Source organism: Malania oleifera, chromosome 12 (genome assembly GCF_029873635.1).
Source record: "Malania oleifera isolate guangnan ecotype guangnan chromosome 12, ASM2987363v1, whole genome shotgun sequence".
NCBI classification, from domain to species: domain Eukaryota; kingdom Viridiplantae; phylum Streptophyta; class Magnoliopsida; order Santalales; family Ximeniaceae; genus Malania; species Malania oleifera.
The window spans coordinates 42,758,834-42,830,922 of NC_080428.1; the positions used below are offsets into that span (position 1 = coordinate 42,758,834).

The 72,089-nt window shown below is 35.1% G+C and overlaps 2 protein-coding genes across 12 annotated transcripts; one reads left to right on the top strand and one right to left on the bottom strand.

Moving 5' to 3' along the window:
• Nucleotides 1-20,778: 20,778 nt before the first annotated feature.
• On the top strand, nt 20,779-43,423 carry LOC131144644 (protein FLX-like 1). Of its 11 annotated transcripts, XR_009133857.1 has the most exons (9): nt 20,823-21,622; nt 22,530-22,693; nt 33,348-33,430; nt 33,529-33,695; nt 41,032-41,110; nt 41,192-41,256; nt 42,113-42,173; nt 42,258-42,308; nt 42,832-43,089. XR_009133857.1 is itself a non-coding variant. In XM_058093412.1 (4 exons), the coding sequence occupies exons 1-4, from the start codon at nt 21,003-21,005 to the stop codon at nt 33,640-33,642; spliced, it is 975 nt and encodes a 324-aa protein (XP_057949395.1). In that variant the 5' UTR covers nt 20,779-21,002; the 3' UTR covers nt 33,643-33,898. The 11 variants fall into 11 exon arrangements, 4 of the variants coding, with proteins under 4 accessions (XP_057949395.1, XP_057949391.1, XP_057949394.1 ...); XR_009133856.1 differs by having other exon boundaries at nt 41,032-41,256; XR_009133858.1 differs by lacking the exons at nt 41,032-41,110; nt 41,192-41,256.
• A 1,776-nt stretch (nt 43,424-45,199) lies between these two features.
• On the bottom strand, nt 45,200-48,099 carry LOC131144645 (bidirectional sugar transporter SWEET2a-like). Its single transcript, XM_058093414.1, has 6 exons — nt 47,801-48,099; nt 46,864-46,900; nt 46,236-46,452; nt 45,960-46,118; nt 45,731-45,850; nt 45,200-45,479 (listed from the first exon to the last, which is right to left on the bottom strand). The coding sequence occupies exons 1-6, from the start codon at nt 47,859-47,861 to the stop codon at nt 45,366-45,368; spliced, it is 708 nt and encodes a 235-aa protein (XP_057949397.1). The 5' UTR covers nt 47,862-48,099; the 3' UTR covers nt 45,200-45,365.
• Nucleotides 48,100-72,089: the final 23,990 nt, after the last annotated feature.

A 72,089-nucleotide genomic window follows, 5' to 3' on the forward strand; every position in this document is an offset into this window, starting at 1 on the left:
TTTTGCACTGTGTTTGTTCGGGCACCCGAACCTTGGATCGGACATCCGAAACTCTCAGGTTGTTTTATTTTTTAACCGAGGTAAAATAGTTTAAACAGGGTTAATTTTTCTAAACAATTTTAAAACAATTTTAAGAATTACCCTAGTGTCCCCAACGGTCATAATTTTTCCATTTTCTATGTATAGGGGTTCATTTGCTCAGATTAAGGAGAGATTAACAATTTGATTAGTGGAAAAATTCTCTGAATTTTGAGAGATCTTTTTGTTCTTTCAAGCCAAAAATACTCTTCCATTTAGCATTCCTTTAAAAGATAATATTGTGTGAGAGTGTCCTACTTCATCCTACATTGATTCTACTCACCTAAACTCTCATTTGTTTAATTGATTGAATGCTTTTTATTTGAGAGTTTTAGCACAAGTTATCCCCCGATTGAAATCAATAAATCTTTTGTGTGGGAAACTTGAAAGCTTGTGGGTCTTAACATATTGATTGCAAGACACCTTAGTTTATAATTTTTGTGTGCACTAAAATCTTTTTACAAGCTAAGTTTTGAATATCTTTGGTGCTTGAATATTGAGTAAATATTTGTTGAGATATTTTGATTTATCTTGGTGAAAATCTTTGAACCCTAAGCTGTGATTGAGATACACTTATATATATATATATATATATATATATATATATATATATATATATATTCAAAGATTAACTTATTCATACACTCTTATGCTTGATTGAGTATAGACATTATCTTGAGTGTTGATTGCGCACAGTTAACATTGAGCTTATAGATTCTATATTATTGATGTGCATTGCTTAGTGCTTAGGCTGAATCGGTACATAGTCTGCTTAGTTAAGAAGCATTTATTTGTACGCCAAATTATATACATTTGTTGTATTCCAGACGTGGCCTTGAAGAGGGAGACTAACCCTGTTGAATAGTTTCGAATTGATTTAGACCCGGTTAGGAAAGTTAGGTGCACCATTTTGATAAGGTGCAGTTGTAGGTTGAGGTCAGCCCCGTGAATTGACCTGGTTGTAACCGGTGCCACTCCACCCATTAAGTGAGTAATAGTGGTAATTCTCAGGCTTGCGAGTCGAGGCGGGAATGTAAGCACTTTGGCCAAACCTCGATAACATTTCTTGTTCGTGCTTTTAATTTCCGCATTTTAAATTCTAGCACATGAATGTTTGTATTTTACTATTGTGAATAATTGGGTTTATAATTGCATAGACAGACCCTATGTTGAGTAATACTATTGCTTGATTAGTTGAACTTAGGAGAAAAATTTAAAATACTTAATTCACCCCCTTCTTGGGAATATACCAAAGCTAACAACTATGCTTTGACCATCACCTCTATACTTCCCCATCAAAAACTTAGGAATGAGCCACAAAATTCTTAAAGCATTTCCATTTTGGACATTTCACACGATCAAAAATTCAAAAACTTTTATGCATAAATTATAATATTTATTTTCAAATAATTAGTTAGTCTGACAAAAAAAAAGTATGTAAAATGAAAGAAAAATTAAAAAAAAAATACAATGAAAAATGTTAAATATTTGGATATTGTAAATGACAATGTCCCATCAAATAAGCTTGATGCACACACACAAAAGCATTAGAGTATTAGGGGCAACCAACATTTTGACTCCATCTTCTTTATTTTTTTTTAGCATGAAGAAAAATTTGATCTTAGTTTGAAATCTCAAACCATATTCCCATAATTTTTTTATGAGCTTTAATTAAGTACATTCCAACGTATAAAAAATTGTAAAACATAATCTTTGATTTGGTCGATAGTCATATGAATAAATTAAATCTAACAAAGTTCATACATTTTCCCATCGACATTATAAAAAAAAATTATCTATGCTTAATGGAAATAATTGCATTAGCCGTGTAGACACCCCATTTTTACCCAGGCCCGATATGATTATTATTATTATTATTATTATTATTATTATTATTATTATTATTATTTACATTGTTATTATTACTTCATTTTTATTTTTATTTTTATTTTTTGCTATTATTATTATTATTATTATTTTATTATTGTCATTTTTACTATTACTATTAGTATTATTATTATTACTAGTCTTATTATTATTATTTTATTGATAGTATCTTTATTATTTTTACTTTTACTACAATTATTTATTATTATTATTATTATTATTACCTTATTGATTTTATTATTATTATTATAATAATTATTATTACTATTACTATTTTCATTATTACCATAATAGTAAAGGCAAAAAAAAGAAAAGAAAAAGAAAAATAAAATCAAAAAGGAAGTTTTTTTTAGGGTTTACAGAATTTTTTTTTATAAAAGGGGGGCATAGCCAAGCCAAAGGGGAGGAGGCACAGACCAAAGAAAGAAAAACCTTACCTTGCAGTCTCGTGCGGTGGCAATAGAGTCGTTGGCATTTGCGCAGTCAACTAGATGAAACCAATCGAGCAACGATTTCTTATCCGATTAATGCAAAACTTTATGAGCTCTTTCCTAACCCTTTCATCTTACTTTTCACCGTTCAGATTCTTCTTTTGCGTTTTCTCCCTTTGTGTTAATGTCTTGCACAGCCGTATCACCGCCGCAGCAGTGGAGTCATTAGCGTCTGCGCATCCAACTGGACGAAGCCAATCGAGCGGCGATTTCTTATCCGATCAATGCAAAATTTTACACGGTCGTTTCTAACCCTTTCTTATTAATTTTCACCGTTCAGATTCTTTTTTTGAGTTTTCTCCCTTCGTGTTAATTTCTTGCACATCCGTATCACCGCCGCAGCAGTGGAGTCATCGGCATCTACGCATTCAACTAGACGAAGCCAATCGAGCGGTGATTTCTTATCTGATCAATGTGAAACTTTACGAGGTCTTTTCTAACCCTTTTTTCTTAATTTTCACCGTTCAGATTCGTCTTTTGAGTTTTCTCCCTTTGTGTTAATTTCTTGCAAAGTCGTATCACCGCCGCAGCAGTGGAGTTATCGGCGTCTGCGCATTCAACTAGACGAAGGCAATCGAGTGGCGATTTCTTATCCGATCAATGCAAAATTTTATCAAGTTGTTTTTGACCCTTTTATATTAATTCTCACCTTTCAGATTATTATTTTGAGTTTTACAATTTCATTTTAATTTATTACACAGCTGTCTCACCGCCGCAGCAGTGGAATCGTCGGTGTATGCGCATTCAACTAGATGAAGCCAATCGAGCGGCGATTTCTTATCTGATCAATCTGAAACCTTACTCGGTTGTTTCTAACTCTCCCTTGTTAATATTTACTGATTTATTAATTTCTTTGAGTTTCATCTCTTGGACAACTTGTCCACACACACACAAACACACACATGCACGAGTGATGTTTTTGTAATTTGTTTATATATATTTTTTTCTTCTTAATGTTATTTTGTATATATATTGTATTATTATTGTTTTATTTGTTCTAATATCTAATGTTTGGGGTTCTTTTTTTTTTTTTTTTTTTGTTTTGTAATCATTGTAATATACTTATTTTTATTGTTACATATTATTTAGGATGTTTTATCGTGTAGACATTATTTAGGCTTTTTGATGTATTTAGGATATTTGTCATATTTATTGTTCATACGGTATTTAGGGATTTTGTTTATTATTTATGATTGTAATATTTATGCACATCTAGGATTCTTGATTATTTACATTATTTTCATAATACGACCATTTAGGGTTTTGGGTTATTGTTTTATTTTAGGGTTTTGGCTATTTCACGTTATTAGGGTTTTGAGTAGTGTTTTATTTAATTTACTTTATATTGTTATTGCGTATATATTGATGTTCATTATTGTTTATTATTTATTTATTTCTTGTATACGATTGTATTATCATTTTGTCGTGTTCATAACATTGTTGTGGAATTTTTAATGCTATAATATTTATTTGAATAAATGATATTTATATTTAGCAACTTAGAATTGTAAGTAGCATTATACATTTAATTTAGTATTTTAGGTGACCGTGTACATTTAGTAATATAGCATTTTAGGTAATATTATATATTATTATTATATTTTTAGTATGTTAATATACAAGGTATTAATTATTATGGTAAGTTTAATATTTTAGGTAATATTTTTGGTGTTTTGGTATCATGCTATTATATGGTATGTTTAGTATATATAGTATTATAGTAATCTATTACGTATTATATTATTTGTGGATATTTATTATTATTATCATAATTATGTGTATTATGGTATGTTTAAGTATTTTTGTTTATAACGCACATGTAGTATTTTAATATTTGCTCATTATCTTAGTCTATATTATTGTTTATATTCTACTATTATTGGTATGTTAGATATTTTAGCTTCTATTATATATGTTGATTAGTACGTATTTTGGTATCCTAATATTCTAGTTTATTACTATTTTATTTATTTATTTATTATGTTTAAATTATTATATCTATTATTAAAACCTCCCATACTAATATTTTCCTATAAAACTTTTACTTACAATTTTAAAATGTGGGAGCGTATTTTCTTAAATAATTTTGATTTTATAATCCCTATGATTTTATTGCGGGGGTATGAGCCTTCGGGCTTCACGTATCCTAAGCTCTGAGGGATTATATATATATATATATTATCTTTATTTATTTATTTATTTTTCACATTTATTTATAAATTCATAAAATAAGAGTAATTTGAAGAATTATTAGATTAACTTAGGGATAATTTCAAATTAATTAGGTACCGTTCGTAAGAACGGGCGCGTAGGGGGTGCTAGTACCTTCCCCTCGCGTAACCGAACTTCCGACCCCAACTCTGGTAATGTAGACTGATTTTACCCCTAACGGGGTAGTAATCATGTGTTCTAACCGCACTAAAGGTTAGTGGCGACTCCGACATCCATGTTTTTCCACACCATATTAAAATTGATTTTTAATTTCGCCGCTCGGGGCACACGCGCTCCAGGGACGTCGCGACAAGCCGAATGAACAACAATCAATGGTTTAAAATACAAAAAAACTCCCGATAGAACAACAATCAATGGTTTAAAAAATAGTAGCAACCAATGAAAAAACTCAATTAAGAAAATAACGTTTGCTTCTCAAGATTCAAATACGTCAATCAAATTTAAATCATTAGAAATGTGACCGACAACACCTCAAGACCAAAAGTGATAAACCTTGATAAAAGAATATATCCTTTTTTTTTTTAGTTTAACTTCTTGTTCAAAATCCTGTGCTTAAATGCAAGTTATAAAATGCAAAGAACAATCTAAAATTGAAACTAAAAATTTCAAAGGCACAAATAAGGAAAATTGAAATTGAAAATTTGAAAGCACAAACTAAAATCTAAAAGAATTGTACTTGTTCGACTAGAAGCTCGAATGACGTTAGGTTTGCATGAATGAAAAAGGGGAATGAGTAAATTTATTTTAGGATTTGTGAGATTAATTTTGAGGTAGAAGATTTGGACGTGTAATTTGCAAAATCTACAAGCAAATTTCAGGTGTGAGAGGGAGGAGGAAGCAATTGGAGAGAGATAGAGATAGAGAGAGAGAGAGAGAGAGAGAGAGAGAGAGAGAGAGAGAGAGAGAGATATGAATGCAAGAGATTTGTTGGAGAGAAAAAGCGATAAAGTAAATGACAAATACTATTTTAATTACTAACCATACTTTGGATCCTTCCTAGGCTCTAGCCGTTTTTTTTTATACAATTAATTTATGCATTAGTCTGATAGTTAATAAAAATGTTCTTTAGAAAGTATCGATTGAATATATATATATATATATATATATATATATATATATATATATCTTAACTTATGCGGGCTATTATAGTAAATATATTATTATTTATTTGATTGTGTTAAAAACTTTTTATTAGTTCATATAATTTTGTTTTATGATTTACAAGCAAATTTTAAATCAAAATTAAAACTTCATACATTTTAGATTACAACATTTAAGCCACTTGATTATGTATAGGCTAAGTAATTATAGTGACATTTCTTTTATATTTTCAACACTTGATATAGTTTCTAATTTGTAAAAATTCAAATGCAATGTTATATCGTTTAAGATAAACCCCTATACATAAACTATATTGTTCAATTCAAATTTATTAAAAACAACCATTAAACAAAACAAAATATCACATATATATTTTTTTTTAAATCATACAAACAAAAATGTTAGTAACTACCATTTAACTTTTAAAGTGAACTTACATAACTTATAAAAAAACTTGTTTTACAATTGAACATTTTCAACTAATTTTTATTAAATTTCAAACTTAATCAAACAGTTTACCATCACACCCTTTGTCACACTAGAGCGAAAAATAATGTGTGTGTGTGTGTGAGAGAGAGAGAGAGAGAGAGAGAGATTGGGAACATTGGAGCACTTGAATTACAACAATTTTAAAGTTTTTCCTATTTATTTAAGGTTTTGAATATATTTTTTCTTGTATAAAAAAATTCAAAATTTGTGTCTGGTTAAACAAAACATTTTTACAAAAATATATTCAATCTTATGTTTTTAGATACAATCTTTTTTATACAATGGAAAAAATAGGCATTGAAACAAACTTATTTTTCAATAATAATAGATGTATTTGTGATAATAATAATAATAATAATAATAATAATAATAATAATTGTAGAGACCTAGAAAATTTATTTATGGAAAATAATGAAGGAATGAAGAAAGGAAAAATTTTAAAAGGAAATAGTAGGACGAATCCCCTATTTTCGTCGACGAAAGTCTTTTAGTGGTTCATTGACGAAGTTCAGGCGTCGTCGACGAAGAGATCCCAAATAACAGAAATTTCAGGTTTAGGGTTCTTCAACGAAGTCCTTCTTTCATCGACGAACATCCTTTAGTAACTTGTCGACAAAGACGTCATTTTGTCGACGAGGTTGGCCGAGTCAACAACTTATAAATGGAATTTTTCATTGCTTGCTCATTAAGAAATCTTATTTCCCCCTTTTTCTCTCTCTAAAATGACACTTCTCTCTCTCTCTCTCTCTCTCTCTCTCTCTCTCTCTCTCTCTCTCTCTCCAATTTTCTCGCCATTCGTCGCCTGATTCGATGATTGGAAACCGCTTCGAGGATCCAGGGAAAATTCTCTATAGATCTAGTGAAGTGGATTCTCGAACAGGGTCTTTCCAGGAATTACCCCAAAGTTGAGGTAAGGGTAGAAATGAACTATTTGACTAGTATATAATTATTTAAAAGGGGTGTATGAGCTTGGGGATGTTTAATAGTTGTTGATCTGGGATTTGAGTTGATAAACTAGGGTTTTTGAATCACGATTCGGGTGAGCGTCGCAGGCATCATTTTGGGGTCCCTACTGGCATAGTTCAGGAAACCAGGTAAGAAGAATAGATTAAACCAGTAGATTTGTAAATTTCACCAATTTAAATGGAAATTATTTGCATATTTATATGATTATCCTGCTAGTATTGAAAGCCAACCATTTAAACTGAGATTTTTGAGTTTAGGGCTATTGTTATTATTTGTGAAAATGGAATGATTAAAGTAATGAGTTTTCTGAAATTGTGGAGATAACTTGATGTATATTTTGGCTTATATTTAAGTTTTTCTTAGATGTAAATATTTGAATACTGGATGTTGGAGAATACTTTTTGGGTTATGTATATAGAACTCTGGTATGTATAGAGGATGTTAGTTTATTTTTTCGCTGCATAATTGATGTTAGAATATCAGATACAGGTAGATGGAAACACGTGGCACCCAGGCTCCTCTTGGCGGGTTCGGAGCGTGACAAGGTGGTATTAAAGATTTATTTTAAATAACACTTTGGACCCCAGTTTCGAGTTCGAGGCGTTACAGTTCGGTATCAGAGCATTAGGTTTTAGGTTTTGTAAACTTAGGGATGATTAATACTAGAGTATATGAGCAGATGACAATGAGGATAGGAAATGGGTAGGTTGTGTATTGAGAGTTATAGGATTTTTTCTTATAGCCTGGAGGCGGAAGTACGTCGACGACTTTCTGTGATTTTTCTGAAGCAGTCGATGGTTTCAGAAAAATCACGACAGACCTTAGATGATTTTGTTTCTGAGCTGTGGGACTGGTCCTTAAGTTAAGAATTTGGATGTATATTGGAATTTAGTTTAATGATTATGGTGAGTAGGCTATGATAACGGAATTCTTGACTCTTTTCTGTCTTATTTTCAGGATGGATCCTAGAGGTAAGGATGTTGATACTGGAGAAGGAACTTATGACTCAGAGGCATCTAGTGAGGAAGACTTTGATACCTCCACTATGTTGAGGGGTAAAGCCCGTTAGGTCAGGGTAGAAATGAGGAAGGATCCTAGAGAGCAAGACTGTCCATCTGTAGACCAGGGCAGTAGCATTAAGGAGTTTATGAGACTGAACCCTCTAAATTTTGAGGGAGGACTTGATCAAGCGACTGCAGAGAACTGGGCTCAGGAAATTGAGGACATAATGGAAGTACTCAGATGCATAGATAAGCAGAAGGTTTGTTATGCCGCGTTTAAAATGACTAGAGATGTGAAACGATGGTGGCTTTCTGCGAAGCTATTAGAAGGACTGAGACTGGTAAAGGTGGCACTATCATGGGATCTATTTAAGGAGCGGTTCTTTGATAGGTATTTTTCCTTGTCCACTAGAGAAGAAAAGGTTGACAAGTTTACCAACCTGACTCGGGGGAATATGACTGTTGGGGAGTATGCAACAAAATTTGTGGAGATATCCCACTTCGCACCATTTATGATTCCGAATGAGGCGAGAAAGGCTAGAATGTTCGAAAAAGGTTTGAGACAAAAGATCTTTAAACTAGTGGTGGGGTTTCAAGTCCAAAATTTTTTGGACTTGGTGGATAAGGCCTCGGTACTAGAGAAGAGCTTGCAGGGCAGTATAGAATCGACAGAGCAGAGGAAGAGGTCTGCACCTCCCAGTTTTCAAGTTGAGGCTAGTCAGGGATCGTGGAAGAGAGAAAGGAATACTATGGGCCCGAGGCTGGAGATGAGGGATCAGGTTATTCTGGTTATCAGGATGATTCATCTTACCCTATATGTTGTAGATGTAACAAGAAGCATAGGGATGACTGTCGAACTAGGGGTCTTAGTTGCTATAAGTGCGGTAAACCAGGGCACATTGCAAGGAATTACCGTGAACTACTACCTATTGCACCTGCACCGAATCGGATCCGGGGAAACCAACATGTACCCTGAGGTGGAGGTGGTCCAACACGTGTGTACACGATGGTCCCGACTGAGGCAGATATTGCCAAGGGGGCAAGTACGAGTTTATGTTTAAGATAATGAAGATTTTATTTAATTGTAGTTAATGTAGAAATGTAGATAGTGGTATATACTAAATTGTATGAGATATAGATAGTTAATAAATTGTAGAAATGTGAAGATGATCGTGTAGTGAATTTCGAGGATGAAATTTCATAAGGAGGGGAGAATGTAGAAACCCAAAAAATTTATTTATGGAAAATAATAAAGGAATGAAGAAAGGGAAAATTTTAAAGGGAAATAGTAGGCTTCGTCGACGAATCCCCTACGAATCCCCTATTTTCGTCGACAAAGGTCCTTTTGTAACGACCTACTAAATAAACTGGGTTTTTTTTTTTTTTATACCATGATGTCTAACATACTTTGATACCATACTATAGAAAAACCCAATTATTAACCTAAGCAGCGAAAAGCATAAACTGAATAAACATGTTCGTATCATACAATATCAATACCAGAGTGCTACCATGTTTTTCCCAAAATATACACATATATCTGTTTTCCCAAAAATTCCCTCAACTATATTGGGATGTACAAAAACACTCCCAAAAACATACCCACTCTCTGGCAGGGCACTACTGAAGCCCCTCTATTTGCGAGCCTAGTCTGCTTGTCTACCTGGATCACCTAAAAAATATATCAACACTGGGATGAGCCAACGCTCAGTAAGGAGAAATATGCTATTGCTAGTGTGTGGCAAATGAGCTACTATATATCATGAAATATGTTTTCATATACACATGAATAATTGAGTACAAAAGTACAGTACAAATAATAGAATACACCACCCCTTTTCCCTACTGCTTAACATGACAGTACTATGGTTATAATTCAAATACTTCTAGTGTACATAAGTATAGTCCCTGTTACTGTAAATCCGTACATATGTAATAGTAACTGAAACTGTTCCCTGTGGCTATCTGTGTGTCACGACTTGCCCCCCCAGTCATGATAGGGTTGTGCGGCCCGTAGGCTGGATTTACCTTGACTGGCCAACTAGGAATAAATCACCGAACTCCGTCAGTCAACCTACCCACCTCAACCCATATCTGGATGGGGAGCCTAACCTCTTCAAGGGCCTAGGTGGTCGACCTTACCACGTATTATCTGAATAAGTGGTTGCACTAAATAAGTAACATAATATCTGTAGCAATGGTACCATGCTCTGTAGCTGTAAGTCCAACAAGGTCTGATATCATATTGTAACATCCCTTAATAAAAATACAACATAATAAATAAATGGTCAACCCAAACCCATGGGTAACGGGGACACCTGTCATACACAGTGGAAAACCTAGCAGCAGTGAATATAAAAATCCATACATCCATCCATAAAACATAATACCAAAGTTTTCTATTAACATCAATATATTGTTCATATGTACAATTTCCAAAAAGTCAAAATAACACTAAGACTATGCAACGAAAATCTCCTAGTCCTCGCTCAGGGCTTACCTTTCTAGTAGGGAAGCACCAATCACTCAACAACGGCCCTGACCCGTCGGTCTCTCTGGGTTTCCTGAAAAATATATTAATGTTGGGGGTGAGACACTTCTCAGTAAGAGAAAGTAAACTAAATACAACTGTGTGGCAACATGAATATTTAAAGTGCTTATACATACACATTACATTTCATAATTCTGGAAATAATCATAATATCATGCTGGATAATCGTATTTTCATATTCGTTAATAAATCATAACATACATAAACATCTATTATAACTCGCAATACTGAAAATATACCCAAGATGAATAGCTAGCTAATGTCATGTATTACCCCCCATGATGGGTTGTGTAGCCCGAAGGCGGGACCTGACAATGGCTGGCTGACCACTGCCGAATCAAATATGTCTGTAAGTACGATGGGCCCGCCACACCCTGGTCCGGACGTCAGGTGGACGTCCACACTCTATTGAAAGCCACATTGACTATCCATCTCCCATCCCCTTGTGGAATGGTTAGCACTAATACGACCTTGTGCCAAATCTGATCTACCCATAGCTACGGTACCGAGCTCCTGGTCTGAACTAAACTAACATCCTGGTTGTGATAACATATAATACATGATCATACATAACATCATTACGGCCTCGTGCCAAAAACATAGATATGGCCTCGCGCCGAAATCATACGTATAGCCTCGTGCCAAAATCATAGTAAATATGGCCTCGCGCCAATAATATCAATACGACCTCATGCCAATAGCATAAACACATGGCCTCATGCTAAAATCATATAAATATGACCTCATGCCGATAATATAAATATGGCCTCGCACCAAATACATTTCAGGTATTTACATTTGAAAATAACTCATTTATCATATATTCGTCAACTCAATATAACATAACCCATCTTTCCAAAATACCTGAAAATGTATTTTACTCGTAAAAGCATTCATATCATATCTCATTTTATGTAAAATAATATTCATGCCACATATGCTTTATTAAAAGTCATACTTCATATTTTAAAATCATGATTTTCTGACATCTCACACATACATATACTTTTTAAGCATCATAGCAATATTTTCCCAATCGTACATTTCATTCATAATAAGCGAATATATCATATGTTCTTCTGAAAATAAATATACTCATAATCAATAATAGTTTGCATGGAAAAGAACTGCTTTAGTTTACTCCCTTACCTGGCTACTGAGAAAGCTCCCAAAATATCCTAGGCTAACCCCCGTATGACTTCCTGATCAATACCCTGAAACTCAAAACTCCCAGTATTAAACATCAGTATTTTCTTGCGTACGTCAATTTCTATAACTATCATGAAGTCTAATTTGGCTTAAAAAGCCTTACCTCAACTCTGGGATGATTTCCAACTTCGTTTTCCCAACGATCTGCTTCGGCAAACTTGTAGGGAACTTCGCCAGGAGCATCGTGGTAGCCTCAGATCTTCGATTCGACGTAAAACCAGCCCAAAATCGAAGAGAGAGAGTGAGAGAGCCGAAGAGGAGAGAGAGAGGAGCGTGAAAAATGAATAAAAAATCATATTTTTGATATTTATAGACGGCAGAATTCATCGACGAGTCCGACCTTCATTGATGAGTTCTTCACAAATTTTATCGACGAAATCTACTCTTCGTCGACAAAATTCAGTCAGCTCCGAACCCCTCTCGGTATTTCTTTGTCAACGAAGCCTTGTGTTTGTTGACGAAATCCTTTAAGCCTTCGTCGACGAAACCCTGTGTTCGTCGATGAAGCTTGGCAACTTCCTTCTTTATTTTTGTTTCCATTCCCCTTTCTTTATTAGTTAAATTTCATTTAAAAATTCGGGTTGTTACACATATAATATATTTCTATATATATATATTTATCTGATTTGTCATGATTTTGAAGTACTGAAATAATCATGATGCTGCATAAAATGTAATTGTAATTCATACGTAATACTGAGAACTGAATAATCATAATACTGAAATTCATAAAATCATGAAACTAAATTTGTAAAACATATCCCCGTACCACATACATATTCACAAGCCACACCATACTAAATACATAATTTTCGTAATTAAATAAACTGCATCATATTTTAAGAAATGCCTAGCATAGCATATTTCCCTTACCTGACTATTGGAAAGCCCCTAGGGAATACAAGCCTAACACCCGCAGGGCCTCCTACAAAACACCCTGAAACCAACATATGCCAGAACATAATATCAGTATTTTTTCCATCTATATCATTTCCTATTACTGCCAGAAAGCCAAAAACTATCTAAAAGGCCTTACCCTGAATTGGGGATGAAATCTAACTCTATTTTCTCGACGATCCGCTTCGGCGGATTTGCAGAGAACTTCACTAGGAGTATCGCGGTAGCTTTGGATTGTTGATCCGGCGACTAGTAGGGTCGGAATCAAAGAGAGAAGGGAGAGGGAGACATAGAGAGAGAGAGAGAGAGAGAGAGGAGAGAGAGAGGCGCGGTGAAAATGACAACATATCCCTGTTTCCCTCCTTTTATACTACCAGATTCGTCGACGAGACACATCACCTCGTCGACGAGTCTTTCATAAAATTCGTCGACAAAGCCATGTATTCGTCGACGAAATTCAGAGCAGTCGGAAACCTCTCTCGGTATTTTCTTGTCGACGAAGCCCTGTGTTCGTCGACACAATTCTGAAGACCTTCGTCGACAAGACCCTGTGTTCGTCGACAAAGCTAGGCAATTTCCTGAAATTATTTTTATTCTCCAAAATGCAATGTCGTCGACGAACGCTCTGTGTTCATCGACGAAATCTACGGCCTCCTTCTATTTCTGTTTCCATTTTCTCTCCCTCTTTATTTAAATTCTATTATTTTTTGGGTTACTACACCTTTAGTGGTTCGTCGATAGGCATCATCGACAAAGAGATCCCGAACGACAGAAACTTTGGGTTTAGGGTTCATCGACAAAGTCCTTCTTTCGTCAATGAACGTCCTTCAATAACTTGTCAACGAAGACGTCATTTCGTCAACGAGGTTGGCCGAGTCAATAGTTTATAAAAGGATTTTTTTTCATTTCTTACTCATTAAGAAATCTTATTTTCCTCTGTTTTTCTCTCTAAAATGACGTTTCTCTCTCTCTCTCTCTCTCTCTCTCTCTCTCTCTCTCTTCGATTTTCTTGTCGTTTGTCGCCTGATTCGATGATCGGAAATCGCTACGAGGATCCAAGGGAAATTCTCTACAAGTCTAGTGGAGTGGATTCTCAAATGGGATCTTTCTAGGAATTACCCCAAAGTTGAGGTAAAGGAAAAATGAACTATTTGGCTAGTATATGATTATTTAAAAGGGGTGTATGGGTTCGGGTGAGCGTCGCAGACATCATTTTGGGGTCCCTACTGGCATAGTTCAGGAAACCAGGTAAGGGGAATAGATTAAGCCAGTAAATTTGTAAATTTCACTGGTTTAAATGGAAATTATTTGATTATTTATATGATTATCCTGCGAGTATTGAAAGCTAACCGTTTAAACTGACATTTTTGAGCCTAGGGCTATAGCTATTATTTGTGAAAATGGAATGATTAAAATAATGGGTTTTCTGAAATTGTGGAGATAACTTGATGTATATTTTGGGTTATGTTTAAGTTTTTCTAAGATGTATATATTTGAATACTAGATGTTGGATAATACTTTTTGTGTTATGTATATAGAACTCTGGTATGTATAGAGGATGTTAGTTTATTTTTTCGTTGCGTAATTGATGTTAGAATACAAATATAGGTAAATGGAAACACGTGGCACCCGGGCCCCTCTTGGCGGGTTCGAGGCGTCATAAGGTGGTATCAGAGATTTATTTTAAATAACACTTTGGACCCCAATTTCGAGTTTGGGGCGTTACAACAACAACAACAATAATAATAATAATAATAAATAATGATATGATGACAATAATAATAATAATAATAATAATAATAATAATAATAATAATAATAATAATAATAATAATAATAATAAAAAAATGAGTAATAATTAGTATCATTATTACTATAATTATTATTTTTTTAACAAATTACCACTTGAATCAACCTTACCAAATACAATTTCAATATTTTTTATTCATTGGAACAACTAAAACTAATATTAACTTTTTGAGTCTGATCCCTATTTTAATGCTGACAAAACGCAAGTATCTTATGAGAGCATTTAGTGTGTAAACAGGTTTACATCTCAGCACGAACATAAAATACTAGAAAATGGAAGCTAGGATGGAACTTAAAGCATAATTAACTTGGCACATTTCATAAAGTTTGAAGAGCAAAAGAATGAAGACAAATTTGTTTTAAATATATTGCATATAGTTTATATATTTGGTCTGTAACAATGCATTTCATGCATGATGTGAATGAAAAACTCAAACACGACCATAGATTGACTAATAAGGAACCTAGCATTTCAAGAAAAACTTTTTCATAAAAAGCTAAAATCAAACAAGGTTTTAAAATGGATCCAAGGACAAAAACAAGGGTGAACCATAGGTTTTTACTTGCCTCGGTTGACCGACCATTACAAGGTCAAAAATTCTCGGTCGACCGACCAACCATTGCTTATTTGAAAAGCCCCAGTCAACCGGCTATAGATTTTGACCAAAGTCAAAGGTCTAGCCAACCAACCATTTTTAATTAGGAAGCCTCAGCCAACCAGCCATACATGATTGGCTTGTTTATTGTGCCTCGACCGACCATCCATTTAGCTCAAATTGTCCACGACTGACTAGCCTTGTGCCTAAGTCGACCGAACCTATGAAGGGTTCGAAATTACTCAACGTCAGCCGACCGGCACCTTCCTAGGTCAACCGAGCCCCTTTGAAAATTCAAATTTTGGCTTACGTTAGCCGCCCGGCGAAGCCCTAGGTCGACCGAACCTCTCGAGTCAGGATAATTTTCTGTGTTAAAACGTCATTAATTTTTCATTAAACAAATTTTAAAATACCTAATATGTCCTTAATGGTCAAAATTTTTGCAGACTCTATATATACCTCCTCATAACCAAATTTTTAATCAAAGCTTAGATTAGAAAATCCTCCAAAATAATTTTTGTGCTATTAATTCCATACTCTCTTTTTCATTCATTTCAAATCTTTTTAAGAGAGCAGTTGATTACTACTCTCCTCCTTCACTAGCACACTAATTGCCTTTGAAGTGTGGTTGAGATTTGTCGTTTTGGGCATTCACTTTTTCACTATAAAATCATCTACTCTCTTATATTTGTTTACTTCAAAAATCTTTTGAGAGTTGATCTTAAATGCTCTCCCCATTATTTTTCTTGATAAATTTTCTTGGAGAAAACTAGTCTTAGCTCGAGAATCTTGCACATCTATTGGGGTCAGCCCTATAATGTGACCTGGGGTATTCCTCACCCAATAAGGAGAGGAGGTTGTAATCGGTGACGCTCCACCCGTTAAGTGAGCATTAGTGGAATCCTCTTACTTGTGAGCTAAAGGCGGTGACGTAGGCAATATTGGCCAAACCCCGATATCATATCGTGTTGTGCTTTCTCTTCCTTATGCTATTTAATTTCCGCACTTAAATTTACGCACATGAATGTTTCCATTTTAATTACTATGAATGTTTGAGAAACACTGAGATTGTTTTAGTTGCTTCATACTTCTGCTTAGTTAAATTTTATTAGGGTTTGTTGTTGCTTAGAAAAACCCTAGGTTGTGCAATACTGGCTGTGATTTTAAAAAGAGAGTGTAGGATGCAAGTGGGTGTACATGAAAAAAAAAAAAAGCAATTTCAAAGAGAGAGAGAGAGAAGTTCCATGCTCGGTTATGATGAAATCTTCTCCCCTGTGGTCAGACACACTTCCATTAAGATAATGTTGGGATTGGTGGCACATTACGACATGCATCTGGAGTAGATGGATGTAAAGATAGCATTCTTCCATGGTGATTTGGAGGAGCTGATTTACACATCACATACAGAAGGGTTTTGCTAACCTGGACAGGAGCACTTGGTTTGTAAACTGAAGAAGTTACTTTACAGGCTGAAGTAGTCTCCAAGGTAGTGGTACAAACGGTTTGATTCCTACATTATCCGTATTGGCTACAGGAAATATGAGTATGATTGCTGCATCTATATGAGGAGTCATGAGGACGATTCACTCATATTTCTATTGCTTTATGTTGATGACATGCTGATTGCTACAAGGAATATAACTGAGGTAAATTAGTTGAAGATTATGTTAAGGAAAGAGTTTGACATGAAAGACTTGGGTGGGCCAAGAGGATACTTGGGATAGAGATTCGTAAGGAGAGAGCTGCATGGAGATTGTGGTTATCTCAAGGCAGCTATGTGAAAAAGGTGTTGGAGAGGTTTAGCATGACTAATGCTAAACCAGTGAGTACACCATTAGCGAATCATTTTAGGCTGTCTATTGTCTAGTGCCCAAAGACGGATGATGACATTCGTGACATGTAAAAGGTCCTTTATGCTAGTGCAGTTAGGTGTCTAATGTATGCCATGGTATGTACAAGGTCGGATTTGACATAAGCTGTTAGTGTGCTGAGCAAGTTCTTTTCGAATATGGGTAGACAACATTGGAATGCAGTCAAGTGGATTCTCAGATGCTTGAGCGGTACAATTGGATATGACATTATGTTCAATAGACAATAGAGTGATCCATCAATGTTAGGTTATGTGGATACTTAAGACGCAAAGGACTTGGATGACAGGAGATCTACCACAAGGTACGCATTCACCCTTGTGGAAGGACCTATTTGTTGGAGGTTTATGGTGCAGTCGCTCGTTACCTTATCTACTATTGAATTGAAGTACATGATAGTGGCTAAGGTTGCCAAGGAAGCATTGTGGCTTATAGGATTGGTAAAGGAGTTAAGTATCTAGTAAGGTGGAGTTCGACTGCAGTGTGATAGTCAGAGTGTCATCTATTTGGCGAAGAACAAGGTGTATCATGTGAGGACAAATAATATAGATGTGCGATTCATAGGATCAGGGAACTGGTTACTTCTGGTGAACTACTACTTGAGAAGGTTCACACATTTGAGAATGCGGCTAATATATTGATAGAGCCTGTTACAATGGACAAGTTCAAGCATTACTTGGACTTGATTAACTTCTCTAGGTGCAAGATGGGAGGCGTCCAAATCTATTGTCTCAGGTGGAGCTACGTATTATACTTTAAAATTTCTCCTAAGGGGTGAATATTCGCCAAGGTGGAGATTGTTGGAGTATGTGACTCATATTGAGTGGAATATATGCTCGGGGAAAGCAAGGTGAAGAGAGAACAAGGAAGCTGAGCTCCAAGAAGAAACCATCGAAAGTTGGGTGGATGGTTTGCTCTCAGGAGATAACCGTCGACGATTTCTCTTAAACCTTTCACGGTTTCAATCTGGTTACTTCAGTCACCGCATTGAACCATCGACAGTTTTAGCAAACTGTTAACGATATTGTTCAACGCTGTTTATGGGATTTGAATCGAGAAGATCAGTAGATTGGGGTTTTAGGAGGATTTTCCTCCGAGAATTACTACATGAGTACGTTAGATAATTTCTAAGTCTTCTGTACGTATAAGGTTAGCACATAAACAATATTTTGTAACTCTTGTTTTATACAATAGTGAAAATCAGCCGCTTGCTCTTGTGGACGTAGACACATTGCCGAATCACGTAAATTCTTGTATAGTGTGTTTTTATTACTTTCCTTTATTCTCTTTGTATTTGATTGGTTTTGTATTGTTCATCATTGATTGCTGCATTGCACATTTCGATTCAATTTGTGTTTCCGTTGTGCATTGATGTATACTTTGCACGACAAATTCTAATATGCTTCACTTTAAAAAACTTATTTAAATAACAAGCAACCGATTATATTTAAGAGTACACATTGTTAACCAATTAGAAGACATATACGCAATTGAAAAAATAAAAAATAAAAACTGAAAAAAAATCCAGTTTGCCATTTAGAGGCATGTGGAGACATACTAATATGTTTCATATAGTGTGTGTGTGTGTGTGTGTGTGTTTGTTTTTCTTTTTATACAGCAAACTAGAAGTTTTTAGCTTTCAATGCAATTATTTGTAATTTTGAATTGAAAATAAACATAAATATATATATATATATATATGTATGTATGTATGTATGTATGTATGTGTTTGTTTATTTACTATCATAATCCACATACATTATTTAATAGGATATTTTCAAAACGAAAACATATTTACTAAATGCACAGTTAACATGCAGATTAATCTTGTGTGTTTGTATCTTTAGAAACTATCATAAATTAATCAATTTAATTTTGATAAATACATGCAAGTTTCTATTTAATTTTTATTTTTCTTCATAATCCGTGCATTCTATGACACACGCTATTAGTTGAAAATGGTGACAAGATATATTTTTAATAAGATGACTTATGTGATAAACTCAAGGCTCTTATAGTTAAATTATTAGGATTTGAGTGTTAACATTTCAAAAGGCTTCGCACACCAACATTTATACACACACATATAACATTTTTCAGAGAGTAGTTAATAAATTAAAATGGACAATTAGCACTTAAAATATAATAAGAGATACTAAAAACTAGGTTTACAATCTTTTTTTTGGTAAAAAGAAGGCAATTGCAAGGAGCTCTTGGTCTTGGAAATAGATTTTGTAAGTTAAGTGTCAAATTAATCTCCTCATCAAGCATAAAATTGGAAATGGAAGATCGACATCCCTTTTCTAGGATAATTGGCCTACTTTTCAGTATACTTATTCATCATTATGGTAAATATTTGATAGAAGAACTCAGTCTATCAATCAACACGATTCTGTGTGTTTACTACTTTTAATGGAAATGACCTCAAAGGTTATCAATTGAAATTTTTTTTATCTAAAACAATGCACTAGTTCTTCTCCTAATACGAGCATTGATGATGAAGCATGTTGGAATATTACCTCAAATAAGAAATTCACATTTGTCTTTGCTTGATAGATTACTGGGATAAAAGAGAATAAGTCGTTTGATTTAAGAATCATGTTTCTAGATTTTCAGCTCAACTTGGATTCTTGATTCGCAATTCAACCAATTCTAAACAAGCTTAGCACTCTCAAGGTCAAAAGAGTTGCTAATTCTATTTAGAATTAGTAAAAATATTTTAAACGAAGTATTATTATTACTTTTTCTATTTTTGTTCTACTTTCATCTCTTTACGATTTAAAAAGAAAAAAAATTGTAACAATTCTTTTGGCCAAGTTTTTAATTTTTTATTGCTATCGTCATTTTTTAGCTATTTTTAGAAAAAATATTTTTTTTAAAAAAAATTTAGTGGTTTTGGTAACCAATTGTCAAAATGCTTTAATAGTAAAATTTAATTTTCATGGATAGATCATTCATTTTACACATAATTTTTATTTCCAAAAAAGATGGTGACATGATTAATAAAATATCCATACAATAAATATTTTTTAAATGATAAATTATATATATATATTTATTGCTATTACAATGTATATTAAGATTGCTTATATAGTCCTAAAAAATGAGTTTTGAGATATGAATAAATATTTATTGAATAATACATTTTATTTAATAATGTATTTTTTTTTTCAATTACTGTGTATACTAAAATTGTTCATATAGTCCTAGAAAATGAGTTTTGAAATATAATAGTTAAATAAAATAATTATATATTTTTTAATAATATTATTATATATATTTATTAATTTAATCAAAATTTTAATTTTATTTAAAGAAAGATATTTTTTCAAGGCCCCTGACTCATAACCCTTACCCAATTACCCACATAGTATTAAAAGATAAAAGTAAACATTTGTTTATCAAGTATATAAAATATCTGAATTTAATTCTTAAATTTTGAATTCTTAATTTTTAATTTTTGTTCTCATAATATTCTCCTCTATTAGAAAGGGAATTTATATTTTTCAATTTAATTTTAAATATTTCCATAAATATTCTAATAATGTCTTTATAGTGGTTTATAAATATTTATAAATTTATTTTGATATAATTATTATCACTCAAAAGTTGCGAAGGGCCACGGCTAGTTTTAGGGAGTGACGTGCATCGCACGTTTCTCAACCAGTAAAGATCCAACTTTGCAAGAACATTCCCTTCCCACTGCTTTTGAGTTAGGCCTGAGGAGTCAATTCTCCTTCTCGTCTTCGCTCTCCGAACTTCCCGCAGTCAATTAGGGTTTCACTGACTTACTCTCTCTCTCTCGCCATTGAATCTTCAGCAGCGTTCATGTCTGCACGGAACAGAGGACCTCCGGTTCCGCTAATGTCGGCATCACACGCCGGGCTCTTGCCGATCCGCGAACCTCCGTACGGCCGGTCACTTGCGCCAGTGCCCCACCCATCTCTTCTTGATGATGCCCGGAATCCTCACATTGCCCGCGGCGCCGTTCCGGGGCCAGGGCCGCTTCTCCCCGGCCCCCCGGCGGCGGCCATAATTGAGGATCGTCTTGCAGCACAGCACCATGAAATTCAAGCCCTCCTCGTGGACAACCAGCGGCTGGCGGCGACCCACGTCGCGCTCAAGCAGGAGTTGGAATTGTCGCAGCACGAGATTCGCAGAATGGCGAACGTTCTCGGGTCCGTTCGGGCCGAGGCGGATTTGCAATTGAAGGAAGAGTATGAGAAGTTGAGGAAAATGGAGGCGGATCTTCATGCAGTGCATGCGATGAAAGCGGAGCTTATGCAGGTTCGTGCGGACGTTCAGCAGCTAAGTGGTGCGCGGCAGGAGCTTACTGGACGGGTCCAGGCTATGACTGAGGATTTGGATGGGACTGGTGTTGAGTTGCAAAAGCTGCCCGCTCTAAAGGGGGAGATAGAGGGCATGAAGCAAGAATTGCGTCGTGCAAGGTACTGCTGATATAGAAATTTCTAGTCTACTCTTCTTAGTTCTGAAAGCCAAAAAAAAAAAAAAAAAGGTCCACCCTCGACATGCTAGTCAGGGAAGATACATATTTTAATTAACATCTTTTAGTTACTCTAAATTTAACATTCGCCCACCACCCCCTCATATAATGCTAACCATATCGAAAACATTTGTTTGTGCCTTCGTAACTATTATCTCTTGTGTTTTTTTCTTTAAACGAAGAGATTTTATTCAAAGCACAGCAGAAGTATGCGTAATACGTAGATAAGAGGAAAATTAAGGAGATTACAGAGGAAAAAAGTGAAAAAGAAGAATGCTGCAAATAAATATATATAGTATCTCAAACTTGCATGTTTAACCTTTTGTAAGATTTGGTTCGTTCAGCATTCTGCAGATTTGGTGCTCCCATAAGCTATCGTTTGAGATTCACTTGCATGTTCGTCCATTCAGTATTCTGCAGATTTGGTGCTCCCATATGCTATCATTTGAGATTCAAATGCCTTCACTTGTAGTATGTGTGTGTGTGTGTGTGTGTATACATATATATTTATGTATGTATGTATGTATATAAATGAATGAAGGATTAAAGTAATTTTAAGAATTCTTTTACATCTTCTTAATTATTTTAGTGCATTTACTTTGTAAAACTTTTTGCATTGTGTACATTTATTTTTTTAAAAGAAAGAAAGAAAGGACCCTTCTTGGGTGGGGAGTGGGTGGGTGGGTGCGGTGTATGATTAGTTGATTAATCCAATGACCGACAGTCCAAAAGTTTGGTTCATTGGAAGCAATAGAAGTGCTTTAAAAATGGCAAGTAGTACTATTTAATATTTTGTACAGTTGTAATTAATGTCTTCAGATATTTGTTTGTCTGCGTTGTTTGTTGTGAAGGGCTGCCATTGAGTATGAGAAGAAAGGGTATGCTGAAAATTATGAGCATGGTCAAGCCATGGAGAGGAATTTGATTGCAATGGCCCGTGAGATGGAAAAGCTTCGTGCAGAGTTAGCTAATGCAGAAAAGAGAGCACGTGCAGCTGCTGCTGTTGGAAACCTGGGTATATGCACCCTTCAAGTTCTTGTTATTAAAGTTGCCTTAAACTTGAGGATTGTGCATGTGTTTGCGTGTCTCCTTGTGTTTTTAGCTTAACGTAATCTAGAAATTTTGTTTCCTCTATTGAACCTTAGAGCCTGAGGTGCTAATTTTAGCTGATTTTTCATTTGAATTGAAGATGCAGATTGAAATTCAAACTCAAAGTCTAGTGCATATAGTGGAATTCCTTTACTTCTACATATTTTTACATGTCATTAAATTTTTTTTTTGAATTTTTTTTTCTATTTTCTTTTCTATGGGGAGGGGTGAGCTTTGTGGCAGATTAAGGTATAAGCAGTTTCTGGTCAGGCAATATCTACTGTTTGAATCCCAGACTTAACTGATATGTAATGTTGTTAGTATGTAATCAGTAATGCGAGTAATTAGCAGACAATGTGCTGAGTTTTTAACCATACTAATTTTATTACTAAACATGCTGAATATTAAACTAGACAAAGTTTGTCTCATGTAATTGATTTGATAAACTCAAAATATAAACACTGAAATCGTTGATGGGGTACCCTCTGCCCTGCAATATCCCAAACCCCGCATATTTCAAATTCATCTTGCCCCTGATCATTAAAAATGCTTCCAGATTGTCTTGTGCTTATTACACCCTTAAGCTATTAAATAATCAACTGGATATTGTGAAGGAGTTCATAGTGATTCCATATGTGAAAAAAAAAAAAAAGAATAATCCAAATTGCAATTAAAAATTTAAAAATAACTGAAGGATAAGTGTAAAGACTGTTCATGTAAAATAACACTAGAAGTCTAATATAGGTGATGCAAATAGAAAAAAAAAAAGATGTTTTGGGTACTCAATAACATGAATCATAGAAAATATAATTAACACATTCACTTCACAAGGAAGTTGGATTAAATAATCCTAAATCAAATTACATATATATAATACTATCTTGGGCCTCTTATCTCATTAAAAATTTCATTCTATATACATAGGGAGAGGGAGAGAGAGAGTGTGTGTGTGTGAGAGAGAGAGAGAGAGAGTGATAAAAGCGCGGGAGTAGACAGTGGGTCATACTTTGAGCTATCATTGTTTATTCTTTAAAAATGCCATATACCATGCCATATGTGATGCACAATCGCTATGATATATTCAATACATCATTACATGACTTGGGAATGGATGGTTTATATAGCTACGGTTAGTTAGATTGGTTTTTCTTGATAAGGGTAAAAGACACTGACCTCCCTTAAGGTTTGATAAAAAGATAAGACCTCCCTTGAGATTTGAAAAATCCTACAAACCTCCCATGAGGTTTCAAACATCATACATATTGTTGTAATAATGATTGATAAAGGATGCACAACAGAATAATTAAAATAACAAGAAGCAAATGAAACACAACCAGTAAATGAGAAACAACAAGAATCAACATGAGAATTAATGTGGTTCGGCAAAGCCTACATCCACGGAAGCAATTGGTACAATAATTTCACTAAGAAATGTTGAAGTACACAATACACTTCACAATGATCTCTCTCATCTATCAATACACACCCAGAAGAACATAAGTAAAACTTCCTCGGAAGTTTCCCTCTGAATTTCCAACTACCCCAACGTTCCAATTCAAAATTCAAATATTTTCTCGCAGCCTAGATGCACTCGTCGACGAGAACAGGGCACTGGTCGACGAGACAGAGAAGGCCATTCGTTGACTAGTACGACCACTCGTCGACGACCCCATTTTTCTGCTCTCGATATCTTAAAAATTCTGAACTTTTTGGCCTCTCGGTATCTACTTGTTGACAAGGATAGGGCACTCGTCAACGAGTCCTTGCTGTGCAGCACCTTTATGTTTTTCTTCCTTCCTTTGCTTATGAAACCCCAAGTATAAGAGTCACACCATAAACAACAATCTCCACCTTGGCGATTATACGTCCCTTAGGAGAACTCGAAAAACATATCTAATTGCTCCATCTTGAACTTGAAACGTTCGGCTGGGTTTGTTTCCCTTCTATCAATTGGAGACATGGAGTAAGTTCAAGCAATGCTTGAACTTTTCATTAGTCACTCATTTTGTGAAAATATCTGCTGCATTTTTAGACGTGTGAACCTTCTTCAATATGAGTTCACCTGAAGTAATCAATTCCTGAACCCTTTGGAACCTCACATCAATATGCTTGGTTCTAGAATGGTATACTTGATTCTTTGCTAAATAAATAGCGCTCTTACTGTCTCAACGCAGCACAATCCCATCTTGCTGCAATCACAGCTCTTTGGCCAAATCAGTAAGTCATAAGGCTTCCTTTGTAGTTTTGGCAACTATCATATACTCAGCTTCAGTCGTGGACAATGCTATCAGAGATTGAACCATTAATTTCCAACATATAGGTCTTTCTACAAGGGTAAAAACACAACCCGTTGTAGATCTTCTGTCATCCATATCTCTTGCATAGTCAGCATCAACAAACCCCATAACTGAAGGACAACCTTGTTGCTTAGCGAACATGATGTCATATTCCGATGTACCCCATAAGTATCTAAATATCCATTTGACGGCTTCCCAATGCTGTCTTCCTGGATTAGAGAGAAACTTACTCACCACACTTACAGCATGTGCCAAATCTGGCCTCGTACACACCATGACATGTATTAAACTCCCCACAGTGCTAGCATAGGGAACTTTTGACATGTCCTGGATATCCTCATCCGTACTTGGGCAATCTGCAGTAGACAACTTAAAATGACTCACTAGAGATGTACACACTGGTTTTGCATCAGTTATGCTAAATCTCTCCAATACCTTCTTCACATAACCGCCCTAAGATAACCATAACTTCCCTGCAATTCCGTCTCGGGGAATCTCCATTCCAAGTATTTTCTTGGCTGAATCAAGATCTTTCATGTCAAACTCCTTATACAACAGTTCCTTTAACTGATTCATCTCAGTTAAATCTTTTGCAGCTATCAACATGTCATCGACGTACAATAACAAGAAAATAAGAGAACCATCATCAAGCTTGTTCATATATACGCAACTGTCATACTTACACCTTTTGTAGCCAATCTTGATCATGTAGGAATCAAATCTTTTATATCATTGTCTTGAAGACTATTTCAACCCGTAAAGAGATTTCTTCAACTTGCAAACTAAGTTTTCTTTCCTTGGTTCACTGAATCCCTCCGGGTGTACCATATAGATCTGTTCCTCCAAGTCATCGTGAAGAAACGCCGTTTTCACATCCATTTGTTCTAGATGAAGATTAGAATAGGCTACTAACCCCAACACTATTCTGATTGAAGTGTGTCGGACCACAGATGAAAAGATCTCATCATAGTCTATCCCTTTCTTTTGTGAGTACCCTTTTGCCACTAACCTTACTTTGAATTTTTCTCCGTCCTTTCCTGAAATTGTTTCCTTTTTCCTATATACCCATTTGCAACCTATTGGTCTCTTTCCATCTGGAAACTCCACCAATTCTCAAGTTTGGTTCTTATAAAGTGATTCCATTTCCTCAATTATTGCACCTAGCCACCTAACTCTCTCCTGGCCGTACACTGCCTCTTGAAATGTAGTTGGATCGTTGCAACTAGTAAGGAAAGTATAAGACACTAACTCTTCAAATCCATACTTTGATGGAGGTTTGATAGTGCGTCTGGATCTTCGTATAGGAATATCGTCGACTTGTTGATTTTTCGAGCTATAGCTCCCTGCAATCAAAGGACCATGATCATTATCATTGCTCTGAGCTTCCAACTCCACTTGTACAACATGTTCATCACTGTCCCAGCTTTATGGCTCCTGTTTCTGTTCATCACAATCTTGAGTATGCTTCACCATAGTCTTTTCATCGAAGACTACATCTCTACTAATCGCCACCTTATTTGCCACCGGATCCCACAGCTTGTACCCCTTCACACCACTCTGATATCTCAAAAAAATGCAATGACGAGATTTCGGGTCAAGCTTAGACCTCTCCTCACTAGACACGTGGACATAGGCTGGATACCCGAATACTTTCAATTTAGAGTAGTCTACTGCATTTCCGATCCATACCTCTTTCTCCATTTTACCCTCTAGTGATGTCCTTAGTGATCGGTATATTAGAAAACAAGTCATACTAACTGTCTTGGCCCATAAGTTCTTTAGTAGCCTTGCATTAAGCTTGAGACACTGAGCTATTTCAGTCAGAGTTTGGTTCATCCTTTTCGCCACACCATTTTGCTGAGGTGTTCGGCGAACGGTAAAGTGTATCTTAATGCCCTGCTACTCATAGAACTCCATAAACTGAGAATCAGCGTACTCTGTCCCATTGTCTGACCTTAAGCATTTGATTCTCCTCCTTGTTTGGTTTTCCACTTCAGCCTTCCAAATCTTGAACCTGGAAAATGTATTAGATTTGTGCCACATGAAGTATATCTAGACTTTCCGTGAGTAATCGTCAACAAAACTCACATAATACACATGTCCACCCTTTGATGCAACTCTAATCGGGCCCTAAACATCGGAATGCACGTAATCAAGACTACCTTTCGTCTTGTGAACAGTTGACTTGAATTTTGCCTTGTTTTGTTTTCCAAGAACACAAATCCTGCAAAAGTCTAGCTGACATGATTTAAAACCTTTCAAGAGTTTCCTCTTGTGTAATTCTTTCATATCATGTTCCCTCATATGCCCAAAATGCATATGCCACAAGACGATCTCATCAGATTCAGCATCAACGGCTGCAGCTCCACCTACAACAGTAGTTCCCTGCAATGTGTAAGCATTCCCATCTAGCTTTTGTTCTTTCATCACCGTCAGATTTCCTTTCCTTACTTTCATAACTCTACCTATGGACTTGTAATTGAAACTATTACAATCCAAGGTGCCAAGTGATATCAAACTCTTCCTTAACTCCGATATATGTCTTACATTGCTCAAGGTTCTCAAAGCACCATCAAACATTTTTATTTTAACATTTCCTATGCCAATGATCTTACAAGAAACATCATTACCCATAAGAACTAAACCTGAGTTCATTAACCTATAAGTGTTGAACCACTCCTTGTTTGGAGTTATATGGTAAGAACATGCTGAGTCAAGTATCTAAGAGTCCGTAAGATTATTCGACCCTGATGAAACTGAAAGAACATCACCATTACTACAAATTGAACCTCCTTCTTGAACTACATTTGCTGATTTTGAAATCCCCCCATGCTTTTCAGCATTCCCTTTCTTCCAATCCGAACACTCCGGTTTGACGTGCCCCTTTTTACCTCATTTATAACACCGAATTTCCTTTTTCTTCTTGGATTGAGTACGAGATTTCTGACTTGACCTACTTTTTAACTTTCCTTTGTCACGCTCATTGTTACCTTTCACCACAAGTTCTTCTCCTTCATCACATATTTTCAGCCTTTGATGAAAATTCAGTAAAGCCTTTTTTACTTCTTCTAGATCAAGAGTCTCTTTTCCTCACGTAAGGGTGGTAACTAAATTTTTATAGATATGAGTCGATGGTAAGGAGTTTAGTAACATCAAAGCCTTATCATTTTCATCAAACTTAACATCAACTCTCATCAAGTCACTTATGATTTGATTAGAGGCATTGATATGTTGATCTAAGTTTGATCCTTCAACCATCTAAAGCCAATAAAGACGCTGCTTAAGAAAAAGTTTATTATTGAGTGATTTGGACATGTACCGGCGGCTTTCTAACTTTTGCCATATAGCCGCTGGAGAATCCTCCTCCATCACACGATAGAGCACTTCGTCGGCCAAATGCAAGCGTATTGTAGAAGCGGCCTTTGCTTGCAATTCTCCCCATGTTGCTTCATCCATTCCATCGGGTTGAACGCCAAGTAAAGACTTTCCCATTCCTTGTTGAACAAGTATATCCTTAACTCTCCTCTGCCATAAACCGAAATTTCTGCTTCCATCGAATTTGACAACCCCATTTTTTTGCTCTCGGTATCTCATAAACTCTGAACTTTTAGGCCTCTTGGTATCTACTCGTCGACGAGGACAAGACACTCATCGACGAGTCCTTGTTGTGCAGCACCCTTATGTTTTTCTTCCTTCCTTTTTTTATGAAACCCCAAGTATAAGAGCCACACCATGAACAACAATTACCTCCCTTAATATTTGTTTTTTGGGATGCTTATACCCTTTAAAAGGCTTTTGTTTTTTCCAAATATAAGGGGAGTGTTGTGTATTTTTGGCGAATCTTAGAGGAGGTTTGTGGGATTTTTGAAACATTAGGGGAAGTTGTTGGATTTTTGAAACCTCAAGGTAGGTTCGTGTCTTTTTCACCAAATCTCAGAGGAGGTCAATGCCTTTTACCCTTTTGGTATTGAGCATTGGATTGCTTTGGTAAGATATTTTTCTCAGGATTCAAACCCTTTTAAATATGTTGTTTGTTATTTATCATATTATAGATTAATGGAGACAATGTAAATGCAAGATATCTAAACATCCAAAAGAAGAAAAGAGTATTTTAAAGACAGCTCTGGAAAGGTGTCATTAGATGCAAATTGCATTATCAATTTGAAGGAAGGAAAGTATTGAAATGGTCAATATTCTGTATGCAAGAATTAAGGTTGACTGGAACAGGTGGTTCTCTGTGAGTCTTCTATGGAATGCATGGGTTTGGGACCAATTGAGAGAATTTTAGTCTGTAATAACTGATTACCCATGGTTTCAAACTTTCAATTGCTTAGAGATCCTGGGGTCTCTCTATTGATGAGGCTTTTAGTGAACAAATGGGGACATTTCATGGTTATTGGAAGTTACAGGGTAACATGAAGAGTTCTTGTATAAGGATTTCAGATGGATTGGAGGCCTCTGGGTCATGGCTTCTTTTTAAATTTTTTTTAATGATTTTCTTATGAAGAGGTTTGTGACAACTCAAGGGATAAGTCTGGAGTTAATCAATTAAGTAAGAGAGGTGGGCTTGTAGGGATTGTGGATCTCATAATATTCAGGGAAGATAATAGAGGGCCAGCCATTCCTTGATACGTTGATCGACAAGCCTAATTATGCAGATGTGGTGAAGTCAGGCATTTCTCACTGTCTGGCATGGTGGTTTTCTGACGGTCCTCTCCAGAGAGAGCATGCTGGAGGACAATGGAAATATTGTGATTGTGGATTTAGAGGGAGGATATGACGGCTGAGGGGAATTTGGGGTCTTTTTAGCTGAAAGGGATTGGACTTGATCCTATGGTGGTTATGAGATTTGGGACTTAAGGATTTATAGTATGGCCTGCTTTCCCGTGTAATAAGAGAGATTTGAGATCTTAAACATTTGGTCTGGAAATTGGGCTTTAACAAGTCCACAAGTTATTCTCCTACCTAAGGCAATGCTTTCAACCATGTGCAGGAGAACAGAATCTTAGCAATGACCAAAGGGTGTGAGAAGGGTTTTGAGCCAGATCTTCAGCATTTAGAGGTGGAAGGTGAGAGTGAGTGCTTGAAGCAATGGGGATTGACTATCAAAGGGATAAACTGATGATAAACCACCGCTCTTCAACATTGAAGAAGGGTTTTTGGGAAGACAATGAAGCCAAGTCTGATGGTGTTGTGGGATGTTCTGAAATTTCAATGCAAGGATATGGCTCACTCAAAGAAATACAGGAGCGGAATATTTTTGGAGGTTGTTAATGGTAAGATCCTTTCCAGAGCTGCCGCCCATGCCAAGAAAGCAACCTTTGTAGAGGTTGCAGTCTTCCAGATGGGTTTCTAAGGGAAATTGCTGCTGGTTTCTGTCAGAAGAGTTAGATTTCTATAACATGATCTGATTGTAAAACTACCTTTTTTGGTCAGGATTTACTTAGGGTCATTGTTAGTGTTCTGGCACTGGATGGTCTGCCATAAAATTCTGAAAGATAGTCAATTTCTCAATCGAAGACATTTCTAGCCAAGGGAACATTCTGGAAATCCCATGATCTACGAGGGCTTCTTTGTCACTAGTCAGCCTTAAGATGGAAGGGCATTTTCTGCTAAGTAAGGATTGGCCACCCCAAGTATCGTACCAAAATAGCACATTATCCCCATTACCCGCTTGTAGATGAACGAGAGAGAAAAATTTATGTTATCCTCTCCTGATGAATTGAATTTCCAAACACCAACACCATAACCCATTCACATCTTTAGTGGTCCAAGCTTTATGGTGAGGCCGAAGATCGTATTTAGAGGGAATGACTTTCCTCCAAAAATGGAAGGAGCAGGAGAACCTATGAGGCTTAGAGATGCAAGAGTTTTTTGATTTCATCTATGTTAGTGCCCTCATTGAGTGGTCCCTCCACATGGTCAAACTACATGGAGACTCTCTCAATTTCAAGGATGGGTAGGTTCTTAACTTCATTAGGGGAGAACATTTCCCTAAGGTTACTCAAATTTTGCTCCCAAGGCCCACCTTGAACGACTTCCCTATTATTATTGATGCTTGAAGAAATTAAGTCAGGGCCAACTCATTTCTGGTTTGAGAACATGTGACTCAAGCACGATGGATTTCATTATTAGGTTAAATACTGGCACTCCTCTTTTCATTTTGAGGGGAAAGCAAGTTTTGTTGTTGTCTTGGAATTTAAGGGGCTGAACAAAAAAAATTGAAATGGTGGAACAACCATACTTCTGTTAATATTCACATAAAAAAGAATGTAATCCTCAATGGCATTAAGGAATTGGATGATAAAGAGCTTGTTCAAGGCCTCAATGCAGAGAGTCAGACTAGGAGATTTAGGAAAGAACTCTTTAATATCATTAACTTGTGATACCTTGGAGACAGAAATCCAGGGTTCTATAGCTTAAGGAGGGGGGTTTAGAATACTAGATTCTTCCACTGAACTGCAAATGCACACTGTGTTGATGAGAGTCGAATTGGAGAGGAAGGTACAAGTTGAAAAAGTGGATATCAAAAGGGAAGTTTATGATTTCTATGAAAACTTCTATACCACCAGAGGCATGATTGGATTTTTGTGATCGTGCTTCATCTATAGATTATTTTGGAATATGGTTGTTTTTTTGGCATCATTGTGGGTATTCACTTCTGGATGGTTTTGTAATGCAACCTTCTTTGATATTCAGCAGGATTGGTGTGTGGTCCTTTTAGCTTAGTTTTTTAATTGTCTGTTTGTAGTAGTAGTAGTAGTATTTTTATTTTTTTAGGTGATGTGAGAATTTCTCATCCTCTTTGTATTTTCTTGTTTTTTGTTGACAAATTTCTTCTTTTTATATAAAAAAGCATCTGGTCATGTCATCAGCTTTGTGCGTATCTATTGATAGCTAACTCAAGGAATACAGTTAATCACCAGAAACAAAACCTGTTCTTTCATTTCTGTCTGTCCTGCATTTTTTGTGTTTGTAATGATTTGGTTCGGGAAATCTTGGACTATAATTGAACTTGAACCTTGTTTTGTTCATGAGCATATGGAGACTGCTAACCTACTTCAATGGTGAAGTAGTATGTGTGTTTTACTTTGTTGTTTTGAAATTCCTCCTGTTTTTAACCATAATGAGAGGTGCAAAATTATTCTTTTTCCCTTGTGATATATTTTGACAAACATGGAAGCCAACAGGTCTAAACACCTTTTCCTTTTCTCTGAAGATGAGTTTGTGATGACTGTAATTATAAACCTGAATCACTTGATGTGTTGATCTCTTCTTGTGCACCAAAATAGTTGTATTGAGTGCTCTGTGTGTATGCAGCACACAATTGTATTGAGTTGGTCTATCTCCCTTTCTCAAAATTGTTTGAGAAAGAGGAAAAGGGGGGAGTGGGGGGAGAAAACGCCAAATTTCCCCCCCGTGCATTGTATCTATTTCAACTGCCGAGAACTTGTTTTATTGGGAATTTTGGTGATTTTCATTATTGAGATGAAGATGCATGAGAAAACAAATTGTTGATGTTAAAGCATTATTTGATTATGGCTTCAAAAACTTGTAGTCATGTGTTTAATTTTTTGAAAATGAAACATTAACTCGCATTATGCATATTTTGTATTAAAAAATGCATTTGGTTAATTTAGTTTGAGTTTAGTTTTATGGAAATGAAAATAAAAGATATGCTTGGATGATCCAAAGATATCTTTTTCTTTTTCTTCTTCTTCATTCATTTTTTGGGTAGCTGCCATCTGCTGTATGATGGTAGCGACTGTCAGCAGTGGCATCAGGTTGTGGTGGTTGGCTGTTGTGGATAGTGGCAGACAGTGGCAACCAGTGATGCTACTGGCAGTCAGCAGTGGCGGTTGATGATTGGGGGGCAATGGGTGACAATCAGTAGTAGGTGGTCAGCTGTGAGATAAGATATTGATAGCAATAGTGTCAAATGTGACTCATGGGAGGAGAAAGGATTAGGAGTTTTGTATGGTATCCAAATTCAAAGAAAATATTTTTCTGTAGAATCCTAAAACAGTTTGGCCTTTGGCTTGTTAAATTCTAATTTTCTCATTGCCTATGAGCTCATCTATACTCAGGTTTATTTTCTTTTAAAATTTTCACTAGTTTTATGGATAGTGCTATTTCCTGGGGCTGGATTGAACCCGTGCCATTGCATGATAGTAATTGGATGTTGTTGGCACTGCATTCTTTGGCATTCAAAAGCAATGAGTTTTTCACTTTCATTTGTCCATGGTTGTCATTGTCGATTTGAGGTCAACTCTGTCTATGTAGGTGCAGGTTATGGCGGAAGCTATGGTGATACTGAGATGTCATATGGACGACATCCTTATTCTGCTGGATATAGCATGAATGCTGTAAGTGTTAGCTACCTGTTAGCATTCACATTTGTATGAAAACACCCAATGACAGCTTCCAACAATTGCTTTACTGTCGGATTCTTTATTTGGTCTAGGGACAGGGTGGAGCTGGAGGTATTGCTCAATATGGTCCTGGTCCTGCTTCTGCTCGTGCTCCACCTACTTCCTGGGGTACATATGACATGCAGCGGGCTCATGGTGGAAGATGAACTGTGGTGCTGTTGATGCTAAGTGTTGGTCTTCAGTTTGTGTCGTCATACTGGTACCTTGGTGCTGGAGTTACTAATATCATAGATTTGGTCTGTAGGTTGTCTCATAGATGTCATAATGTCACATATGCTTGGAACTTTTAAGTGCAGTTATGTAAGTGTCTATGCATTCTGATGATGGTGCCATATATAAGTGCTATGGTGTTATTTTGCTGCACTATCATTTAGTCTAATTAAATATGATATCTTGATATCTGATGCAATGTGTCATGCTTTAACTGTTAGTGAGAAGGAAATTATGTTTCATTTCAAACCTAGTTTCTTTTGTTAATTTTTGGGGCAAAATTTCAGTCGTTAGAATATCAAGCCATCAAGGGAGTAAATCTACATATAAGTGCTATGTTGTTATTTTGCTGCACTATCATTTAGTCTAATTAAATATGATATCTTGATATTTGATGCAATGTGTCATGCTTTAATTGTTAATGAGAAGGAAACTATGTTTCATTTTAAACCTAGTTTCGTTTGTTGATTTTTGGGGCAAAATTTCAGTTATAGATTATCAAGCCATCAAGTGAGTAAATCTATATCCACTGGAGCAAGATGAATGTAGAGGTGTGCAGCAATTTTCTGAATTTGAAAACTTAATTAATTGACAGCACCACTTGAATTTAGTTGGTTTGGTTCAGTTATCTTTATTTTGGGTGTGGTTTGGAAGAGATTTTAAGAAATTTTGGTGCTCTGGTTCGGTCTCTGTTTGGGTTAATAAAAACTGAGTAAACCAAATAAACCATTTAATGGTACAATGCCTAAACTTCTATTTTTCCTCTTTCTCCCTTCGCCTTTGTAGAGGACTCCAGGACACCCCGTGCGGGGGGGGGGTTGTTGTGGGTGTGGGGGGGACCTAGATCCCTCTCTGCACTGTCTTCCCTTGTTTTTCTCTGTATCTAAGCTTCCATCTGTTCTTGAGGCTAAGCTGGTCAGCGTGGGATTTGATTGGTGGCTGAACCAAATGGGAAGGAAAGCTTGAAATGATGAATGGGAAAGAAAGCTTGAAATGCTTAAGCTCCACAGCAACCGTGGTCAGATCAGTAATTGCGAACTGGCGAAGGTCCATGACAACAGCGATTGGATCTGTTTCAGCTGGCTATGCTGAATAGGTTTAACAGCTATTGGATCACTCCATTCTCTGTGCATTTGGATTTGATACTTTTCCAATGCTATGGTTCATGTATAAGACATGAATTTACATTTTCATCTTTCGATTTCTTTCATGTCTTGATCTAAAAATTTCCTATTTCACAACTTGCATTGCGAGTGCAATCCAAAGTCGTTAGGTGAAACCACCAGTAAAAATCAACAAGAACATGGTTCAATGCCAATTATTCAGTTGGTTCAATTAGGATAATAGATGATTGAAACTTCTTCATTTAGTCAAAAGTTATGTTGAAAAGAACAAATGTATGCCGCTACTTGAATGCTGTAGAATCTTATAAGTTGCTCAACTCTGGAGGCATTTTTTGTTGGTTATCTAGTTGGAATTATTGTTCACCCCAATTTTTCCTTGAAAAATGTCATTCTCAAAGAGGTTTTGTAGTTTACGGGCAAAAACTTATAGATATAGTTTATAGAATTGGCTTCAGCTATCCTGGAAATGCATGGTGTCTTGTTCAATTGGTGGACATATTTTTTATTTATGTGCTCATTGTACAAAGCATCGCTAATTAACAACAATTCCAATCTCCCTGGAATCCTGAGAAAGTTATGAAGTAAAATCTTGTAATTGGCGTCCAATAGAACAGGCTTATAATTGAATGATCTTATATTTTTGGCCTTAAAATCCTATGCTGTTAACCATAAATATATGTTTTTCTATTTCCATTTGCTTCAGTGGACTAGTGATGGCCATTTTGTTTATGGCTTCTGCTTGTCAGTTCCTTTAATTCAGTGCCAATGAGTGGAATTGTTATTGAAAGTGGGTACATGCCATGTGTACCCATGTTCTGTTTACTCGGTGGAGAAATTGAGTGGCTTGTCTACATACATCATCCATGCTAAACAACTCTTACCTATGCATCTTGAAAAAAAGATGAAAGATTATATGACACTGCATTTTTTTGAGCTGGATCTATTGTAGTTTTTTGAGTAACCATGGTCTTGTAGAATCTTGCTGCAGGAGGTTCTGATTGTGCATCCAAGGAATCTAATAGTAATCCTTTTTGCCTCAATTAGTTACTGCTCATTTCTCTACTAGCAGCTGTAATTAAGGGTGTGCAATCCATCCTTCAATTGGTTCGGCCTAAAATTTCATAAAAATGAAATTATTCGGTGTACTAGAGGGAACTGAATCAATGGTCCCAACTGAAACCAAACTGACCAAATTGGTTTGGTTCTACTAACAACAAAACCAAACTGACCAAACTGCTGAGTCTTCGCCACAACAAAGTTACAGTGCATCATGAATTTGCAATATAATTTTTTGTAGAAATAGTTTAAGGTATCATTATTTTTTATAATTTTCTAAGATATAAAATTTTTAATATAAAAAATTAAAGAAACTTCTAGGGTCTTGAGTCTGCATCAGTTGGACATTGCATATCCACCCACCCAAAATTTCAACGTTGTGATTCACAAAAGAGAAGTTGAAGAGAATTGAAGAACTTACCAGAATCTTTGGGGGAAGCCAATGACTGGAATTTCAGATTTTTGAATTCAAAAGCAGGGGAAGATGATTAATTGGCAGTGCAGTAGAGCATGATCTCCAATAGTGGAGAGTAGCCATTGAGCTTGTGAATCAACTGTGTGAGATTTAACTGGCTAGCTGCAATTTTTGAATGAGCAGAGGGTGAGACTCTGAGAGCTGGAGGCTGCAACTTGCTACAGATGAAGCTGATAGTTCTGGGCTTTCTTCTTGAAGGATGGACTGGGCACATATGTTTATATAATCAGTTCTCAAAGGAAAAAACCCATTTTGAGCTGACAAAAGTTGAAAATTCACAAATTCTAAACTGAACCAAACCGAACTGGTTTGCTTAGGTGACCAGCCAATCTTATTCAGTTTGGTCAGTTTAATTGGTTTCAACCGAATTTTGCAGACCCCTAGCTGCTACAAGTGTATTAGACCATTCCGTCAAAATAATATTAAGTCTATGAGACCATCATGGGGATGCACCATGGGCATGGCTGCATTGAATATACTTTTTCTCATAAGCATTATACTATTATCTATGAATGTGACTCAAATTTCCTTTGGTTTTTTATAGGTTGTATTAATAATTTTCCTACTTTTCAAATAATTTTTTTTTAAAGAACTTTTCTTCCCTAAATGATCGGGGTTTTTCTGATAATGTCATGATGTGACGACATTAATTTGGCTGAATCCTACTTGAAGCTGTGAATGTTGATGTTGTGTAACATTGTTCTTCAGGTCGCTAATTGCTTGCTTGTCTAGGTGGTTTGGTTGGCTAATCAAGGTGTTCTTGAATGCTCCCATGGGGAATGAATATTGGTGGGCAAGTTCCTAACTTTTTTTTTTTTTGGTAAAAGAGGGTGGCACCTCCTAACTTTATTAGAAAACCTCTCACTTATGGCGGAGTAAAACCGTGGTTACAATTTTGAGACTTTGGGACAATAAAAGCAAATTCCAAGACCCTAAAACTAACTTAACCAACATAAATCAAACCAAAAAACCAAACACCAACAACCAAAAAACTAAGAAACTAAACCACTAAAAGTGTAATAACACAAAACATCATGAGCACAAGAAGGAAAACCCAACAAATCCATCGAATCATTCCCCTGACTTGCTGAGGAAGATCATCTTGACAACTATATGATCGAGAAATACCAGATTCACCCTGTTTGGCAAAGAAATCTACACTTATATTCGCCTCCCTGTAAACATGTTCCACTTTGAACTGTATGCTTCTTAATGCTAACATAAGATCTTCCCACAATTCCCATAAGTTCCAAACCGAGCACTTCCCAAAATTTATCTACTAAACCAACAAAGCAGAGTCACATGCAATCTCCACTTGATCAAATCCGAGATCTTTGCACAGAATCCCTAAAATAATCTCCTTCAATTCAGCCATGTTATTTGTTCCATAACCCAATAATGAGGAAAAAACTGCTTTAAATAAATCTTTTTCATCTCTTATCACGCCTCCACCACCACAATTCCCTAGATTACCTCTACAGCTCCCATCCACATTCAACTTAACCCAACCTATCCCAGGTTTACACCATCTGACTACACGAGGAAGATGAACCCCAACATTTTTTACTTGAATATCCAAAGGTAGATTTGGCTAATATGGAGGTAGATTTCTTTGGTAGGAGCTCTTGAGGGGTTGCAAGGGTATTCTACCCCTCTATGGAACATTTCCTCTTATCTTTTAGTTTTGTTCTTTTCTGTGCTAATGAACTTTCTTTTCTTTTTATAATACTCTCATTATGCTGATTTATTTTGTATAAATGGTACTGATTTGAAGATGCTAGGAGATGGTCTTGTCTCTTCTGACTAACTATTGGACTTTCTTTGACAAGGCAGCTGTTGGGTTGATTGCCTGTGAAGTACAGGTTCAGTTGTCATTCTGAGCTTGTCTCATGGGATCCACCATGACTTCCAACCCTCCTGTTTTCTGTTGACTGGGCGAGTCCCTATGCTGTTCACTTGTGACTAGGCCCTTCCCCTTTCCACCTAAAGGGGAAGAAAAAATAAAAGTTATAATGTGTGGGTAGCCCCTGATGTTATATCATGTTACATTTTCTTGAGTTAGAATTCCTTCCTCTACCTTCTCTTTCTATCTAGGTAAAACATGTCTTTGGCAAGTTTATGATATTTTATGGCATACACTGTTTTTGAAATTATTTTTGTTGAATTATGGCTCATATTCAGAGGGGTTATCCACTTGAAGTCTATTACAAATGGGAGGGGCCCTTGGGTCCTCCATGTGCGAATCCTCCTTATTCAGTTAAACTAAGCCTAGTGGGGTTACGTTTGGTGGTTTTGGGGGGGGGGGGGGGGGGGAGGCTACTGCAGTACGGTACGGTACATTTGAGTCAGGGCGCAATGTAATTGTATTATCATATGAGGGCATTTTGGGGTTTTCATATGAAGCTATCTAGACATATTGTAGCTGAGGGTTGAAACTTACAACAGATTTCGTTTGATGATAGTGAAAATTGCATAGAGGCTCCGTGGACGTTGGCACATTGCCGAACCATGTAAATTCAATGTTCTTCTTCTCTATTTTGATTTTCTCTATTTTTCGCGTGTGTGCAGAAGCTTAGGTGTGATTTCACTACAATTTTCATGGCTTAAATGGAAGATTCAAATTCTTTTGTAGTGCGATTTGCAAGAGTATTATACCTATCACTATAAATTATGTTATCTGTTATCTATGTTGCATTCATTTAGACAAAAATATAGGTCAGTAGTAAACGAAGTTGATTGCTTGCTGTGCATACGAAAGAGTAGCAGATTTGAAAGCAGGTCAATTATGGAATTATGTGAGAAATACATGTTGGAAGCTAATATAATTTAAAAGGGCTAGTCTACTCATCAATGGTAATAGTATGAATAATATTAATAAACAAATATTTAAAGTTGCAATTGTTGAGCTTCTTCACTTCTAGTTTATATTTATTTTGGCCTTCATTTTTAATGCCCTCAACTTCTATTAATTGGGTTTTCTTTCATTAGTTAACCTATGTCTTTTTTGAGCAATGGTTGACAACTTGACAATTATCTTCATCTGTTTTTTTCTTTTTTTTTTCTTGCCTATCCACCTTTGTACTTTCTATTGTTGTGTTTTGTAATTTGAAAACACAATTTTCTCTTCCCCTCCTTCTCTTTACTACATGTGGCTATATAGTCTTTTTCTTTCTAGGTTTGCTCATCTTATTATTTTCTTGAATTTTATACAAATCTCTCTGAAGTGCATTGGGGGCACATATCTTCCCTGTTGAACATTCAAATTATCTTTGAATGCTTTCACCAATAGCTCCCTTGTTATTTATAGGGCAAGAGTGCAATGAAATAAGCTGATTTGGTTATCTGATTACCCTCTGTGTAAACCATGTTTTGCTTTGCCTTTTGATCTTCTCACCAAAGTCCTGTTTTGGGGGAGAAATCCAACATATTGTAAAGAATCCTTCCACAGATTACAATTATGCTACTGCCCCCCTTCTAAAAGACAAAGAAACAGGGTTTCGTGAGCTTTTCATGCAAAACATCCAATATAGTACAATAAGGCTGTTCAAGTTTATAATGGGGATATGCACTTTATTTCAGCAGTGAAAAACAGGCCTAAAGCGGCCAATAATGTAGGTTTATAGTTTAACGAAGTTGCAGTTATGGATTTTGGTGGAATTTGAATGTCTGTTCTGCTTTAATTTTGTTGGCTCCCTTTTCTGGCGCACTACACATCCTTGGTATGCAAACTGCCTGCTGATCTGGTGTCTCCTCTGCTACATGCCGACTGTCTATTGACCTGATGTGTATTGGTGTAAACTAGATCTGCCTAAGAAATCATCGTAGGAGAATATGGCCATATTAAGATGATATTATCGTATCATAATTCAGTAAAAGATAATAGATTGAGAAAATAAATGGTAAAAATTCTTTAGAAAAGGATGCGCAGACATCAATGTTGGCAAATGCATCATCTCTCATCAGTTCATCACTCCTAGTTGAGTCCTTTCCAGTTGTAGTACTTCCTTTGATATAGCTTGGAGCATCTCCATTCCATTACAAGCCTAAGCATGCTGGTACCAAACACAGCTTGAGCTCCTATTTTTGAAGTGTACTAGTAAAACTGGATTTATGCGAGCAAGGAAGTTTTGTGGTCCTAAGAATGAATTTTGAGTCCTGTTAGTTCTGCAACAATTTCAAATTTTGGATATTTGATGATTGTTTCATGGAAGACGGCCAATGTTTGGAGGAGCGGTATGCCAAGGAAGCTGCAGGATGAGTTTCTTTCATGTAAGTGGCATAATGAGTATATAATTTGCATGCTGAAACTACATGTATATATTTTGGATACTTTTTTTACTTTAAAAAAAATTTACTCCTTCAGTTTGCTTATAAGCTGAGGTGGTTAGTCTTGTTTAATCTGGTGTTCTAGTCTTGACTTTTCTATGATCATCATCATCATTATAATTATTATTGTTATCATTGTTAGCATTTAAGTTACATCCTTGGTCATTTACATAATTTTTTCTGGCTTAATAATTGTGGAAAAAAAAATTAATGGTTTTAGAGGATTTCAAAACTTACATCCTTATCATTTCTATATTTTGAATATCGTGTGCTTTTTATATTAGAAGGCACTGAACATGGTTTATCAATTTTAAAATGCTGTGTTCATTTTTTTTTTAAATCAGAGTGTTTGACCTCTCAACGTGGCTAGTGGTTCCAGAACAGTTGGACTTTAAGAAGTGGATGACATTCATGTGCTGTATGGTGTGTTGATGTTGATGTTTTCTAGTGGAGAAGGCTGTTGAAAGAAATTTTATAAGTTACACCTATAGTTTTGATATTCAGGTGGACGCTGAGTCTTGTTTCATATTAGTATGCTTGGAGAGGAGGATGTTTCAAGGCAACTGAAGGTTGTGATAGTTAGGAGTCCTCAAGTTGGTTTTCTATTTCTGTTACTTTACTGCATATGAAATGATGTTGCAATGATGGTTTGAAGTCTTAATTAAGGATAAGTTTATTCTGTTCCTGTAATGATGGTTAATCTGTTATATTCTTTAATTTTGATCAATAAAATTAGCAGTAAATGTTAATTCCAATTTTTTTTTGTTTGGGGGGGGGGGGGGGGGGGGGGGAGGAGATTAAAATAGACTGAACTTAGCTAGCTACCAAGTAGGATTGGTGAAATGGGAAGATGCTTTGAGAGTGCAGTTGTGATAGGTGAATACCTACTAGGAATTTATTAACTAAGGGTATGTGGAGAGTGTTGGAATGGGCTTTTGACAAATCAAAGTTACTACAATGATTGAAAGCATTTTTAAAAAAGTTTCTAGTGCCACAATTTATTGCAATCATAAAGCATTGAAGTAGCTTACATGCTTTGAAATCCATTGACCACAACCTGGGTGATGAAATCAGGTTGAAATAAAAAAAAAGTGTCCCAATAGGGGGGAAGTGTATGTTCCTATGTGGAGAAGTATCAAAGCAGAATTTGTCTGCAACCTCCTCACAGCATTATAGTTTTTGTTGAGTTGAGCTTATCTATTGTGTCCTGCTAAGACCATTAGCTTGTCAGTTTTTGTAGTGAGATGCATTAGTGTAACTGTAACATTTTGCATTTTAAGTTTTATTGTTTACCATGCTTTATTGTCTGAAGTAGATAGAATGCTTAGTCTTTTGTGTGAAATTTGTGTTATGCTTTTCGTGGTTTCAGCGACAAACAATATACCTTGTTTTTTTCTGATGCATCGTAACTTTTTGACCTTTTAGGCCTTTGTTTGCTGCTATGAAGCTACTGTTTGACATTATATATACAAAACCTCAACTTAAGGTTTGTCTCCTCTAGTTTTTTGAATGGTTATACGCAGTTTCTGGTGTACTCTTGCTCTTATTTACAGATTTAACCCAATTTCAGTGAAATCCAAACGCAGTCAGGAGGTGCATTTTTAGATTCCTGAGTTCAAAGGTTAGATCAGAGTAAGCTTTGTAGATTGTCACTGAACTTGGTAGTAGTTTCAAATTGGTTGCAGAACTTCACTTTGGAATATATAATGAGCTGAACTTTGCACATTATACCGATATCTAATGTGCAACAATAATCCCCTGTAATTATCAGAATGTTATCTAGTATCCAGACAACCATCTCAGTTGGCCCTTATTGCGTAAAAGGCAAGAAAATTCATCAAAAGGTTGAGATTTTTAATTTTACTTGACAAAACCATACTCCCTATTCTCCATATGATTGAGAAAAAGTGTGACGAAATGGTAATGTGAGTGGGACTAAAGAACTCATTGGGGTGACTAATTGAAATGCTCAGGGATGATTGTTGTGCATTAGATGACGACGTTGAAATAATGTTTGAAGTTGTGTTATAGGTTACAAATTGAAGTTTGGTGACCGATTTGAAACTTCTTCTCAAGTTCAGTGACTATCAATGAACATTTTTACCAAGATTGATAATGTTCTGAATCTGGAATGTAAACCGCAGGGTCACGGAGTCGGGCTACAATGCTTGATGCCATGGTTCAAGTGCCTCAAAAAGTTTCGGATACTCCTCACCCTCCTCCCTTGTCCTACGTGCTTTTTTCTATTTTCTTTTTTAATTTATTCTGCCTCCACCTGCACCCTGCTACTTTGTACAGTGCATGCTTGCTAACTTCCATGTTGCAGATGGGACATGCCATTGTTGTGAGGACCCAAACAGTTTTTCCAAATGAAATTTTGATTCTGATTTTTGACACAGGAAGTTGGGCTCGTCATAGAAATCATAAGGGAATTGATGTTGTGAGGACCCAAACAGTTTCTCCAAATGAAATTTTGATTCTGATTTTTGACACAGGAAGTTGGGCTCGTCATAGAAATCATAAGGGAATTGATATTGATTCTGATTTTTGACACAGGAAGTCGGACTTGTCATAGATCATGAGGGAATTGATTTATAGAAAATTGGAGCGCTTGTTAGTTGAAGGTGCATAATCCTATTGCCTTTTAAGTATGTATTTTGATGTTGGATTATTAAGAAAAATGAGAAAGAAAATAGAGTGTATTAGTAATCTGATGAATAAAAATTTGATTTAACACATTACCTTTTAGCTTTTTCATTTTTTAAAAAGAATTTAGAACAGTTTTTAACTTTCAATAGAATTTGAATCACTTGATGCAGAAGAACACAAGAAAATGAACTTTTTTACTATATTTTTTCTCATTTCTAAAGTAAAATTAGTAACCTAAATGAGGTCTTAATCTCTCCCCTTTGGTTAGGAGGGAAGGAAGAGGAACTAGAGAAGGAAGAGAAAAAGAAGGAAGCGTAATTTTGCAAAGTCTCAGCTTTCTCAGTTGTTTTGCCAGTCATTCTTGAAAATAATAGTAAATGAAATAAGGGTTTTCTGTTTTGTCAAAGCTCACAACACTGCTTTTTTCACGATGCCTATGAAAATTTGAGGGTGTGTTCCAAAATTAGATCAAGTTTAGTTGAGTTTCAATTTCAAATTTATCCTGCAACATGATTGTGGAAGATTATTTGAATACGATGAAGGGCATTGGGGCATTCATATTTTTACTTAGAAATTGCTACGATGAATCTCAAATTGACTTAAACGTGAGATGCACTTGTGTTGATTTGTTATGAATGAGATTTTTTCCTTAGCTAGTGTCTTTATGCATTTTTTTTTGTCCTTTTGGTAATATAAAGATTCTTCTATTCAATTTGAACAATTTGGGTTGTGATGTATTTTTTTTAAATTACAAATTCCACTATTCAGGATTTTTCAAACAGCATAAAATGATTAGTGTTAAATAGTTTAATCAAATTCTAATGCTGCATTTAGGAGCATAGATTTTCAACCTTAAATTTAAATTTTGATGAATTTTTATTTAAAAAAATCAATATAATCTTGGATTATATTTTATTCCTCTAAAAAAAATAGACTAATCAATTTATAAAATGTAGGGTCATGATCATTGATCAACAGTTGACCAATTTTATTAAACCTTTTTTTGTCGTGCATTGTCAGCAAATTTATAATAATGACAATGAAGTGGGTGATGTGTAAAGATAAGCATGCCTGCCTTTTGCACAACCTGAAATTGTTATGAGCTTTTCTTTAATTCATTTGTTCTCTCTCTCTCTCTCCTAAGACTCTAATAAATATTCTTCTTACATTATTTGATAGCAACATTTGGATATAAAATTTAAAATTTTCATATTAAAATTGAACCTTCAGCTCCCATTTGTATCTGTGAAAAGAAAACAAAAATATTAAAGAATTCATATTTTTATGTTTGGTTATGAGGAAAAGTGAGAAAGAAAATAAATATATATAATTAATAAATAAAAACTTAATTTTGTATATAATTAATATTTAATTTTTTTATTTTAAATCATATTAAAATAAATTTTTATTTTTACTAATATTTATTTGAGGAAGAAAATGCAACAAAAATTAGTTTTCCTCCTTTTCTTTTCTTTCTTCAACTTCAAACGATCCGGAAGTGAAAAGACATAAAAAGCGTGGAGATGGGGCACTAAATTTTTGTAAGTAATTATAATTTTTTTGTACTCATTTCTCAAGATTTTATGAAAAAAAAATATTGAAGTATAAAAAATTACAATTGCTTAACTACATTTTCTAATGGGATATTATGAATTAATGGGGTATAATAATACACAATGAGTTGGAAAATAAAGATCGCCCACATAGAAATCATTCAATTGAATTATAAAGGACGAAAAAGATTATTACACTTTAATTATTTTTAAAAACAATTTAAATAAATACTTCCAATGCTTCACTTATCTATCATTGCTAGTAGTAGTAAATATAAATAATGAAATAAAAGAAACTTACTCTGGTGAATAAAATACATAAAAAAAGAACTTAACAATTAGGTATTTAAACACCAAGACAAACAACCTCCACTCAATATCCTTTTCCGAATTGATAATTGGCAACTCAAGTACATAAAAAACTAAATAAATAATAGCACTGATAGGTTTAGTTTACCAAATAATGCAATAGATATTCATGCAAGAGTCGCTATCAATGGTTCTCTGGAGTCGTCTCCTGAAATACTGTTAAAATATGTGTACAATGCCAACTGTACAGCTCCAAGAATGGTTCCTATTCCATTTGGGACCTGAAATGCAGACAAACAAAAGCACCATTGAAAACTACATAACATAAGAGATGTTGGATTTGAATGAGATGTAAGTAAAAAATTGTATTAAAATTTGTCCAAAACCCAAATTTAATGTCTGAAATCACATTTACAGGTCGATGAAAACTTGAACTGCAGATCTCACTACAATTTTATTTTTTTGGTCTTCTTTGTATGATTATATGGAATTACTAAAAGAACTATACTCATGGATCATGTGGGATACTTACATAAATGAAAGGATCATACTTCAGCATCCCATATGCAAAGAAGGAGAGGCTCATCAAGAAGGTTGATAAGGAAAGGTAAAATGGCATGTATTCAACACTCTTGGTTCGGATCACCAGATTCTGGCATGCAAATAAAATGTAAAACATGTTGAGATTGTAAGGAACTGATGAGCTAAGCTGTGGAGTGCAAGAATGCAGAGTTGAACCAAATGTTTTCCGAGAAACGCACAATTACAAATAGAGGAGAAGCAAACATTGACACGAGGGAAGCCATGCTCAAATACCCAACAAATATTTGCCGCATGTGAGGGTCGAGCAGTCTCATGCTCACAACTACTATGGCTGCAAATAATCCGAAAACCACTGCCAACAAGCCCGACATCTTCACCTACATGTGACAACGGTGGCACCATTGAGTCAACCTGTTGACAGCTTAAGTTCACAGAAGGGAAATCGAATATTTTTATGCAGTTATGCTAGCTTTGGGGAGAGCAAGTGTTTTCACCTTTTTTGCCTTCTCCGCAAATGCAATGAAGATGCTTATGTAGATTAACTGGAAAACTGCCCCAATTGAGTTGACAGTAGCAACCAATATGATCCCAGGCGACACGAGGGGCATGCCATACCAAAGGCATATCAAGCAGTTCAAAAGAGCATATATGTAGGGCAATCCCGAGAACTCTTCCGTCGACTGGTTTTTGATGATTCTCCTAAATGTTGGTCTGCAAGATGATGGAAAGGGGGAAATATGCTCAATGACATGGTGCAAGCTCCCAATCCTGGTTGATTCAGACTACCAGAGAAATCTGATGCAGCTCACAGTTTGTAGTTTTAAGACACAAAATGGCGATCATTTGGCGAGTAATTTGATTTGGTACTTGCCAGCATTGGAAGTTAGCTCAAATCACTGTGGAATAATAGTAATTTTCCTAAAGAAAATGCCGTACTCTATGTTTAGGAGAAGTTTTGGGTTTGGTTTGGTGCGAATTTGGACTAAATATGACATTAAATTATATTAAAATTTTCTAAATCCATCAATTGCAAATCTAAGACTCAAAATTTATGCTCCCAAAGGCAGCAGTGAGGAATTTGGATTCAGTGTTCTACTTCTATAAAATCTTTAAAGAACTTACATTGGTGACAGAAATAACACAAAAGCAAGGATGTTACCTGCAATTAAAAACATTAGTATTAGAACGATATTCAGTCTTGTTCATCACCGCCGCCTATTGAAAAACATGAACAGCAGTATCCTTCATTCTTACATGTTTTTTTCTTTTTTATTTTTTTGGAAATGGGTAAATTTTATTAAACTGAAACAGACCATATACAGCAACCCATCAACAAAGCTCAACAAGCACAGTAATCAATTGTCTAATCTCTAAACAGATGAAAGACACAAACAGCATCATACAAAAACCAAGTTGCAGTACCAAACCAAAGACCCCCCCACCCACCAACAAATTAAGTTCTTCAGCGTCATAGACTAAACCCATGAAATTCAGCTTTCATCTTGGAAATGAGTGATTCTGAAGTGGAGTTACTCATCCTCCATTCGGTGGCCGAGGAAACAATGGAAGGAAAGAAACAAAAGATTTTTTCTTCTTTTTTCATGTTGGATTGGCACGCTTGTGCCCACTTTTTTGGGGAACGTACATGTGAGGCACATTATAAGTTATTTTAACTTTACTTCTATTTCCCCCATTTTCTCAGCAACCAAACACGGCAGATTACATCTTTCAATTTAGAAAGCTTAATGAACCAAATACATCTATAGCCTATAGCAACTAACTGAATCAAACTAAAGGTTTCCCCCAGTAAATTGCACTTCTTCAGGAAAAGAATAAAAAAAAAGAAAAAGATAAAAAAGAGGGAGGGAACAGAAACTCAAAAAGATGAAATTTGGTATTGTAAAGATAAGAAAGAACCAAAAATAAAAAAATAAAAAGTAAATAGTGGGTTGAAATTAGAGGATCTGATAAAAAATAAATCATGGGTTGAATTCAATTTTTTACAGAATAAGATTGAAGCAGCCTCAGACAAAAGGAGGGAGAGGTTGAAGATGGGTACCGGCAACTCCAGCTGCATCGCTGCAAACTGAATGTGTTGAAAATAACCAAGCTGAACTCATCAATCAATCTTTATTCCGCTGTCGCAGACACCGACGCCAATCTCTCTTCACACCTCTTAAACACCAACAACTACATTAATGAACACAATTACAAAAACCCAAATAAGAACTCTCTCTCTCTCTCTCTCTCTCTCTCTCTCTATGTATGTCTAATTGTCTGTATATATATATATATATATCTCTTAATTTGCGCTGTACATTACCACATAATTTCCACGAGGTTTTCAAACCTGCGATTTGGGCCATCCTTTTTATTTATTAATTTTTTTTTTAATTTTAAAAAAGCTACACCCTCCTCCACCTCCGCTATATTTTGGGGGTGTTGCTGTCATATATAAATAAATAAATATATATATATATATATATATATATATATATATATATATATTTCTTACTATGTTAGATTCTTGGGAATATACACAGATACCCATGTCATTTTTTTTAGATATACATAAGAACCCTCTTTGATTTTGGCATGTGGAGAAACATACATGAAGGAATATATACCTAATTAAATTCATATTCTACATATTTTAATAACTAATTATATTTATATATGAAAATAAAAATAGTGTAAATCATTTGTGCATAAAAATATTCTTATCTTTTAGTAAAAAAAAAAACACTAAAAGCTTCTAAAAGCACAATTGTAAATCAATTTCTAGATAAAAACACACTAATTTTTGGAAGTAAATTTTTATAAAATCAATATCTAAAAGACTTAAATTTTTATATTATATATACAAGTATGGACAGTATAAATCATTTTATTTACAAAAATGTTCTTATCTTTTAAAAGTATTCTTTAAAAAGGTAAAATTTTATAATGTATATATATAAAGTAGATTCAACAAAAATTAGTTAACGTTACATTTAATTTTTTTTTTAAAAGTTAATGTTTGATTTAAAGAACAAACTTTCATTTCATTAAAAAAAGAGGATATACTAACATTATATAGATATCTATATCTATATTTATTTTCTAATAATAAATTAATGAAAGTACGAATATAATAAATCATTTTGAGGCAAAATATTTTATATTTTAAAAGCAATATAAATATTAATAGAAAAAATTCAACTAAAATTATATAAATTTATGTTTATTGTAGATATTTATGTGTTACAAATTTCAAAGGTTACGTTGCTTCCTAACCTTTAATCAATAAGGTCTCAACATTAGACAATGTGAAAGAAGGTTGAAGACATTCTTAAGAATGCAATTTTCTTGAAAGTAAACAATAGCTCTAGTTATTAAAGGAGAGTTTGGCTCCACTTCTTTGCCTCAACTACTCATTTTTAAAAGTAAAAGGTAAGCCCCTGTTTGGGAGTACTTAAAAAAAGTTTTTATTGTTGTAAATAAAATAAAGAGGAATACAAAAAAGTTTAGAACTATAGAAATTCAACTGTCTAGTTTTTCAGGAGTTAGATGTTACTAATCATCTTATTATCACATTTTGTTATAAAGCATGTTCTTGTATAGGCAAATACATTGGGATCCCAAAGGTTAACCACCTAATGAACCATTATGTGGGCATACCAAAGGTTGTAACCTATTATCTAAATAGTCATCCACATAAATATACATATTTTACAACACTTCCTTTTGGATGACTATACACTATGAATATGCCTCGTTAAAACTATCGCTAAGGAAAACCCTGTGGGTCAAAACCTTAATGAAACAAAAAGAGTACAATACTCATACTTTCCCTAAAAAAATACAATCGATTAAGAAATGTCCTTAAGTTGTCGCATTCCAATATTATGTACATGCTTCTTGAAAATTGAAGTTGACAATGCTTTTGTGAATAGATCTGCTGAGTTGTCATTTGAACAAATTTTGCAAATGTCAACATCTCCTTTCTTCAGAAGTTCAAAAGTGTAAAAGAACTTTAGTGAAATATGTTTAGTTCTATCACCTTTTATGTTCCCACCTTTGATTTGTGTTGTAACGCCCGTGCAACGCCCAAAACCCGCCACGTGGGGCCTGAAATGTTATGAGACCGGCACGCGTCTCTGATACCATTCACGCAGTGAAAATTATAAAATAACCTCAACAAAATATACCAGAATTCTATATTTACACATGCAGATCCACAATAATTACAACTTTGTTCTTCATATTACAAAACCTAAATAACGTATATATAACATAAAAACTAAAAACATATTCGTTCTGGTACCACTCACAAAACTACCCCGTCTTGGAGCTATCTAAGCTCGATCACCTAGATAACCTGAAAAGATTAAATCATCGACGGGGTGAGACACCTCTCAGTAAGGAAGAAATAATTTATAACAGTGTGTGACTGAAGTGTTTAATATATAATTAAAATATTCATACAATCGCATTTATGATCCACTAGTAGCCAGAATATCACGCTCATAATCATACAAGTAGATTCCCTTTACTCTAGTGCTAACACCAGTGCACTAACCTTCTCAGTAAGCCCTCGGGTTATGTATCTAGGTAAAGTCACCGAGAATAGGAAAGGTCACCCGCCTATACAAGTGGTTTCCCTCTACTCTAGTATCCACAATTAATTACCAGAGTATTCGCCTTTCTTAGCAAGCTCTCGGGTGGAGTAATATACTTTATCCTAAATACTTAATTAATTAAAGTCACACGTAGCCAACAACATTCGTTTCACATAACCCCACACATATATGCACATCACAACCAATCCACATAGGATAATCATACAGTCTTCAATCATACCCACACAGGGTCTACATCCACATATCATGTAATCGTCCACACAGGACTCTAACACACACATCATCCACTTCCACACAGGATTGGTTCACACAGGACTAACCAATCACACAGATTACACGGTCCACACAGGACAAACCAATCACACAGCATATATGTCCACATAGGACTGGTCCATATAGGACTAACCAATCACACAGATTACACGGTCCACACAGGACAAACCAATCACACAACATATATGTCCACAAAGGACTGATCCACATAGGACTAACCAAACCATATAGGTTACAAAACAAACACTCAGTTCATGGTAAATAGGTAAACAACCTCCTCATACCACTGCCAATGTTTACCTCCCAATATAAAAGCCCATATAACGACCTCCTCATACCACTGCCAACGCTATATCGCAATTTACATGAACCACAACACAAGTCAACATTAAACCAATCATTCAACACATCCATAGTTCTACCACAGTATAAACAACATCAGTATTCGCAATCAACTAGTATATTCAATCAAGCAGAAATCACAGCCAAACATTGCTCGCAATCTCAATGATTCATCATTCCACAATGCTCACAATCATTTAATTAACAAGAATGGTTTCAACCACATGATTTTTTCCAATATAATATATATATATATATATATATATATAATCAGTATTTTCAATACCAGCATGTTTTAGAAAATTATACCTGAATGTGTAGAAATTATAACTCAAATTAGTCGTTTAAAATTATTAAAAAGTTATTATAAAATATTTTCCCTTACCTGCTTCTCAGGATTCGACCTAAAATCAACAAAATGAGACCCTTTAGTCCAAAAATTTCAAATTCCTCAAATCTAAGAAAATACCCATATAATACACCCTAGGCTCCAAATACCTCAAAATAATGATAAAACCTTGAATTATTTCACTTACCCTGATTTTGAGATGTTTCCCAAACTTCTCAAATCAAAAATCCGCTCCGCCTATATTGTAGAGAATCTTTCCAAGAGTCTCAGGGTAGCTTCCGATCGTCGAACGAGCTAAATCTGGCCCGAAATCGAAGAGAGAAGGCAGAGGAGCTGTGGCTTAGAGAAAGAAAGTGAAGGAGAAGTAAGGTCTCGTCGACGAGCCTGAGAACACCACTCATGGACAAGACCGTGATCACGTCAACGAAATTCAGGTATTCAAAACCATCTCTCGGTAAACCCTTGTCGACGAAAAAATTGCAGTTCGTCGACGAGCTCCTACTTATTTCCTTTTCCAATTTATTTTCCCTTTTCTTATATTTTCCATTTTCCCTTATTATCCTTCTTATTATTTTAAATAGTTAAAATTTTTTGGGTCGTTACATTCTCCCCTCCTTAAAAGAGTTTCATCCTCGAAATTCATTAATCACCCATTTACACACCAAAAAGCTAACTAACCACATTCACAAACTTCAAACAATTCAAACATATGTAGCATCAAATCATGCAAAGTCAAACAACATTAACACACGTACTAACATAAACATATTACCTGGGCCTTTATTGTTTCCCTTCTCAGATGTAACCAATATATAGACACGCACCAAGGCACCGCCGCCGTGAGGCACCAGGTTGTTTCTTTGGTTCTGATTCGGAGCTGGTGCATTATTCGGAAGTTCTTGACATTCCCGATTTATGTGACCCTGTTTGCTGCATCTATAGCATACGACACTCCTACTCCGGCATTCGCCCTAATGCTGCTGATTACACCTAGGGCAATGGGAGCGTGACGAATCGCCCTATCGTCCCCGATCATTTCTTTCTGATCCCTGGCCTGCTGCATCTTTGTCTCCTATCCACGACCCTTGTCTGGAATTCGTTTGGGAACAAGGAGACGTAACCCTTTTCCTTCGTTCTGATGCCTCTGTACCTCTCTGCAAGCTTGACTCTACAATAGTAGATTTCTCCACCAACTTCGTGAAATCCTAAATCTGCAGACACGCCATATGCTCGTGAATCCTCTTATTCAGGCCCCTTTCAAACCACCTCGCCTTCTGATATTCATATGGAACCACAGAAGGTGCAAAACGAGATAGTTCTAGAAATTTAGCAGCATACTGCTGAACAGTGTGGCGCCCCTGAGTCAAGCTGAAAAATTCTTCCGCCTTCGCATTTCTAGTAGTGGCGGGAAAATATCGGTCACAGAAGACCTGCTTAAAGCGACCCTAGGTCATCGCTATAGATACTATGTAACGACCTGCTTAATTTCCATTTTTTTTTTTTATAACATAACATCCTACATGCTCTGACACCATAACATTATATTAAACCCAATCATTAACCTAAGCAGTAAGAAGTAGGATCAAATAAACATAACTACATATAATTATATACAATACAATACCAGAGTGCTAACATGATTTCCAAAATATACACATATCACTATTCCTAAAATATCCTAAACTATACTGAGATATACCAAAAATCCTCCACTATACTCACTTCACTGACAGGGCACTACTGAAGCCCCTCTATCTGCGAGCCTGGTTTGCTCGCCTACCTGGATCACCTGAAAAATAATTCAACAATGAGATGAGCCAACGCTCAGTAAGACGAAATATGTTATTACTAGGGTGTGGCAAATGAGCTACAATATCATGAAAATTTGTTTTCATATAATCATGTATAACTGAAAATGAAAGTACAACACAAGTAATAAAATACCCAACATTTTCTATGTTGCTTAACATAACAACATTATAGATTGCTATTCAAAATAATTCTAGTGTACATAGGTATGTCCCCTGAATCTATAAACCTGTATATATGTAATAGTAACTGAGAATTTTCCCTGTCGACACTGTGTGTCATGATTTAATCCCTCATGACAGGGTTGTGCGGCCCATAGGCGAGATTTACCCTGATTGGCCAACCAGGAATAAATCACTATACTCCATCGGTCTGATCTGCCCACCTCAACCCATATGTGATGGAGAGCCTACCACGTTAAGGGCCTAGGTGATCGACCTACCACGTATTATCTAAATAGGTGGTCGCACTCATAACGTAACATAATATCTGTAGGCAATGGTACCGTGTTCTGTAACCGCATAGTCCAATAGGGTTTGATACCATATAATGTATTTCTATATACAACTATTTGATTAACCATGATTCTGAAATAACCATAATAACCATGATGCTGCATAAACTGTAACTCATACGTCATAATACTGGGAACTATATAATCATAACACTGAAATTTGTATAATCATGGTGCTGAGATTCGTATAATCATAGTACTAAAATTCATAAAATCATGATACTGAAATTCGTAAAATCATGGTACTGAAATTCATAAAACATATCTTCGTAATATATATTCTTATTCACAAGCCACACCATACTTTAATACATAATTTTCATAATTAAATAAACTATATAACATTTCAAAACTTCCTAGCATAACATATTTCCCTTACCTGACTACTGAAAAGCCCCTATGGTATACTAGCCTAACACCCGCAGGGCCTCCTACACAACACCCTAAAAACAACATTTTTCAGAACATAATATTAGTATTTCTTCCCCTACATCATTTTTCTATAACTGTCATAAGGCCAAAAATAGACTAAAAGGCCTTAACCTGAATTTGGGATGAAATCCAACTTGATCCCACCGACGATACGTCCTAGTAAACTTGAAGAGAACTCCGTCAGGAACGTCATGGTGGCTTCAGATCTTCGATCCAGCGAGGAATAAGCCCAGAAACGAAGAGAAAAAGGAGAGGATCCGTGGGAGAGAGAGAGGAGTGTTGAAATGCGATAAAAGTCGAATTTTTAGTTATTTATAGGGCCAGATTTGTCGACGAGACACATCACTTCGTCGACAAATCCTTCAGTAAATTCGTTCACGAATCCTTGTATTCGTCGACAAAATTCAGGTTGCCCCAGAATTCCTGAAGACCTTCGTCGACGAAACCCTGTATTCATCGACGAAGCTTGGCAATTTCCTTGAAATTATTGTAATTATTATTATCTCCAAAGTGCGATGTTCGCGTTCGTTGACGAAGTCTACGGCCTCCTTCTGTTCTTGTTTCCATTTTCCTTCCTCTTTATTATTAAGATAATATTATTCTTTTGGTCACTACATACCGCTCGTTGTTCCTCCAATAGCTTCATTGCATGCCACCACCATTCAGCTTCATCGCCCAATTTGAAAGTGGCGAAAAGAACCTTCTACTCCTCTGTGCAGTTCAATACCGCCAGTATCTTTTCCATCTTTTGTGTCCACATATCATCCTTAATCGGGTCAGTGCCGCTCTCAAAAGATGAGGGTTTCGTACGAGTAAATTGGTCAATGGTGCAACTGTAACGCCCCAAACCCTTAAACCCGGGTCCAGTACGTTATGCCTAATAAAATCCTGATAGCATAGTTCATAATATACGCAGTGGAAAACATAAACATAATCTCCATATAACATAATACCAGAGTTTACTAATTCTAACTATAATCCATAATAAATCATCAATCACCTGTATTTCCATAAATCTACATAACTCCTAAAACAATTCAGTATTTTCACAATCATTCCTTACTCAACAACCTTAAAACATAAAAACACAAAACTTAAATATTTACATTTCCCAAAATTAACATAAAAATATACCCTTTTCTTTTTCTAATTCCCAATAATACTATAAAAACCTCGAGCTCTTAAAGCTTGATCTCGAAGAAATCCTGAAAAAGATGAATTCATATTCGAGTGAGACACATCTCAGTAAGGGAAGAAACCATATATTAAACACAGTGTATGACTAACATGAGGTATATAACAACATAATATTTAACATTTAAAAATCGTTAACACAATTTTTGAAATCATTCTCTATTCCTAATCAAACACATGCAAAAGATTTAACCCACGAGATTACCCGATGATAGGGGTGATTACCCGCCCATACAAGTAGCATCTCTATACTTTGATACCTAGGCAACCCAAAGGTCACAACTCAAGCATACTAGGGCACTCACCTTACTTAGTAAGCCCTCAAGTGATAAATTGATCTCGTACTCACACAGTTCAACAATAGCTTACCGGCAAATTCCCTAAGGATAGGGAAATCTACCCGCCCATATAAGTAGGTTTCCTCTATCCTAATACATTATGCAGCTACTACTACATCTGAAGTTACTAGCGCACTCGCCTTTCTCAGCAAGTCCTCAAGCAAAGAGTATGCCTTGCCCAATCGTGACATGTTCTACAAGCATAAATACTTCTAATATCATAATACATTGTTCTTTATGTCATTACTCAACTATTCACATATGTTCATGTTCATAACTTTAACATTCAATTTCATTTCACTTTAAGTGACACTTTCCCATTTTACATTGTTCACATTTCACATTTCATTTTCATTTCATTCATTTCCATTTTCATTTCATTTCATTACATACTCAGCATCTTTCAGCTGTTTTACCCAACATTTTTCAGTTGTCATACATTTACCCAACATTTTTCAGCTGTTTACATGGTTGACACACACAAATAACATAGTTCATATCATATTTTATTTTCAATGCATTACTTAACGTATGTCTCATACATTTAACATATATTTGCACAGAATTTACATTTACTCATACCATACAATTTAGTAATAAAATTCACACGTTGCCTGTAAAATAAGTCAACCAACATTTAACGTTTATATACCGAAAATACTTTTCATTTCTTACATAATTATCCTGAAAATATTTCTCACTTTCATCAGTTCATTTTCGCATATACGTATCTAATAAGCAACCCTAAACTTGGAAAAACATAATTTAAATAATTGGCATTTTAAGCTCATAATGAAACATATACACGTATATATAACACAATTCATTTTCCATTAAATTCATAAAAATTTTAATTTAATATATATTTTTCCTCTTACCTAGTTTCTTAAACTACGCCGACAGGGACTCCGGAAAAATTCCTACGGCGCTCACTCAGACCTTGAATCAAAATTTATAGTTCCATGTAATTAATCCTGAATAAAATATTATTTTAATATTTCCTAAACTCATAAATTTTAAATAAATAAATATACCCTTAAATATAGACAAATTACCAAATTTCTCAAATTTACCTTTCGCTTTGAAGTGGGGTTTAGAAAACCCCAATTGGAACTTTACTTATGTCAAAATGACGACAATCGCAACTAGGACCACGTGGTGGTACCCGATTGTCGATTTAATAGCATATTTAAAGAGAAATTGGAAAAATAGGGAAAAAATACCTTTCCCCAGGAGTAGTGCTTAAGCCGTCCCCACGACAAATCTGCTCTAGTAGATATGTCAGCAACGGAATCAGAAATCCAATGGCTCCTTCCGTTTCCCGATCCGCTGCAAATCCATCGAGAAATTGAGAGAGAGACGGAGACGGAGGCCAGCATGGCACGCAGCAGAATCTCAGGGGGGGGGGGTGCGGAGTCAAACTCTGTTTTTTTTTTTTTTTAAATCCACCCATCTGTTATACTTATATATATATATATATATATAATATTATAATAATATATTATATTATATTAATATATATTAATATGTTATGTTATGTAATTTAACTAATGATTAACATTACTTAGTTAATTACTTAATTTAATTAATTCAACTAAATATCATTTAGTTAATTTATTAATTCAATTAAATAATAATTAATTTAATTTAATTTAATTTAATTATTATTATTATTATTATTATTATTTTCATACTATTCCTTTTATCTGTTCATTTATTATTTTATTTATTATTCTTTTTTTCTAATTATTTTAATCATTTTAATTTTTCGAATCTTTACATTCTCCCCTCCTTAAGAAATTTCGTCCTTGAAATTTGTTACCCGATCTTTCATTTCCATAATTCTACGATTTACCATATCCCACACCATAATTCCAACAACACAATTATATACTTTAAATTCAATACACATCCAAGTTCTCCATATAAGAACCAATCCCACGGCTAAGAAACATCACCATCGATGGATTTACCATGGTTTTCTGAAACTGTCGACTGAATCAGAAAATCACAGAAGTTCGCCAAGGGATTTTTGCCTCCAAGCTATAAGACAAAATCCTATACTTTCCTACACCATACCTGCTTCTCAACACCTAACCTAACCTATCCATCTAACATACTCATCCTAACTAATTCATATACTCTAGTATAAATCATCTCTAACCTAATATTCTAACATTTCCATGTCCAGGCGATGTGAAATTAATCACACTTCCGGCTCGACATTGCTCTGATTCCATAATGTAACGCCCTGAACCCTTAAACCTGGGTCCGATACGTTATACCTAATAAAATCCTAATAGTTCATAGTTCATAATATACGTAGCGGAAAACATAAACATAATCTCCATATAACATAATACCAGAGTTTACTAATTTTAACTATAATCCATAATAAATCATCAATCACCTGCATTTCCATAAATCTACATAACTCCCAAAACAATTCAGTATTTTCACAATCATTCCTTACTCAACAGCCTTAAAACATAAAGACATAAAACTTAAATATTTACATTCTCCAAAGTTAACATAGAAATATACCCTTTTCTTTTTCTAATTCCCAATAATTCTATAAAAACCTCAAGCTCTGAAAGCTCGATCTCGAAGAAATCCTGAAAAAGATGAATTCACATTCGGGTAAGATATATTTCAGTAAGGGAAGAAATCATATATTAAACACAGCGTGTGGCTAACATGAGGTATATAACAACATAATATTTAACATTTAAAAATCGTTAACACAATTTTTGAAATCATTCTTTGTTCCTAATCAAACACATGTAAAAGATTTAACCCACGAGATTACCCGATGATAAGGGTGATTACCCGCCTATACAAGTAGCACCCCTCTGCTCCGATACCTAGGCAACCCAAAGGTCACAACTCAAGCACACCAGGGCACTCACCTTACTCAGTAAGCCCTCAAGTGATAAATTGATCTCATACTCACACAGTTCAACAATAGCTTACTGACAAAGGCCCTAAGGATAGGGAAATCTATCCGTCCATACAAGTAGGTTCCCTTTGCCCTAGTACGTTATACAACTACCGCTACATCTGAAGTTACTAGTACACTCGCTTTTCTCAGTAAGTCCTCAGGCGAAGAGTACACCCTGCCCAATCGTGACATGTTCTACAAGCATAGATACTTCTAATATCATAATACATTGTTGTTTATGTCATTACTCAACCATTCACATATGTTCATGTTCATAACTTTAACATTCCATTTCATTTCACTTTAAATGATTCTTTCCCATTTTACATTGTTCACATTTCACATTTCATTTTCGTTCCATTCATTTCCATTTTCATTTCATTTCATTACATACTCAGCATCGTTCAACTATTTTACCCAACATCTTTTTTGCTGTTTTACCCAGCATTTTTCAGTTGTCATACATTTACCCAGCATCTTTCAGCTGTCATACATTTACTCAACATCTTTCAGCTGTTCTACCCAACATCTTTCAGTTGTTTACATGGTTGACACACTCAAACAACATAATTCATATCATATTTTATTTTCAATGCATTACTTACTTAACCTATGTCTCATACATTTAACATATATTTGCACAGAATTTACATTTACTTATGCCACACAATTTAGCAATAAAATTCATACATTGCCTATAAAATAAGCCAACCAATATTTAATGTTTATATACCCAAAATACCTTTCATTTCTTACATAATTATCCTCAAAATATTTCTCACTTTCATCAGTTCATTTTCGCATATATGTATCTAATAAGCAGCCCTAAACTCTGAAAAACATAATTTAAATTGTTGGCATTGTAAGCCCATACCGAAACATATACACGTATATATAACACAATTCATTTTCTATTAAATTCATAAAAATTCTGATTTAATATATATTTTTTCCCTTACCTGGTTTCTTAAACTATGCTGACAGGGACTCCGGAAAAATACCTGCGGCGCTCACCCGGACCCTGAATCAAAATTTCTAGTTCTATGTAATTAATCTTGAATAAAATATTATTTTAATATTTCCTATACCCATAAATTCTAAATAAATAAATATACCATTAAATATAGCCAAATTACCAAATTTCCCAAATTTTACTCTCGCTTTGGAGTGGGGCCTAGAAAACCCCAATTGGAACTTTACTTATGTCAAAATGACGACAATCACGACTAGGACCACGTGGTGGTGCCCAATCGTCAATTTAATAGCATATTTAAAGAGAAATTGAAAAAATGGAAAAAAAAAAATACCTTTTCTCAGAAGTAGTGCCTAAGCTGTTCCCACGACAAATCTGCTCCAGTAGAAATGTCGACAGCGGAACCAGGAATCCAACGAAACCTTCCATTTCCCAATTCGCTGCGAATTCGTTGAGAAATTGAGAGAGAGAGAGAGAGATACGGAGACGGAGGTGAGCGTGGCACGCAGCAGAATCTCAGGGGGGGGGGGGGTGAGGGGGGAAACTCTGTTTTTTTTTTTTTCAAATCCACCCATCTCCTGAAGCTTAGATGCTTCAAGAGGGTTATACTTTTATATATATATATATATATATATATATATATATATATAATTACTTAATTTAATTAATTCAATTACATATCGTTTAGTTAATTTATTAATTCAATTAAATAATAATTAATTAATTAATAATAATTAATTTAATTTAATTTATTATTATTATTATTATTTTCATACTATTCCTTTTATCTGTTCATTTATTATTTTATTTATTATTATTATTATTATTTTCTATTTATTTTGATCATTTTAATTTTTCGGGTCTTTAGAACAACCCTGGTGCACTGGTGGATAACTTGTTCCCCTGAAATCCCGTCTCATTTCTTCACTAACCTGATGAGTTATGCCTCATAACGGTTGAGAGGTTTCGATCTCATCCCCACTGGAAGCTCCCATTTCACTTCATCTGCGCCTTTGCCTAGAGGCAGTTTAGAATCTCCACATCTTAATATATTTGACATAATTATATAACAAGCAATCATTTTAATGTCCATATCTGCTATTAGCATCTGACATCCAATTATTTGCAATCATATTAACCTTCAAATTCAAATTCCAAATTTCAGTTCCTTCGCTCGGAAACATCACCATCGATGAATTTTTCGTCGTTTTCTGAAATCGTCAACTGATTCAAAAAATCACAGAAGTCCGTCAAGGGATTTCTGTCTCCAAGCTATGAAACAAACTCAACTCCTGTCAACAACCTAATCTACCAATTCCTACCCTTATTCAACTCAAACCTATACTCTGGTATTAATCCTCCTAAAGTCCACAATACCGTTATGCTCTGATACCAACTATAATGCCCTGGACCCGCCACGTGGGGCTAGAACGTTATGAGACCGACACACGTCTCTGATACCATTCACGCAGCGAAAATTATAAAATAACCTCAACAAAATATACCAGAGTTCTATATTTACACATGCAGATCCACAATAATTATAACCTCATTCTTCATATTACAAAGCCTGAATAACATATATGTTGCGACATCCCGTAGCGCGTGTACCCCGAGATTGGCGAAATGAAAATTTATTTTACATTTTTAGGAAAAAATAGGAATATTAGAGTCGCCACCTTTTAGTGTGGTTAGAATACTTGATTACTACCCAATTAAGGGTAGAATTTATCTGCGTTACCAAAACCAAGATCGGGAGTTCGGTTATGCGAGGGGAAGGTACAAGCACCCCCTACGCGCCTATTCTTACGAACGGTACCTAATTAATTAGGAAATTATACCAAAGTAAATTTAAAAAGCCTTTTATGTTACTCCTTATATATGTGAATTTACAAAATATACAAGTAAAGAAATTAATCACAAAAATATACATAATATATATTCCTTCAAAACTAAAGGTACGTGAAGTCAGAAAGCTCATACCCTCTCGTTAAAATCATAGGGATAAAAATCGAGAAATTACTTTACAAAATACACACCCAAATTTTGGAAATCTTATAGGGTTTTTCTAAGTACGAAAATACTAGTTTAGGAGGTTTTTGGAACTCAAATGGTGTTAAAAATAGATTTACAAGTCTCAAAATATTTTTCTTGACTTTTCTATTTTTTTGATTTTTTAATATTTTTTCCACATTTTGTAGATTTTTGAAATAACAAAAAAAAAAAAAAAACAATTAAAGAAAACAGTGAAATTCAATTCAAAAACGTTTTCAGAATTTTCTCCTAATTTTCTATTTTTATGGTTTTTCTATAGTTAACTGAATTTTCAAATAGCTAATAAAGGAAATAATATAATATTAATACTATATATATATATATATATATATATATATATATCATAACACGTAAGTATCATATATCATATGTAAGAACCCGAATCGTGATATAGAGAATTAATTAATTAAAAGAGGGGTAAATTGGTAATTAAGCAAGTTTCGTCGACGAAGCCAGAGTTCGTCGACGAAGTCTTTGTAGTTCTCAGCGACGAAGTGCACAGTCTCATCGACAAGGAGTGGCCAGGTCAAAAGGTTAGATATTTTCATTACTTCTCAACTAAGAAAACTCAAATTCTCTTTTTATCTCTTTAGAAATTCAACCTACTCTCTAGCTCTCTAGTTTTCTGCATCATACGTTGCAGGAATCACTGATCCAACGTTACCACGAGGATCAGGGAAGGATTCTCTACAAGTTCTACGGATCAGATCGTTGTTTCGGGTATTCTTGGGTTTTGGCTCGAAATCGAGGTAAGGCTCGGTTTTCAATTTTGATCTGGTAGTTATGTAGAGGATAGAATTGTGAGCATATTCTGTATTGTGGTATGTAGGTTTTGAAACTCGGTTTTCGGTTTAGGGGCCTTGGAGTTCGGGATTTGTTATTTGGGGAAAGGTAAGAGAATTATTTTTGAAATCGGATTCTGTACAACTATGGTTCACGGTCCTGCATGCTTTTTAGTTACTCATTTGGGGAAATCTAACGGGTAAAACTGTGGATTTTTCATGTAACAGTTTTTGGGAAAAAAGGGGGTACTAGGCTGCATTCCTTGATTTTGTTATAAAACCTTTGGTATACTATGTTATGTATTATGTTAGGGATGGTCGTGCCTTGACTTTATTAAAATGTGTACACTTGGAAAATCATGATTTATAGATTATTAAATGGGTGTGATTTGATTGGTTATATAAGCATGCATGGTTGTTTTTTTATAACATGTAATAATTGGGTTCCAAGTTATTCCAAGTATTGAAAGAGTGTCCGACTCTATATCCGAGGGCGTGTGTTTATCGCCTGCCACGTTGGCAAGAGTGTCCGACTCTATATTCGAGGGCGTGAGTCTTACCCGCTAATCACCAAGGGTTGTGGATCCACTAGTTTGTACAGGTACAATGTCATGGGAGCCTGGGGTTCGCCATATGCTGGGGATGCCATGCATCGGGGGCCGGCTACTGGCGGACACCGGGTATTGCGGGCCAGCTTTGGGCCTTAGGGTGTGATGACACCGGGTTACTTGATCATGTGTGTATGCGTGTATGCACTGCTTTGAAACTGTTTGTGAAAGTACTGGAAATTGTATTTAACTATGTATGTTTTGCTGTCATGATAACACTCAAATGCCACACACCGATATAACTTGTATCTGCCCTTACTGAGAGGTGTCTCACCCCTGCTGTACGTACATCTTTCTCAAGTCCTTCGAGTAACCGGAACTAGTGTCTTGGTGTTGGGAGCATAGTGGTCGGTGTATTGCAAGAGTTACTTGGGTAAGTACTAGAACTGTATCGGGTTGACTTTTGTGGTTATGGTTGTCACCCGGGTTGTGTTGTATTTTTGTGAAGTTTGACTCCTTTGTATAGACTCCGGTATGGTAAAGATTGTGTATAGAAAGACTTATCTTCTGCTGTGTTTTTATTGTGTATGTGAATGTGTATAGGGTGTCTGGGAATCCCACGGGGTTGGACCCTCATTCATTGTGTTGTATCTTGATTTTGGTAATATAGGGACATATTAGGTTACTTTTTCACCCTCGGGTCCAATTATTGGGTTTGGGGTGTGACGTCATAATACTCAAAATTTCAATGATAAGGCCCCAGTTTTCACAATCAACCCAACCCTAATAATACAACCTAGATATGCGTATGACAATAGCAATGAAGAAAACCCAAAGTAATGAATATACACTCACAATGGAAACCCTAAATATGCATCTATTATATATTAAACATATCAACAACTAAATAAACCCTAAATGTGAATATAACATCAACAATCAAGAAAACCTGATATGAATATCACACAAATAAAAGAAAACCTTAGAAATACATATTAAACATCAAGAACAACGTAAACCTTATACTATGAATATTAACATTTTATTAAATACTACCCTAATAAAATCTTATAATATGAATATTACATACATAACAAATAACAACCACACCCCACACCATAAACATTAATGTTTTAATAACTACAACTATGTTAAAATTCTCATAACAATTAGAACAACTAATGCCATAAATCAAGAACCTTAGAAAACAGTACAACAAAAAATAAATATATGACAATAATAAAACGAAAACTTTAACAATAATATTCAACAACCATAATACTATTTATTTAACATATATACAATAAAATGATGACAAGAAAATTCAAAATTTAAAACTTGAGGCCAGCCCCAACAAACAAAAAGGAATCCTACAAAAATGAAAACAAACCAATTAATATTTACTGTAATAATACAAAAAATAATAAAAAATAAAAAAATCACGTGTGTGTTGTGCATGCACAGTGTGAGCGGGTGTGTGTGTTCATTGTGTGTGTTTGGTGTGTGTGTATGTGTGTGCATACAAGCACAGGAGACTCACCTAGAGGCTGCCAAAGATGAATTGTTGCAGAAGGGATGACTGGAGCCGTGAGGAGCAGATGGTGGAGGATCTCGCCGGGAGACGGTGACGGTGATGGCGATGGCGGCGGGAGCGAGCGACGACGTGGCGATTGCTGTTCCGAGAGGTGTTGCAGAAGTTGTCATTGGTGCAGCGCGTGGCTGGATTGCGACGGCGACGGAAAGGTGGCAAGGGGCGACGGAGCTGCTGGTTTGCTTGATTGCTGGAGTTGGTTTGGCTTGAGTGAGGGAGATGGAGGGTGGCGTCGTCCCGTGGGGTTGTTGCCACTACAACAGACCAATGGCAAAAATTTAAATATTAAATGAAAATGTTATTCTCACATATAATCCAAAATAAAAATATTTAAAGACATGTACTCAAGATAAGAGATATAGTTATCATATAAATATAGTTTGAAAAAAAAACTAAAGTTATATAGATAACAAATGTTAAAGGAAACGAGATTTTTACCTTAGAATAATACCAACGAAACTTGCTATACCATTAGAGACTTGATCGTGTTGATAACGTGTTGTAAATAAAATAAAGAGGAATACAAAAAAGTTTAGAACTATAGAAATTTAACAATCTAGTTCTTCAAGAACTAAATGTTGCTAATCATGCTATTATCACATTTTGTTGTAAAACATGTCCTTATATAGGCAAATACATTGGCATCCCAAAAGTTAACCACATAATGAACCATTTTATAGGCATGTCAAAGGTTATACCTTATCTAGATAGTCATTCACATAAATATACATGTTTTATAATATTTATAATATTTATCACTTAAAATAAACATTTTCGCTAAAAAAGTGATATTTGACTTGTATTGTAACGAACACTCATCTTAAAAAGTACTTTTCTAAAATCACCTTTTTGAGAATTTTCTAAGTGAAAACCAATCTAAGATAATTTTTTGATCACTTATAAATGATACTGTTCACAAGTAGGGTCAATTTTGTAAATCTTAAAAATTTAGTGACTAATTTATAATTTTAAAAATATATTAGAAGATAATCACATTATGTATTGTAATATATTAATTATTAGTGAAACATAATTCAATTATGGAATGAAGAAGAAAAACTATATATTAATTTGAAATAATATTATATTATTTTACATGAACAATAACTATTTATTAATTTAAATCAGTATTAAATAAATTAAAAATTTAACTTTAATTAGCAATATTATTTTTATCATAATTTAATATGATGGTAGTATGTTATAAATAAACATTAATAACAAAATTATTGTTAATTAAAAATAATAATCTTATGATATTTTTAATAAAAAAATATTTAAATTTAACCATAAATAATTAAAATAATTATTAATAAATTATTAATTTAAAAATATTAAATTTTGTAATTTAAAATTTTTTATAAATAATCATATAGTACCCTATAATAAAAGTATCCAAATACCACTTATAACTTTCAGCACTTATTAACTTCTGTATAAATGGTTCCAAAGGAATCCTAAGTGTATTTGGTAAATAATTTTTTCAACTTTTAGAAATTAGATTTTAATTTTTTTGGAAAACTTTTAAAAGTTAGAAATTTGAAATTTTTATAAATAGAAAGCTAACTTTTTTGTTAGAAGATAATTCTATTTAATGTAATTTTTTAATATTATAAAAATACCCACTCACCTCTTGTGCCCTCTCCAATCCATATTTTTTTTTTCTTCTTTCATAACTCAAATAAAAAACCTAGGTTCGTATTAATAAGGGTATCGTTTTATACAAATATTTTTTTGGTAAATAATTTAATAACCATTTTAAATCATATTATTCATATATGTTAATTTTTTAAATTTATGTTATTAATATTAAATTTAGTTTTTTTATAATTAATTTAACAAAAATACTCATGAACTAGTATACCTATTTTAGTCATTTTAAATATTTCAGCGAGCTTATAACTTGTTTACCAAACACTAACACCAATTTTTTTTTTCAACAACTCCTTTTCACAAAGGGGTCAAATAACTTTTGCAATTATTTAAAAAACTCTTCCTTATATAATTATTGGTTGGTCACACTTCTTCTCCATGTCCTCTAAATTGTATATTGCATCAATTAAAATTTTTGGACTTTTGATCTTTATAATATATGAGATTAAATCGAAACATGTTCCAACATACGAGTATTAATGGAATGCAGATTCTATTCTATTTGTGGCTCACTTTGATTCATTTCTACACCTTTTAATTGTTGGAGTAAATAATTAGGCTATGAATCAAATGAAAAATAATAAAACATCTACGATTTTTATGTGCGTGCATCTCAACTGTCATCTCAAATAAATACTTTCACATAAAATTTGCTTTTGTTAAATTATTAAAATATTAATTCAAATCTAATTTAAAGTTTTATGAATCAATTTTGAATTTGACTTGAATCTATTGCCAAAATTACATATTAAATTATTATAACAATTAGGGAGAAATCAAAATTAACTAATTCATGATTAATTTTATTTACTTTTTTTTATTACGTCAGGTTCCTCTTATCCCTATCACCACCAGCAGACTCTCCAGCGAACACTCCCTTTCGGGACGCACAACTTGACGAGACCAGCGAGAGAGACTAATCCCAAATCTGAACGCACGACGCCCTCCACACGTCCACGAGTAAATCACGGATGTGCACTTGGGGTGACAGGATTCGAACTCTCAACCTCTCCATCGAGCGGCTTGCGAGACTTTGTTCTTACCATCCGAACTTTTGTCGGGGAGCATTAATTTTATTTACTTGCTTTGACGGAAACGTGTTGAATATTAAAATAACAAAGAATGGACCCTTTCACGGCACTCCAAAGTGAGTCAATGGTCAAATGCGCGGTGCCATACGAATTTTCAATTTTGTAATAAAATAAATTCCACGTTGTGATCCAAACATCTTGTGTTCATCAAGCGGAGCGGTTTACGAAAATATAAAATATTAAAAAATGTATTAGTATTAGCTGGATGAGTAGATTGACCTACACACCCGACCATTGGCTCCACCCTGCCTTTTAAGGGATGATTACCATGGATGGTGATATAATCTTTTTTTTTTCTTTTCTTTTTAATGCGTAAACTATATAGCCACCAATTAAGAAAAGAGAAAATTATATTATTTAATCCATGTGCATGTGCTTATGTATATCTATTAACAATAATAAAAAATTTATAATTTTCACTTGCGTCTTAGCTTTGTTAGATTTTGACTATCTCGCGTTATCATATCATAAACTAGTCTCATCAAATTTTAATTTTATTTGATTTTCATTATTTAGATATCTAGTTTTTTTTTTTTTTTTTCTCTCTTTTTTATTTTTTGCTAGTTCATGATGGGTGATGAGAACTCACTTAATCACTGGTTGTGACTGAAACTTAGTGAGGATTACACTCAATTTGCACAATAAATACTCAATTGATTTTAATTTGAAAATTTACAGAGAAATTCAAAATATACAAACACCTCTTCTCATTGGTTAATGTCTCTCTCTACACCTCATATTACATTACACACACACACACACATTTATTTACAGCAAAGGATGAATGGTAGGTTGATATTAATTTCAACAAAATTGGCTGGTAGGTGGAGTAGGTTGCCTGCAGTTTAGAAAATTCAACAATATTGGGCTGGGTTGGTGGAGCAGTTGCCGACCAAGTTTTACTGCCACCGTCCCACCGTCAAGTTTAATCTTCAACATTTCCCCTTAAACTTGACTCTCATAACTTTGTCATTTCGAGCATTGTCTTCAGTCTTACAAAAATATCATGCCTAAATGGTTTCATGAAACTGTTAGCAATCTAATCATACGTTCTACAAGACATAAGCTCCACTTCTTTCTTCTTAATATGCTCCTTGATAAAATGATACCGAGTATCAATATATTTGCTTATTTCATGGAATACTAGATTCTTCGCAAGTGCAATCGCTGATCAATTGTCGATGTAGACTTCTATGGGATCATTTTGAAGAAATCCCAAATACTTCAGTACATTCCTGATTCATATACCATGACAAACAGTTGAGTTGTCAGCAACATACTCAACTTCACATGATGAGAGTGTTACGATGGGTTGCTTCTTTGATGACCATGTAAATGTTGTATCTCCCATGAAGAATGTGGATCCAATCGTACCTTTTCTTTCATCAAGATCTTTTCCTCAATCGCTATCTGACCTCTTGATGAATAAAACATACCATCAGTGATGGTACCCTTGACATAGTGGAGTATCCTCTTCGCTGCATTCAAATGGGATTGGTCAGGAGTGTCCATGTACCTGCTAACAAGTCTAATTCCATAAAGTATGTTTGGTTTAGTACACGTCAAATACCTGAAGCTTTCAACCAGACTCTTGAAATATGTGGGGTTAACATCTCCTTGCTCATTCTTTCTCAATTCCAATCCCGTTTCAATTGGAGTTGTCACAGGATTGCATTTGTCCATCCCAAACTTGTTCAGTACTTCTTTTGCATAGTGGCTCTAGAAGATGAAGATTCTCTTCTCACTTTGCACGACTTCTATGCCAAGGAAATGAGCCATCTGGCCAATATCCGTCATTTTGAATTCTTTGACCAAGCTCCTCTTGAAAGGGTCAAACATTTATGGATTGTTGCCGGTGAAAATTAGACCATCAACATATAGGCAGGCAATCAACATGCTTCCTTCTGTCTCAATATTCATGTATAGCGCATGCTCGTAGGGACACTTCTCAAATCCATTCTTTTGGAAATAGTTATCAATTCTCATGTTCCATGCATGAGGTGCCTACTTGAAACCATAAAGTGTTTTCTTTAGCTTGTACACTTTAACTTCTTTTCCTTTCTTCACATATCTAGGTGGTTAATCGATATAGATCTCTTCTTATAGAAAATCGTTCAGAAATGTTGATTTCACGTTCAGCTAGTAAATCTTCCATCCATTTTGTACTGATAGTGAAATTAGTAATCTGATGGTTTCAAGCCTGATAACCGGGGCAAAGATTTCTCCATAATCAATCCCTTCTTTTTGCTTGTAGCTCTTGGCGACAAGTCTTGTTTTGTATCTCTGAAATTCTCCTTGAGCGTTCTTCTTGGTCTTGTAGACTCATTTCACACCAATAGTTTTGCGGCCCTTTGAGAGATTTTTCAACTCCTAAGTCTTGTTCTTCTCGATGGATTGAATCTCCTCATCCATCGCTTTTCTCCATTTGTCTTCTTCGTTAGCCTTCTCAAAGCTAACCGGGTCGCTAGTCAACAACAGACAGTATAATATAACATACTCTTCTATTGGTTTTATAGTTTCATATAGATAAGCTAGATTATATGCTCCTCTAGGCCTCATGTCTGAGATTTCACGCTCAATTGGTGATGGAGATTCATTCCTCTGTGGTGAACTATGTGGAGGTGTCTGCAACTCTAGAACTTGTGACTCGATAGTCACTTTTCTTGTTTGTGTGGGTTCTTCTCCTTCAAGCATAAATTCTGCATTTTTGGAAGATTCAGCTTGGTCCCACTTCTAGGATTCATTTTCTTCAAAAATGACATCCCTATTGTGAACAACTTTCTTGTTGATGGGATTGTAGAGTCGATATCCCATGTTGCTATCACCATATCCAATAAGGATATATTTCTCTCATTTATCTTCCAACTTTGTCCTTCTTACTTCTGAGATCTTAGCGTAGGCTATGGAGCCAAACACTCTAAGATGACTCACACTGGACTTGTGAGTACTTCAGACTTTATATGGTGTCTTTGTATCAAGACTCTTCATAAGACACCTATTGAGTAGATAGACTGCACTACTTCTGTCCAAAAACTTTTTGGCATATTCTTATTCTTTAACATGCTCATGACCATGTTAAGAATCGTGCAGTTCTTCCTCTTAGCTACACTGTTCAACTGGGAAATGTAGGTCGGTGTGAACTATTTTTGAATCCCTTATTGCCTAAGGAATTCCAGGAAAGTTTCGTCCTTGTACTCTCCTCCTTGGTCTGATCGGAGTGACTTGATGCGATAGCCACTCTGTTTCTCAACAAGGGCTTTGAACTCTTTGAACTTGTCGAACACCTCTGACTTCTTTTTTAGGAAGTAGACCCAAGTCTTCCTACTGTAATCGTCAATGAAGGTGAGGAAGTATCAGTCCTGTCCATTTGAAAATGACCTTAATGGACCACACACGTCTATGTGAACTAGCTGGAGCAGCATGGTAGATCTCCAGTCGGCTTGCTTTCCAAAGTTATTTCTGTGTTGCTTGCTCAGAACATAGCTTTCGCATATCACATTTGGGTGGTGGATGTTGGGTAAGCCTTTCACCATCTTCTTGCTTCCCAACTGTTTCAAACTTTCAAAGTTCAAATATCTGAACCTGAGATTTCATAGCCAGTCTTTGATGATAGTGCTTAAACACCTTAGCGTATCATATTGAATGGTGAGCGGAAACATTCGATTCTTTGCCATTTGTACTCAAGTAACAAGCTTACCTCGAGCATCTGTTATCATCATCTGCTTATCTTTAAGGCTAATTCAGTAGCCTTTCTCCACAAGTTATCTAAGGCTAAGTATATTAGTCTTCATGGCTGGCACATAGTACACGTTGGAGATAAAAGCATGGTCTCCATCCTTCCTCTTGATTAAGATATTTCCCCTTCCTCGAATTGGAACTTTAGAGAGATCACCAAATGAGATCTCTCCCTGAACTTTCTCATCAAGTTCATTAAATAGGTTCTTTCTACCAGTCATGTGATTGCGAGCTCCAGAGTCAAGGTACCAAACATTTTGGTCCTGGTGGGTTGAATTGTGTGCCATCAGCATCAAAGATTCTCCTTCGGCTTTCTCCTTTTCTGCAAAGTTAGCATTTTCATTTACTTCGTGATTTTGGGGATTACCTCTGCACTCATTACTGTAGTTTCTGTACTTGTGGCAGTTGTAGTATTGAACGTTTCTCTTGTCTACATTCAGATGGCTATTGTATCCCCCTCTTCTTCCTTGTCCTCTACCTTGTGGGACATAGTTTTGTTGATTGCGTCCTTCTCTAGTGGGACCTCTTCCGCCTTCTCTAAATTCAAAATTTCCAAAATTTCTTCCATGAGATCCTCGGCCTCGTTCTTTTCCTTACTGTGACGTCCCCCCCCCCTTGTCGTATCTATCTGTAGTGAGGGACAACTTTGTTTGGAGGGCTTGCTCCAGTGCTTTATCATCACTTCTTTTGTTGACTTTCTGTTCATGGGATTAGAGTGATTCCACAAGTTCTTCTACGGACATGGTTTCCAAATCTTTTGTTTCTTCCATGATCACAACTATATAATCATATTTTGGATCCAAAGATCACAAAAATTTTACAAATTCTCTCGTCGTTGAGAGTCTCTCCATTTCTTCTCAATTGATTTGATACTACCATAACTTGTGTATAGTAATCAGCAATAGATTCAGTAGATTTCATTCTTAAGGATTCAAAATCACCTCGCAATGTTTGAAGACGAATCTTCTTTACTTTGTTTGCACCTTTGTGTGTTCGATGGAGAGAGTCCCAAACTTCTTTAGATGTTTTGGCTGAGGCAATGATTTCAAACGTGGCCTCATCAAGGCCTTGGTAGATTATGGACTTCGCCTTGCAATCCTTCTTTC

What these genes read in the sequence shown, in the direction of transcription:
- LOC131144644 (XM_058093408.1), top strand. Translation starts at nt 21,003, where the DNA reads ATGTCTGCACGGAACAGAGGACCTCCGGTTCCGCTAATGTCGGCATCA. An exon ending in CAAGAATTGCGTCGTGCAAG is followed by an intron (nt 21,623 to 22,529) that starts GTACTGCTGATA and finishes TTTGTTGTGAAG; the next exon opens with GGCTGCCATTGAGTATGAGA. An exon ending in CTGGATATAGCATGAATGCT is followed by an intron (nt 33,431 to 33,528) that starts GTAAGTGTTAGC and finishes TATTTGGTCTAG; the next exon opens with GGACAGGGTGGAGCTGGAGG.
- LOC131144645 (XM_058093414.1), bottom strand. Translation starts at nt 47,861, where the DNA reads ATGAGTTCAGCTTGGTTATTTTCAACACATTCAGTTTGCAGCGATGCA. An exon ending in GTGTTATTTCTGTCACCAAT is followed by an intron (nt 46,453 to 46,863) that starts GTAAGTTCTTTA and finishes ATCATCTTGCAG; the next exon opens with ACCAACATTTAGGAGAATCA. An exon ending in AGTATGATCCTTTCATTTAT is followed by an intron (nt 45,480 to 45,730) that starts GTAAGTATCCCA and finishes TCTGCATTTCAG; the next exon opens with GTCCCAAATGGAATAGGAAC.